At 39.2% G+C, this 72,089-nt stretch overlaps 2 protein-coding genes across 6 annotated transcripts in view; both read right to left on the bottom strand.

The window, feature by feature from the left end:
- Positions 1 to 3,811, bottom strand: part of POLR1F (RNA polymerase I subunit F) — a 4,402-nt gene extending 591 nt beyond the window's left edge. The window contains exons 1-3 of the mRNA XM_069860314.1: positions 3,585 to 3,811; positions 2,823 to 2,964; positions 1,292 to 1,500 (exon numbers count right to left, since the gene is read on the bottom strand). Of these exons, the coding sequence (XP_069716415.1) occupies positions 1,292 to 1,500; positions 2,823 to 2,964; positions 3,585 to 3,811 (578 nt within the window). The remainder of the gene's footprint in view (positions 1 to 1,291; positions 1,501 to 2,822; positions 2,965 to 3,584) is intronic.
- Positions 3,812 to 22,084: 18,273 nt separating this feature from the next.
- On the bottom strand, positions 22,085 to 39,174 carry TMEM196 (transmembrane protein 196). 5 transcript variants are annotated; one of them, XM_069859078.1, is made up of 5 exons: positions 38,947 to 39,174; positions 28,418 to 28,474; positions 26,822 to 27,076; positions 24,863 to 24,936; positions 22,085 to 22,529 (listed from the first exon to the last, which is right to left on the bottom strand). In XM_069859078.1, the coding sequence occupies exons 1-5, from the start codon at positions 39,109 to 39,111 to the stop codon at positions 22,523 to 22,525; spliced, it is 558 nt and encodes a 185-aa protein (XP_069715179.1). In that variant the 5' UTR covers positions 39,112 to 39,174; the 3' UTR covers positions 22,085 to 22,522. The 5 variants fall into 5 exon arrangements, with proteins under 5 accessions (XP_069715179.1, XP_069715180.1, XP_069715182.1 ...); XM_069859079.1 differs by having other exon boundaries at positions 38,953 to 39,174; XM_069859081.1 differs by having other exon boundaries at positions 38,965 to 39,174.
- Between the last annotated feature and the right edge of the window lie 32,915 nt (positions 39,175 to 72,089).

The following is a 72,089-nucleotide window of genomic DNA, read 5'->3' as shown; positions in this document are numbered from 1 at the left end:
ACAACAACAAATGGAGAACATTACGCTCTAGTTCCTGAAAATGATCAAGTCAGTTTAGTAGTTTCAGAGCAACTCCTATTACCTGACTAGATTCCTACTTCCCATAGAATCAATAGTCTTGTTCAAATCTTAGCCTAATTTTCTTCTCTAAAACACTGTACAGACCATTTTGGTAATTCCTCTTTCCTTGGACTTCATCCACTAATTCATAATTACACATTGTAACACTGCGTAGTATTTTTTTTTACAAGTTAGTCACAAACATGCACAGCCAACAGCCTGTCCACTCATACATGAGACACCGCTGTTTTTACCAAACAGCTGCCTTGCTGAAGTCTATACAATTAAAACAAGGTGATGTCAGAAGACTCAGAAGAAAAAAAAAAAATCCAAAGCCCCAGCAGGTACCTTGCAACTAAGAGCACTGGAGAAAATATCTAGGAAGACAAACATTGAAAGAATACCGTTAAAAATCATGGAGGCGGATACGTCCCCAGTGGCACCGTGAACAAAACTGTTAAATTTGATTTTAAGTTCACTAAAACAATCCAAAGCATCCTTCCAGATTAAAAAGAAAACAAACAACCAAACAAAAAACAAACCAAACCCCCAAAATGTTATGATTTTGCCAGTAGTAGTCATATCATACATTTAATTAAAAATATAACCAGACTGGAAGAAAAAAATTGCTCAACAAATGACCACTTTAAAAAACCCCAAACATCTGAATGAACTCTTCTAAAGATATCACTATTAATATCTTTAGCAAGCTGCTCTAAAAATTTAGAGGCATAAATGAAAGGAAAAAGGTGATGCATGTTCTTTTGTCATGTTTGAGATAAAGTATATTCTTGTGCTTCAGCAAGTATTGAATCATTCACATATAACTGCAGTTTAATAACAGGTGTGTGTGTAGATATAAATTTAAATACTATGTTCAACAATTGAGTGTTTTCACTTGAAAAGCCTATCCACATTTCTAAACACAGCTACTCTATACACCTGGGATGTTATTTTGAACATGCACTATTTGTGCAATCAACAGTTCACAGGTCGGCACACTTAGCTTTTTAAAGCTAAAATAAAATCTGTTTTTATTTTTTTAGGGAAAACTTCCATGTGAGTCCTCAACACTAGAAAGTTTAGTTTCAGGTAACTAACAAAGGCTATTTAAAGACACGGGTTTAAGCTTTCTCGGTTATGCACATAGATGAAAATGTTAATTCAAATCATTTAGCTTGTAACAAATCCATTAAAACAGTTAAAAATATGCTGTAGTATGGCACAACACCTGCTCTTAGTGAGTCCTCCTCGAATGAAGAACACCCCAGCTGCATCAGAATCCAAATGCAAAACTTGAAATTTCAGTTCATCTCCTATTTTTAACCCCAGCTCTTGCCACTGAACAATCGACATTTGTTCAGGTTTAGGGATAGAAGCATTGAAGCATCCATGTATCAGGCAGCCAATATGACTAGGGGCCACTTTATTAATTACACCCTAAAAAAGAAAAAGGAAGTCATATGAAGGTATTGTATGGATCATCCCTTAAAAAGAATTCATGTATTTCATTTGCCATGTGGACATTTTTCAGCAAGATTTCATATGCACAAGTTATGAAGTCAGTTTATTTAGCAAATAAGCTAATTCTTCTTCACTAAAATCAAAACTGTTCCGATATGCTCTTCATACAATTTCTCCCAAACCAAAAATGAAACTGTATGTGCAGGAGAAACGAAGCAAAACATGGGATTTAGCCACAGTGAGTTACTGAATAGAACAGGTAACTACTTCCTCACACTACAGCCATTAATTTTGCTTTAAAGCTACTTTGAGTCCGATTTACTTCCCTTCATGCTGACAGAGCACTACTTAGCAACTAAAGAAACAGGCGACATAGGATTTAAGTATTCCATTCAGTGAGTTTCTAACATATTTGCATGTCTAACGTTATTCACCTTTGTTTTCCCCAAGGATGAACCAAAGACACAAAGGGTTTTTACACTCCTTACCTAGTATTCATTTCTTAATCACAGTTAGAAAGACCCAAGCTGTGTTGCAAAAGGTATGGCACAAAAACAAACATAAGCTAACTCTGAACAGGTACTGACCGTAGGGTGTTAACAAGCTTAGACCTATTTTATGAGCCATACTTTTCCTTTTACTGAAGGGCAGCCTTCATGTACAGCTGATGTACTGCTCCTGTACTTGAAGGAAATAAATAAACTCATGAGAAAATTCTACACGCTCCCATCACTATTAGGTAAGAACAAACATACATATTTGAGCATTACCTGCCTTTCAGAAGGAAGCATTGATAGAAGTTACATACAAAATTATAATACAGTATTTAATATGTAATCCTCATCCTAATAGTTGTATCCTATTAAAATATTGCATATAAATTTAACAAATATAGGGACAGACTAGACAGATTAACAACTGCTCCTACAAACTGGTAATCATTGTATAATGGAATGGTTTGGTTTGGAAGAGACCTTCAAGATCATCCCCCCAAGGCAAGGGGACCTTCCACTAGATCCGGTTATTTAAAACCTCATCCAACCTCATCCAGGGATGGGGCAACCACGACTTCTCTGCGCAACCTATTCCAGTGCCTCATCACCCTCATAGTTAAATTTTTCTTCCTAACGTCTAACCTAAACCTACTCTCTTTCAGCTGTAAACTACTCATACACTAATAAATTACTAATTTAAAGTACAACATAACTCTACGTAATTCCTAGGGGCCTGCAGGGAATCCAAGCTTTGATTACTTAATAAAGAAACCCTCCTCATCAAACTTCAAGGTGGTCACGTACCAACAGTTTTTTCCCTTTCTTGGGGCTGAAGACGATGAAGTCTGCCTCGATGTTTATGTGGATGAACCCTTGGTCGTCGTAAATGTCCCCGAGCTCGCCCACCACTTTGATGTTGTCGTAAGCCACGGGGACACCCTGAAGGCTGGAAGGAAAGAACAGGTGAGAAAGGGAGGAGAAGGGAGGAGAAGGGAGGAGAAGGGAGGAGAAGGGAGGAGAAGGGAGGAGAAGGGAGGAGAAGGGAGGAGAAGGGAGGAGAAGGGAGGAGAAGGGAGGAGAAGGGAGGAGAAGGGAGGAGAAGGGAGGAGAAGGGAGGAGAAGGGAGGAGAAGAAGCGTGCAGGGGCGGAAAAAAAGCACGCGGGGGAGGGGAGAAGAAGAGCGAAGGGGCGTGGAAGGAGCGCGCAGGAGGGGCGGAGAAGGAGAGCGCAGAAGGAGAGCGCAGGGGGGCGGAGAAGGAGAGCGCGCAGGGGGGCGGAGAAGGAGAGCGCGCGGGGGGGCGGAGAAGGAGAGCGCGCGGGGGGGCGGAGAAGGAGAGCGCGCGGGGGGGCGGAGAAGGAGAGCGCGCGGGGGGGCGGAGAAGGAGAGCGCGCGGGGGGGCGGAGAAGGAGAGCGCGCGGGGGGGCGGAAAAGGAGAGCGCAGGGGCGGAGAAGGAGAGCGCAGGGGGAGAGGGAGAAACGGGGGCGATGGCAGCGTTAGTTGGCAGGCCGGCCGCCGCGAGCCCACCCTCCCCGGGCCCCGGGCCCCCCCCCCGGGCCGGCCGCACCTCTCCGAGTACCGCAGGAGCTCGGTGTCCAGCTGGGCGCGGATGCCGGTGCGCTTGCGGCCGAGGTACCGCGGCGGCAGCGCGATGTGGCGGCGTCGCGGCGCTACCACGAGGCAGGAGTAGCGGCGGCCCAGCAGCCCTCGGGCCGCGGCGAAGGAGGGGATGGCGGCGGCCGGCAGCGCGGGGCCCTGAGGCGGCGGCGGCGGCGGCTCCCCCGCCACGGCCATGCTGCGCGCGGGCGGCGGCGCGGCGCGATGACGTCACGGCCGCGACGACGTCGGGGCCGGGACGTGCGTCGGGGAGGTCACGTGGTGCGGGCGGAGGATGCGTGAGGGAGCGACGGCGCCTGCGAATAAACGCTCTTAAGGCTCGTTTTGGGAAGCGAGAATCCTTTATCAGGCCTGGGCAGCGGGACGGAGTGATCAGGGCTTGTAGTCGCCTCCATCGTCGCCTCCATCGTCGCCTCCATCGTCGCCTCCATCGTCCTCAGGCGCCTGGGACTTAGGCAGAGTTATGTTCCTCTTGAAATTAACAGCTTATTAGCGTCTGAGTAGCTCACAGCTGATCTTGCGCATGAAGGAAATAAAAATCCTAAGCATTCCTGTCCTTGTTAAATAAGAACAAACATACCTGTTTGGGAATTGCCTGCCCTTCAGAAGGAAGCAGCCATGTAAATGGCATACAAAATCATGATGGAGTATTTAATATGTAACCCTTATCCTAATCATAGGGTGTGTAACCCTTATCCTGATCGCTACATTGGAAAAGATCTCTTAGATCGTCAAGTCTAAACATTCCTATCTGCCACTAAACCGTATCCTAATCATAGAATCACCACGTTGAAAAGACCCATCAGATCATCGAGTCCAACCATTCCCATCAATCACTAACCCATGTACCTCAGCGCCTCGTCCACCCGTCCCTTAAACCCCTCCAGGGAAGGTGACTCAACCCCCTCCCTGGGCAGCCTGTATCCTATTAAAATATTACATATAAGTTTAACAAATATAGGGACAAACCAGACAGATAGATTAAAAACTGCTCCTACAAACTGGTAATCATAGCATGGTAAAATGGGTTGGGTTGGAAGGGACCTTAAAAATCGTGCAGTTCCAATCCCCTGCCATGGGCAGGGACACCTCCCACTAGATCCACTTCTTTAAAGCCTCATCCAACCTGGCCCTGAACGCCTCTAGGGTTGGGGAATCCTCGACTTGTCTGGGCGACCTGTTCCAGTACGTCACCACCCTCACAGAAAACAGTTTCTTCCTTGTATCAAATCTAAATCTACCCTCTTCCAGCTGTTAACTATTTCCCCCTTACATGCATACGTATAAATTTTCCTAGAAATCTTATGTGAAACAAAGAAGCTCGGGCTTAGTTTAACTATTAAGGCAGGTACACTTTATCCAGAGTTGGAGAAGACGTGGGATTCCTCCTCAGATTGCTTCTACCCAACAGTGATTTCAGAGAACTTTATATACACAGAGGTGTTTTCATATTCATGTTTTTCCATGAAGTCATAAACACACCTTATTCCTGGAACCTCTCTGCATATCCAGGGTGGATGAAATCAATCCCACCCAGAGCTGTTAAGGTGTAGCCATATCTCAGTGGTTAATCTCAATGACTCTGGGTGACAGCAAAATAAGGATCATTATCTTAGTTGTTAATCTTGTTTTAACACATTTTAATGCATTCCATCTCACTGTTTACAAATCACCATTTCATATGCATAGTTTTATTTCTACCCCGGGGACTAATTTTAATGTTATTATGAACTTCACAACAGTCAAATCTCTTGCTAATTTTGAGCTTTGGAGCCAGTTCTGCCCAACCTTGCATTTGAGATGTGGAAAGACTGTAAACAGAGGTGGTTATAGAAGAAAACACATCTGTTCAGCACAGATCATACTTAACACAAGATGTAATCTCCAACGAGTGAACAGTGTCTGGAAAAGCACTGTCTGAAAAAAAACATGGTATGAGAAGGACGTTCAGTCTAACTTTCAAAAGTACAGTTACTTAGTTGAACTTAACTTTAGCTTAAACCAAAATATTCCATGTTTTGTAAGAACAGCTACTTTTCGTATCACTTGGGGATAGCGATTTTTCTCCCTAATCCACTCGTATCCGCCCAGGCTCACCATTTCCTTCCTGTTGGGATTGTACCTCTGTGATTGGCATAATTTATGTTCGCTTTTCAACTGGTTTTGCATGGAATGACCCCGGCCCTGATGCATCTGAGTGCCTCATGAACCACAGTCAAACATTTGGTAGTTTAGGTGAAACACTGGGTTGTGAAATTATTGTAAATTTAAATTGAACGTTTGGTAAATTAGATGACACATGCTGTTATATGATGTCAAATAACCTAAAATTATGTTCTTCGTATATAGTGATGTTAATTGGGAAGAAATTTTTCATTGTGTGGGTGGTGAGGTGCTGGAACTGCTTGCCCAGAGAAGTTGTGGATGCCCCATCCCTGGGGGTGTTCAAGGCTACGTTGGATGAAGCACACCTGATGTTGTGGAAGGTGTCCCTGCCCGTGCAGAGGGATTGGAAGTGGATGATGTTTAAGGTCTCTTCCAACCCGAACTATGACTACAGAATTTGATTTGTATTGCTAAGGCATGAGTCTAATTTGTGCAGATAACAAGAAATTTTGTAATGCTTTATTAAGCACAATACTGAAAGGTAGAAGAAAAAAGAAGGTAAAATTATGAAATTTGCAGAAAGGGATTCTGGTGCACTGTACATTTCAAATGACCTACAGCGTGAGCCACAGTAATAACAAAAAGCTTGCTGTTTTATAACCAATGGAAGTTGTGGCTGGTTAGTAAAGAATTTATCCTTGAAGGTCAGACCTTTATGAACACAAAATTGCACAGTATTGCCTTAAGATTTGAGTCTAAACTGATTTAACAGAAGTGGTGCAAAACCTTGAAAAAGGTATTCGTTCTTTGATTTAAATCTGATTTATATCAGCTTGACTTGTTTTAGTAAATGTACACTTTCAAACTGAAAACACACAGAGAGTTAAATACGTTTTTGATGTATTAATTTCATTAAAGGTGTTAAAACTCCTTTTATGTTGTGGGGGCCTCAGATATGCTGTGGTTCTATAAAAACAGGACTTATGTCAGATACCAGAAATCCTTGGACTCCTGATAATACATTAAGTGATGAATAAACCTTTGAAACTACTCAAATACTGTATCACCAAAAGGTTTGCATTGACTGAATGCACTGAGAAGGCAGGACTTTGTTAGTTTTCAGAGGTAAAACCAGTGGTATAATTTGCAGTACTTTACTGCAAATAAAGTTGGATTACTGTTAGAGAACTGACATAACAATGGCTTTCAGGTGTCAGACCAAACTTGCAAAACTGAAAATGTCTTCATCTACTGTAATCTGTATTCTCTGGTGGCTTTAATCCTTCAAGGTATTTAATGTCTGTTAAAATTAATTGTATATTATATGCTTTCAGCTTTCTGGAAGAAATATTTATATTTTTTATTTCAACTATTCAGATCATATTTAATCCTTGCGATGTGCTTTCAGTTTTAGTTAAAGACCTTATACAATAACCGCATCCACATCTATTCCTAAACGAAATACAAGTTTTATAACTCCTGTTTATGAGTGGATTTAGATATTGAGAACATATAATACTCTAAGGGCTACACTCAACTTTATCCGGGATAATAAAAAACATAACTCTGCTCCTTAAATAAAAACTCCAAATAAGATGGAAAGGCAGTATGAACAAAAATATGGACTTCTGCACTAAACTCTAAACTATGTGGCCAAGGCTGGTAGACTTTAAGGAGAGTTTTGTTTCAGCAACTGCATTACCGCTTAGCCTGGAAGCCCAGAATTGCTCCCCAAGGCAGATTGTGCTGTGGCCACATGTGGGTATTTTAGTTTACATCAGATCTGCACTTTCTGATTGAGTCTCTGTTTATTCCTGCTACCGTGCTTTTGTTTTCACTGCAGAGTATTCCTGGGACTTCCAGATTTCCTTTCAAGCTAAAATAATTTGAAGGATAAAATTTAAATCGTAATGGTCATTAAGTCCATAGGGTCAGGCCACTGCTAATTCAAAGTAGCCTCCTTGAAACTGTTCTAGTGTAGAAACCTGGTCTATGCGTCAGCTGTGTTTCCATGCAAATCCACTTTTGTCAGGTCTTGCTGCCTGCTGATCATAGAATCATAGAATCTTGGAATCACCAGGTTCGAAAAGACCTGTCGGATCATCGAGTCCAACTATGATGCAACATAACTTATCTGGACCAAAAGCTTTGTTGACTTGCAGACTCTAGATACTTCAGACCCAGACTTGGGCTTTTGTTAGCTAATTATAAAAGATGTCCTGACCAAATAGAGGAATCTCAATCCAACTGCCACCTCCCCCAGTCATAGTTCATTTCTGAAAAGTGCCTGGACACTTAACACTTTAATCCTGATATCCTCACATTCATTTTTAATCTTCTTTTTCTTCCCTAGTTATATATCTGCTGTTCACTTCTTGATGTTAGCTTTCAGTTGAAAAACAGGCTGTCTCAGCTGACCTTTTGGCAGCGCTGCACGGAGTCTGTGTCCAAAAAGGCAGCTAAAATCAATGTCTAAACCAGCATGGTATGTTTGCCAAGTCTCACAGTGGCTGATAAAACTGTGCTGAGCCTATTTTTCTTTAGCAGTCCGGTTGCCAGTAACAATTGGAACCAAAACCAAAAGCTGCATTTGCAATCACTATTGTTCTTTTCCTCTCTGTTTTATCTCTGTTGGTCTTGTTTTCTCTATGGAAAGGTCAGACTCCAGTAAGGAGACTAATTAACAGCCACATATCCAGCACCTCTCAGCTGGTCTTTTCTTTTATTCCCATACAGCCGTTGCCATCAATCCACTTTTCTGAATTGACATCATATGTTGGGTAGAAGCCTTATCCAGCAGCCCATTCATGCTCTTTTGTGGCAGCTACAGCTTGTTCCTTCAGAGGGCAGCCTCCATCCAGTATTAAAATCCTGGAAGTCTTAGCTGTAATGGAATATACTGCATCTTGTGCAGAGTTGGAGAGTGCCTGTGGCACTGTTCTGGAGTAGAAGATGCACCACTTAGGACCATGTGCTCAAAGGACTTAGTATGTTTTGAAATTGAATCCATCACAGGTTCCTCATCATACAACTTGTGCTCTATAAAAAAGAGAAATGAAGAAGTGCTGCACAGTTACAAAGAAAGGGTGGATACAAAATTCATCCTCAGAAGCTTGGGGTTTTTTCTAATATTTTAGCTGGCTTCGTGTTTTTCATGTGGTAACATAAAAACCTGCAGTATTTTTAACGACAGTTGCTGTGGTACCTACAATGAAGAATCAGTACTTAAAACTCTCAGTTTTGTTTAACCCTCATCCCAAAGAGAGACTCATCCAAGCATGTTTGGTCACCGAGAATTAAGCATCTAAATGTCACTGAGGGTCTCAACTTCTGGCCCTAAATATGGAATTCTGTTAGGCTAGTTTTGTGGAAGGTTGGTTGTTTTTTGGTTTCTTTTGAGAGCCACCATTCAATTACATATAAAATCCATAATGTAGGGGATTAGCTTAAGTTACAGTAGTTAACAATAGTAAAAACTCATTTGAATGGAAGTAGGAGTTATTACCCTCAGGCAAAAACCTAATTGAAGCAAGTATGGGATGAAAATGAAAATGCTGTTTTCTCTCTGACAAAGACAGTGAGCAAGAAAGGTAGATACTTCTGTCAGTATACATCCCTATCAGACATCCCTTTATCACTGGGTTTGTACTTGAACAAAATGCTGAAAATCCACCAGATGGCACACTAAAGCCTCGATACTTAAAACTGCAGTCATCCAAGAGAAGGGTAGTAACTGCATGGCAAGTTGAAAATTTAATCTGTATTACAATGTGCAGACTGCATCATTTGATCAGTGATTACTAGGTCAATCTTTAATAGCTAGGAAATTACATAGACAAACATTAAAGGAAAGAAATAGGAAATACAGCAATTATGGGTTTATTTCAGATAATAATTTGTCCTGATTTGTGGTGACATTTATGATGTTTGGGATGGGTATCTCCTGACATTTGGGGACTGACTAGACTTGTGTTTGGCTCTTGATTCTCCAAGCAGGTTGTTGCCCGCCATGCAATGGCTGGTATGGCTAGTGATCAGTGTTGCCTACACTGGGAATCTCTCTTCAGGAGATAAAATGTCTCATCTATAAATATATTGCTGAAAAAACTGTACCCAAGTGGCCTTACACTATGAAAATAAGAGAACCTGCTTGTAGGATGGCTGGTGCTGGAGCGGCTGAGAGAGCTGGGGGTGTTTAGCCTGGAGAAGAGGAGGCTGAGGGGAGACCTTGTTGCTCTCTACAGCTACCTGAAAGGAGGTTGTGGAGAGGAGGGAGCTTGGCTCTTCTCCCAAGTGACAGGGAACAGGATTAGAGGGAATGGCCTCAAGCTTCGCCAGGGGAGGTTCAGGCTGAACGTTAGGAAAAAGTTTTTCACAGAAAGGGTCATTGGGCACTGGGAGAGGCTGCCCAGGGAGGGGGTTGAGTCACCTTCCCTGGAGGGGTTTAAGGCACGGGTGGACGAGGCACTGAGGGACATGGGTTAGTGATTGATGGGAATGGTTGGACTCAATGATCCAGTGGGTCTCTTCCAACCTGGTTATTCTATGATTCTATGGTTTACAACTTTGCAGGTGTTTGAAGGCATGGATTCAATCACAGAGGTATCGTGACATGTGACGATCTGGCTGTTGATCTGATGCTCTCTCTCCTCTATTCTTCCAGACAGTGAGTGAACTGTCCTCAGACACTGGCTGAAAGTACAGGAAACCATGTGAGAACGTGACTTTTCCCATGTATACAAGAGGTGATGTTGCCACAGAAACAAGAGCGGGAAGCAGCCCATGCCAACATAAGGAACGCTAGAAGCTTTTCTACAGCATTGTAAGTGCTTCTGATGAATTGTGCTAACAATTGAAGTGGATGCACAGGTTGTAAATGGGGTAAATGAGGTGTCTTTTAACAATCTGGCTATATTACTTTGCAGTTCATACTCTGAGAAACTTCAAGCAACCCTTTACTCCATTCTTTTTCTTAAAAATTGTTAGGAAAGACGGGAATTAAAGATTCACAGGGGATTGCTTCCAGAAAAGCCAGCTGCTATTAATTTTAAGAGTAGAAAATGTATTTTTGCCATCCTGCATTATAACTTCTGTACTTCTTCAAGATACTACGAAAGCTGGTAGAGAAGCCAAAATAATCTTCTGTTTCTACTAGTTCTCTGTCATTTTAGTGTTAATATCCTGTTAAATAATGTAAAGGATTACAAAGACATTTATAATGAAATGAAGAATATTTAGACATTTCTACCTAAATCCTTGCTTAGACAAACTCTAGAAATTATATTGGTTTTGCTGAGGCACAGAAATTTTTAACTTGCAGCGCTATTATCAGTTTTGCATCTTGTACCCTACCTTTTTTAACTGAAAAATGACCAGATCTCTAATTTAAGGAGTTTGCCATTTAAAAGAAATCCAATGTAACCACCTGTTTGAAAGGTATTTGATTATTTTTGCTTTCAAACTAAGGTCCCAGTCCTGCAATCTGACTATTGCAAGTGAGTTTAAGGATGGTTGACACTTGAGAAGTATTAAAAGCAAGGATGAGGAATTCAGTTACGTGGATATTTTTTTCTTTTCATCCACAGATGTAAACAGGTAGATTACCACTTGTATTTATGGTAACAAATTCTGTTCTCTTTTGTCTGTATTTTCTTCTGCAGTTAAAGGTATATGCTTTTCTACTGAAAGACCAGAAAACCTGAAGCGTTTACACCAAATGTAGTGGAAACTAGAGACAATTCTTATTTGAGGTTAAAAAATGTGATTAGTTTTTTTTTTGTGACTTGTGGTTTTGTTTTGGATGAAATATGGACCTGTTTGGATATAACCAAAAAAGTTGTTGTCATTGTATTTCCAGTCTATAAAAATTAAAAAAAAACCCAAAACCTCAGATCAGGTGGGAATTCTGTGCTCATGTTGGAAAACAAAGAGGAGGAGTTAAGTGTCATAACGTTTGGCTGCTTATTCCCCCAACATACTGGGATTACTTTTCCAGGAGTATCCTTTGTTAGTCAAAGATAAGGTTTTAATTACTTTTAATCTGTGTATGGTATATAAAAATCTGCCTAAATGATGAAGAATTCCCTCTTCAATCTTTGCTTGAAGACAGGCATAAAAATAACATGACCACTGTCAAACATTTCCAGATTTATTTTTCTGCTACTCTTCTCCAGCAGCACATGCTACTTCAGAAGAGCTTTCATTGATTCTCTTAGAAGTGCTGGGGCTTTGGCTATCAACTACAACATCATATACCTTCAGGAAAATAAAGAAAAGTCATTATTCTGAGTGGATAGTGAAGAGCTGGGTGTTATTTGCATTTAAGTACAGCAGCTCTAGGTGCTGAAGCAAATGCACCTGCAATAGTTCAGATAATCTCCGATGTATTGTTCATATAGTAGCTCTTATCTTGAAAACTATTTGAGAATCAGTCACCTCTGAGTGATTCATTGCTAGGTATCGCTTGGTGCCTGAACGATATCTCTAAGTGATAGGGCTTAAGAACAGACCTAGGCAATTTTAGGCAATTGCCAAGTTGTCCTAGTTTAAAGAGAAAATTTTCTGTTCTCGCTTAACTTCCTGCTTAGTTCATGGTTTAGTTTGATGCTCATGGAGTTCTCATTGAACTGATTCAACTCCTTACCATCACATGCATCCACCCACACACAAAAATCCCAAGATAACGCAATGGTTGTAGTGAAACAAAAAATCAAACACCCCCCCCCACAAAAAAAAAAAAGCCAAAACCCCAAACATTGACACAACAACCAAAGCAAAGCAAAACATGAGAATCAGGGACTCTTCTGCGGTAGTCATGATGATTTTAGTGATCCCTAGGCTGGTGAAAGTATTAAAAAAAATACGTTGTTTCTCCACAGTTGCAGAACTTTGCACTTCTCCATATTGAACTTCATAAGGTTCCTGTGAGCCCACTTCTCCAGACTGTCAAGGTTGCTCTGGATGGCAGCACAGCAACGTGCTCTCTTCAACATCTCCTCCTCGTCTTGTGTTGTCTGCAAACTTGCTGAGGTTACACTGTGCCCCATTATCCAGATCATTAAGGAAGATGTTAAACAGGAGCCACTGTTCAGTTAAACAGATGTGAAACAGTAATGCTACTGTGGTTGTCATCTGTAAAATAGGAACCATCTTTCACCAAAAATTACAACACTCTGGTTGCTGAATTCTGGACTATTCATCCCAACTCGAATCAGGATATAAATGTCCCAGATGCCACTATGTGGTTACTGTTGGTTCACTGACATTTATTTAATGACGTTGGTTGCACTGCTGCTCAGCAGATATTTCAGGTTGCGTAGCATGTGGTGGGTGAGGCAGAGTATAGCTAACGTGTTTACTCAGCACCGCAGCAGTGTATTGCATCAGCATACTTCGCAAATTGAAACAGGCTTTTTCAAAGCGCTCTGTGCTCCAAAAATAACGTGACCTCCAGTTGCAACTCTCAGCGCCGCTTGGTATTGTGACGTTGCTGATATTTGCTAATGATCAGGTGCTGAAGGAAATTCAGAAATGTCACATTGCTAGCCTCCTGCTGAACTGCATTTAAAATCTCAGCTTTTCAGCGTTCAGGCAAACATTGCTTTGTTCTGAAAATGGATTGCAATGAAACCTCATGCTAACAATTAAGCACATGTCAAAGGGCTGGCAAGGGCTGGAGTCTTATATATTTCCACAGGCATTGTAGCTGCCCAGGCTAAGCTGGCCTTTGAAAAGAGGGCTATCCAGCAAGATTCTGAATTAGGAATTTAAATTATTCTCTCACCAGTGAACCAATCTCCTGGGCTTATTCAACAATCTGCAAACTCCCATCAGCACAGTTACTGTGGAGCACGTGAGAGGAGTCTAGATCAGGAGAGCAGGGCACAGAGCAGTTACTTTAACTACTTGTGCTTAATGCTGACTTTGCACATCGTCTAAATACCGATCTATTGAAATCAGTGTAACATCCCACAAGGTATTTCTTCATTGTATGTATTTTTGTAACCTAACTGTTGTTAGGTTGCGTTGTGTTGGTGGAAAAAAGATCTGAACTGTTGCACAAAAAGAATCAGATCCTATGACAGACGTAAACAGATAAAATGGGGCTGAGATGGATTTCAGGTGGCAATTCAAAAATTCCATTCTAATTGTGGGACAAAAATCAGTATGAGATGTGCTATGCTGCCTGAATGCTGTGTGGTGCACTGGAATGACCTGCCCCTCTTCAAAAGGCTCCTTCTACAGCTCCATTCTAAACCTTGCTGGGAGCCAGTCACTAAGTAGAACATGACCTGGGGGCCCTAATCTGTGATGTCATGAGAATACTTGCAAAATACATGGATAGTCTCAGCTGTCTGCTCACCCTCCCACCACCACCACTACCATATTTGTGGTCATTTTTTTTTTTTCAGATGGAGGGGGATGACAATTCCTATTTTGATAGGAATGGTTGGACTCGATGATCTGGTGGGTCTCTGGTTATTCTATGATTCTATGATTCTATGACAAGCTATTATTTTATGCAGTGGCTAGAAGAGTGACCTGGGAAGTGTTTTTAATTCCCTTCCCAGCTGGAGGAAATGCAAACCTGCAGTATCAGGGAGTGCTTGTAACAACCCATCTGTAAGGCTGACAGAGGACAGGAAAAAATGAATGGGATTAAAACTGAGCTGTCGTGCAGCTGCTGGAGAGGGAGGTGGCATTGGGTAGTGCTGATTTTTTTCAGTAGTCTGCTTCTATTTTCAGGTTTGCTTAGGCAGTTGTGGAGGAAAAAAACACTTTGGCCACCACTCACAACATCCAAACTTGAAAGAAATGCTGCGACAAGCTGACGGAAGGTTCAGGGCTCGTGGCTGACTGTCCTAATCAGTAGTTCCCAGAGCTGTGCTGCATTGGATGCTCTTCTGTGCAGTAAATGTGCTGTAAATAATGCATACATCGTCTCGACAGAAGAGGGCCTCGCAGTTTAACCTGTAGCAAGACATTTGGTGAACAATCCTGGGAAATGGGGATAGGAGCTTGGATACATTCAGGCTGAGCAAAATGAGCTTTGGCTGTTGAGATGTGATTTAAGAAGTAGAACCATGAAGTCCTCTGATGGCAGCCTCAGTTTTAAGTGCCCAGTTCCTGCATAGGTTCCTGATTTTAGGTGGCGATTCAGAGTATTTAGGGTGTCAGCTGGAAAAATACACTTTTTTTTTCATTCTCTCTCTTGGAGCAGTTGCCTACATCAGTGTTGCACATTGTTGGACCATCTCCACAGATGTTTGCCGAGAGGAGGACCTGACCAGCTCTCCCTGGAAGCCTCCTCTCTGCTGGGCTGCGTGCGTACCAGTGAAGAGAACAACTTGGGGTGTCTTTCTGTTCCTCATGTTTTGCTAATTTCCAAATCACCAGAGCATTGTGGAAATCTTAGGAGGAAAGGCCTCCTGTCATTTTTCACCACATGATATTCCAATGAACCTCTGGGATATTCTCGCCTAATTTTCCTGGCAAGTCACTGCTATTTCATGCTTAGAAGCTGTTTATTTATTTACCTTCACTGGACACATACATTTGTAATTATGCCTGGGCTGATGCTTTATTTTGGATGTGCTGTCTTGCACAGATTTATAGATTGAGAATAATAGAACTTCTTGGCTATCACACACTTTTGGTAGGAAATAATATACTTGTTTATATGGAAAAGGATTTTAAGTTCTTATATTTATAAAGTGAGCATGAGTCTGCCAAGTTATGAAATTTGATTTGGAAATAAAAGTTCTGCTTAAGTGTTTGTAAGACAGTAGAATAAACATTGAAAATATAGATGCCAAAGATATGAGTGTCAGCAAAGCAGGAGATTTGAAATTAGACTCCAAATAAATATGCTGTTTTGACAGAACCTCTTCTCTTTGCCACTAAGCTGGTGAGCATCTGTTGTGTTTCCATTCCTTGACAGACCCAATTAATATCATTGATGTATTTGAAATCAAAAGTAAATCCTTCCAAACAATCCTTCAGAGTTCACGCACAAACCTTTTTTTGCAGTTAAAAGTTGTGCATTTGGGGAACCATTAAAAAAAAGTAATCTTAAAGACTTGCAAGAACTGCAGACTATAAATCCTATGAGGGGTGAAGGATGGGACAGTCTGCCTTGGGGGACTGTGCAGGCAAGGCAGCTCTGATTGCATTTACTGATATAAATGGGCATTTTTCACTATTGGTGCTAATGGAAAGGAAAGGAGAAGGCAGTTGAAATCCCTTTGTCCTTTTAATCTTTTTTTCCTCTAGTAAATCTGTGCTTATAAGATTCACTGATTGATCACTTTGGTCTGCATATTCAGTTGCTACTTTTGCAGAGTTCAAGGTTATGGGTCTGATTCTCACATTGACGTCACTGCAAACCAAGAATATTTACTAGTCATTGGACTCATCTCAACGTTAGGCTGTCATTCACAAAAGAATCCTTGTTTGAGACAGTTGTCCAGGTTTAACTTTAAACGTAAGTGTTAGTCCCATTGCTCTCAGTGGAAGCAGTTCTTTAAGTGTATATTTATATGTAGTCCTTGAAAAGGACATTAATTTAGTATTTAATAAGTTGGGTCCCAAGCTACACTTACATAATATGCTCTGTTCATGAAGCATGAACAATTAATTTTTTTCATTATTTTTTATATGTGTGGGATTTTCAAACCAAATATTGATTATAGTACTATAAAGCATAGAGAATTTCCAGACTTACGACAAAAGAGAATAAATTGAACAAAAAAAGAGATCTATTAAAATGAAAAAATGGAAGTGAAGATTTTAAAGATACATTGAACAAACCTGTCTTGGGTTTCATTTCTTTTTTTTTTATTTTACTGCCATTGGATGTATGAAATGCTGATATATCATTAAACCCTTTTTCTCAGAATTAGGGTTTTTTTTCAGATTTTTCCAGTCTTACCACAGGGATGCAATTGGTTCCTTTGTGTCCACACAAGCTTATCGCTGTAGCTGTAGAATTACTACAGAGTTAAGAATGTTGCGACACTTTCTTGAATGACAAATTGCAACAAATTAGTATTTATATATTCTTGAAGCTTGTTTTGTTTTGTTTTGTTTTTTGTTGTTTTGTTTAAATAGCAGAGTGAGAGCCTGTGCCTGGGAAATAAAGCAACAAAATCTGTGTAGAAACAAATCGTTTTAAAGTAGAGGAGTTCCTTCTCATTAGAATAAGGGAGGTGATAGATTTCATGTTTTTAAGTCTTCAAATAAAGATCAGATTTCATTCTAAAAATGCACATTGCTTACAGAATCACAGAATCACAGAATAACCAGGTTGGAAGAGACCCACCGGATCACCGAGTCCAACCGTTCCTACCAAACACTAAACCATATCCCTCAGCACCTCGTCCACCCGTGCCTTAAACACCTAAACTTAAACAACACTTACGCAGTTGTTATGTGATCGATACAAGAATTGTCAGATAGTATCACGTCTTGTGCTATACAGAAGGAAAAACTGGTTGGTCATAATGTATTTTCTAGTCTTAAAATTCATTCAGGTATTTCTTCATGCTTGAATATCTTAATTTGCAAACTTACTGGTGTTATTCATGGTTTTAGACAATATTTTTAGCAAGTATAAAATAGAAACAAAACAATCTCTTGCATAAATGCAATCATACAGAATCCCATGCCTTTTCTAGCATTTAGATTCAGAACTCTTGTGTCATTGCAAGATCCCTGCTGCTGCCACCACAGTGTAGGTGTCAATATTAACCTATTGTCCTTTATGTGTGATGGTTACCAAAGGAGCTCTGGCACATACATTTTTCCAGAGTGCTACACAGTTAATAAATAGTCCTCAGAAAAATATTAGCTGTCAGCATTCCTGGAGTTTATGCCTGGATTCAGAGGGTAAGACAGCAATGGTATCATTAAGTGTGGCAAATAACAGGAATTTAATACTGTCAGTCTGGGTGTTTGGACTTAATGATTTAGATTTAGATTTAGATTTGCCTTGTTTGCTATCTCTCTGTAAAATGAAGTGAATTATCTACTTTTCCTTTCTTTGGACAAAGAAGGTAAGAATTTATTCAATACTGAACACTTTAAAGGTTACAGCAGTGTTTTAATAGAGGAGAAGAGATAAGCGAAGATATATGACATGACCTCCTAACTTGAATCAGCGTGAAATGGGAGAGAAAAAAAAAAGGGTTCATCTAATGTTACAGGAGAGGAGCTGCACAGATTTGTGGTCCGAGGTACACGATTTGTTTCATGCTAGCTACTAGCAGTGGGTTGTGAGAAAGAGGGCAGGAAATCCTTGCAGCTCTTAGCTTATTTTACCTCTATGTCTGCTTTCTCAAGGATACAAAGAGAAGTTGTGTTGACTCATATACCTGGTTTTTATCAGCAGAAATATATGCAGCACTGTAGTGACACTTTGCTTTTTCAGTTGTGCCTGTGGTCCCTCTTCCTGCCTGCTTTCCTAGAGTGTTCCCAGTGCACATTAAGCTCGTTCATCAAAACAGCTGTTTTCATGGATGTAGAGTCCTTTTTAACTAATGTACGTAGTCAGCCGGCTCAGTGTGCCATAACTACATATAGTTTTAGAAGGACACAGGTTACAGCTTGTGGCAGGATTAAAACTGGATTTTAGAAAGGATATCTGGGATAAAAAAAAAAAACCTACTGATTACAAAGCAAAATTACACTCATGTGAAAATCATTAAAGCAACTTGCTGTGACTCAGTGGTTAAAGGACACAAAAGATACCTTACAGCAAATTAAATGTAGTACAAGGTGAAAAAACCAAACAAACTGCCAATTCTGTATATGCTCAGGGCTCATTTGAGGGAACCACAGAGCAATTGTGAGGCTGCTCTGCACAGCTTATTGTAGTTCCCTGGCAGAAGTAGATATGTCTGTCCTGTGTCTTTGATCTTTCTTTGACTACTTTATAGAGAGATGACAAGAAAGATCTTGGTGTGGCCCTCTGGACTATTTGCTCCAAATCAAAGCTTCTTCTGTGTGAGCAAAACAACACCTCCACAGCCAAACAAATCTCTCCAGGCACATAACTTTCTGCTAAAATTCCTGCTACTGATTCATCCCACCCAGTTCACCCTTTTCCTTCAGAACACTGAATCACATTTTCATACCTTTATATTTAAGGGGAGAAAAGCCTGTCTTGAACAAGCTACTCAAGTTCACTCAGAGTTCTTCAGGCTGACACTGTTAAACTAGAGTGAGTTTAGCATCTTCACTCTAATCAAACTAAGTTTTACCAAAAACTTTCTTGGATTTTTCCTGTTTTTTTCTTTTCCCTCCCCTTGAAAATTTTAAGTATGCCTGCCTAGTACAAGTTCTGAAAATATTCTTCAAAATCTGTCTCCAGATGGATGTAAAACTACCTTGTGGAACTTGTTGGAGGTTTATAGAGGAGCTAAATATATCACTTTGACACGGGAAGGGAAAGCTAGCTAGAATCAGTTTAGGCAGAAAGATTATGCAGTGATATCTACAACAATATGTTAGTCTAATACCAGTCTGCTTTTAGGTATTTCTAAACTTTAATTACAAAAGTCACCTTTTAACTCCTTAACCTGCTTGGGACTGGGATCAAAGGATTAAAAATGGCTTAAACCATTATCCTCTCTTTTCTCTCTGTTTTCAAAATCGCACTCTCAAGGAAAATCTTGGTATAAATATGACTATTTGAGACTATGGCTTATTGCATTTAAATTTCCTACTGAATCTGATCTGCTCTACTGTCCTTCATACCATCCCAGACCATCCGAAGGCAAAATCCTATGTCCTAATGCAACAAATATATATTGAACGCTGTGCAAGACAAAGATTTAAAACATATTATATGTATTTTTCTGCACAGTTTGCAATAAGAACTGTTGATTGTTGCAAATTCAAGGCGTGTGGGTTTCTCATAGGCTGAAGTTCTATGAAATGCCAAGCATAGGCTAAAATATATCCTAAACTATTGAAACATAGATTAAGAACTTATCATCTAAGTCCTGTGCACAAAGTTCAATAAGTAACCCCCTTGAGGAAGAGTGTTGTTTGACCTAGTAAATAGCAACTGAATATCTCTGAGAGACTCTGAGCCAGCCTCAGCTTTTACAGCAGCATGAATCAGAAATAACTACGTCAAGGACAATACACACTTCATCTTACTTAGATTAAAATGGATTTTGGCGCACAGACTTGAAGCTATTGATGTAGATATGTTGGCTGGTCACATTCTGAAAACTGAAAGTTTTGTTCTCATGTAGCTTAATAAGTGGAATGAATGTCCTTTTCAACTGTACCAGCAATGAAAACATACAGAATATATTTCCATCACAGTTGAACTCTCTGTGCAGTTATGGAACAGAACTTAATTTCCTAGAATTCCCATAGCATATTCATATATTATGGTAATTTATGTTGAATTTATGAATTCTGATCCTCTTTGTGTGTCTCAGGTAGGAGCAGTCTTCTTTATTACGTTTGTTCCAAAGTCTTTTGAATTCCAGCTTAGTATTTTCAAGGCTTTTATTAATGCAGGGACCAGCCAGTTTTTCTGCTTTCTACAGGCCTGGCAGCAGAAGGAGAAAAAAGCCTCAACCCTAAACAATGGAATCTTTTGTTCTCTGGGGCCCAGACCTCTCTCCTTCCTGAAAAGCAGCAGAAATGCTGTGGTTGTATTTCATAAGTTACAGCAAGGATTCTGACATTGTGAGCTTAGCAGATGTCTCCTTTTCCTTTCCAAAGCATGAGAAAGCGGCCGTTGCACTGGACTACTCTCTTGGATATAGAAGAATCACCTATTTCCTTGCACCATCCCGTAGTTTTACTACCATGCTAGAAATGAAGTGTTGTGATGTTATGGTCTGTTCTATCAAGTCATTCCTGAGCAGATACTGAACTGCAATTGTGAACCACTGTCTGGGATTTGAAGCTACCGTTTCCAGTCCTAAGGTGTCACAAGATACCTCTCCTCTCCACAAACTATAAGTTTACGGTTGTCCTACAGAGCTAGTGATGAATCTCAGCCAGGTATTTCTGAAGTGGATATTTGAGTAATTTTTTATTATTATTTTTTATATTTTTTATTATTATTAGTCTAAAGGCTGTTAGGACCTGGAAGGGGAAGCCTTTCCTTGAGAAGAGATACCTTAACATCTAATTCTTTTGCTATGACAGTATCTGTATTTTTTATGAACTTGGGACAGTGTCATTAGCAATTACTAACACATGTAATATATTAGCATATCAGGGACTTAGCGAAAAGCCCTTCGAGGCAGTAGATAAGTGAAGAGAGATCTTATGAGATGGACTGGTTTTGGACTCACAAGCTTAGCCATCCAGCTTATTTGCATAAAATTTAAAGCAAGAGCCTTAAATCACAGTGAAGATGTTTCCTATGTTGTAATTAGATGTGAAACTCCCTTACAAACTTAAAAAATCCTAAGATAATTGAATCTAAGTTTATTTTATACTGTATAGTGTCACAAAAATTGTAATTTCTAGAGGGTTTTTATGGCATGTCTTGTGTAATAATAAAATTCTATTCACATGGGTATAAATGGCCAAATGTCATCAAGAATGCTCATATCTCAAATTCATGTTGAAGAGCTGAGCTTTACAGCACAGTCATAGACCCACTATGTAGTATATAAGTGATTTTATATTAATATTTTATATGAGTATTATGCTGAAAATGTACTGTTACAGATTACTTCTTCCTTTTTTTTCATGGTTATATGGACCAGTTGGTCCTGCAATAAATTCTGGGGTCAGTTACAGCTGCTGTTTTAACATAAAGACAGCTTTAACAAACTAACTGCAGAACTATCAGCACGTTCTAGCCTTAACCATACATCTTCAGTCTTCTGCATGCACAGCAGTTCAGCTTTGCTAGATCTCTATAACAAGAAAAAAAAACCACCCCAAATCTCTCTGTAATCTCTGGGTTAGATTTCATTTTATTTGTCATCTTTTATGAACAAATTACGAAATATGCTTCATTCACAAATTGGAACTATTTACAGATTCTTTACAACAAGGCATTGTTGAGGTTTTGATTTATGGTGTTCTTAGAGCATTCTGTCTTTCAAAACAAAGACGATGTTGTTTTCAGCACGCTGTTCATTTACACACTGAGTGTGAAATGGGAGGCTTTTGGAAGAGTAATGTGCATTCTCTTTTAATACAATCTACTAGGAAAACCAAGGCTGGATGCATTTGCAATGTGGGGAGGACTGTGTAGATGCATTGCTGGTAGTGTTCCACATGATCTGGAGCTGTCACGTTATACCACATGCTTCTAAATGGGGAGGAAAAAGATTCCCCTGAAACATCCTTCCTTTGCCCTCTTCTTTTCACTTCTCTTTAGGAATCCTGTGACTGGGCTAAATGTGATCTGGTTTCATTATTTTTTCCTGGGTTTTGAGTCTTCATGAGAAGAGTCTTGAGAAGTCTATTTCAAATACTATCACAATTCTGAAAAGTTACTCAAACCAAAAAAACTGAAAAGAGTAGCCAGGAAATGAATTAATATCATATGTCTGTAAAATGTTGTGGAGATAAATTTTGAACATGTATCTAAAAGGGAAATGCAACTGTGCTGTTCTGCAGTTGAGACATTTGAGCCATAAAAGCTAAGACAGTTCCATTTTCTCAATTTCTTGGAGTCCATTTTTTTCCTGAAGAAAAGTCTAAAACCACTTCCTTCCATGGAACTTTTTAAAATTTCTTAATATACACTTCCATTATAAATCAGATGTGGGCCACCATTGCTTAGGTTGTCTGTCATTTCCTGCAACAAAAATAGAAAACACTGATTACCATTACAATTATTTTATAGTGTTTGAAGTTTAGTTAGCTAAGGTTGTAACAAAAATTTAGCAAACTCTGAATTTCAAACTACATTTTTTATTTGGCTTGATATATCTGTCTGTAAAAAAACAAAAACAAAAAAGCCAGAAATCACATTTCTTGCTATATAAAGTACATTTGAAAGTTGATAGACTCATTGATATTGTTTGATTTGGACATTACTCTTGGACCACATATTCAGCATTGGTGGCATCCATGCAAGTTTTGTGACATCGTCCTTTGAAAGTGCATCAGCTCAAGCTTGTGTGGTAATCTTCAAAGGAACAAGATGGTAATCAGGCCTTAATTTCAATTCAAACTTTTTTCTGTGCTGACATGCTACAGATTGATGACATTTGATGCTAGCTACAATAGACATTCAGGAAACATGTCTAGATCCAAAGAGGATCTTAGGGTTTTGACTGCTTGCCTTGGGAGGGAACTGATTTTAGTTTTCACTTAATATGCCAGACTACAATTTTTAGCAGTTCAGCAATTGCTACCAAAGAAGCAGATGAGTCATCCCAGAGTAAACTGACCTGATCATGAATCAGAATCCTGAAGTATATAAACCCAAATTCGTTTGGAGTTAGATTTTCTAATTCTCAGATTTCAGTCCAAACAATACCCACTTAGCAGCCGTCTAAGCCTAGAGATGGCTGTATTAATTAAGCGCTTCTTCAACCTTCAAGGCTGCAAAGCCACGTGGAGCTTATGCTCAGAACTGCCTTATTCTGAGCAGTCCTGGCCTATTTCATATCAAATTAAATCGCAATCCAGAAATGAAGTGCTCTTCTGCTTATGTCCAATGACAGATCCCTGAGAACATCCAAATATGCCAAGAGGAATGGGCACACATAAAAATGCAATTTGGACTATTCTTTTTAAAACTCAGGTGGAAGTGCAACTATTGGACTAGTTCTAAAATATTTGCATGAGAACTAGAAGCACTTTTCAGTATGGGAAAGATTAAATTCTTCCACCTCCTCAGTACCGGTGGTGAAAACATGGAAACAAAGGGATTTGTTTGTCCCCCTTCATGGAGGTTACTATGAAGAAAAAAAGGAAGATTCATTTAGCTAAACAGAGAGAAATACAGAGAGAAAGAGCCTTACTTTATAGCATAGTAGATAAAGAGAAGAAAATTTCATGACCTAGTCTTTATTTGTAGCCTGGCTCTTTCTCTCCCTTCTTTTAATCCACAATATTTTATTTATATCTAGTTTGGGAGGCAGAGACCAGAACTTAAAAATTTCACATAAAGTGAAGCACTGATGCCTCCTTTCTCAGGTGCTACTAGATACATTTTGAGGTAGATCACAACACTTAATTGTTGTCTGCACAGTTTTTTAAAGAAGGGATTTGCTATTCCTCTCTACAAAGTAAACTTGAAGCCATCAAACCAAACAGATTTGCCAGTTAATACTCCTGAATCAAAAGTAAGCTTCAGAGAAAAGATGATGTGCAAACTTACTGAATTTTGATCATTTCTACCTCCTACCTCTCCATTTGGCAGGTGGGTCTCTTCCAACCTGGTTATTCTATGATTCTATGATTCTATAGTTTTGTATGGTGCCTTTTGCTCCTCATACATTGAAGGGAAGCATGAATGCCTAACACTGAACTCAGGGTCATGGTCTGCTGGCTGCCTGGTCTGGAGCAAGGAACTGTGGTTGTCTATTTGTAGGTGCCCAAACCACTTGTTGAATCTACACTGAAGATTCCAGTCATCTGGGAAAGGGACTAAGAAGATAAAAGCCATTTAATGTTAAGTATCATTCAGCCACAGTTTAATAGCAATCTGCCAGAAGACTACTCAAGACTGAGTGTAAGTTTCCTTTTGTGAGCTTTATCACTTAAATTCTCTGCAGGCATCATATATTAGAATATTATCATTCCAGAAAACATTGAAAGTAATTTTTTTTACCCCAATATTTCTGTTTTCAAAAATAAAAGTAATAATAAATATAAAAACGTCACTGAATTCAAGAAATGAAGGAGCACACAGATTAGAAGCACAGTGAGTCAATGGTGGTAACATCCAAATAGGAGCATTTGGATGTCCATAGCTAGGGTGAATATTTTAAATACTCGACTTCCAGATCGCAGCATTCACCACGTAGAATTATGTCACTACCTGGAAGCACCATTCCTGACTCAGAGTGACATCACAGCATCAGCCAACTTCGATTAGCTGAAACTATGAGTTCACCTTAGAAGCAGCCCTTCCTGAAGTGACATAACAACATGGTAGCTCCCTAGTGTTCAGCGTACCTTGGAGGTAACTCTGGTGTCGGGGGAACCACCGGGCAGCTGGGCAGGTCGGTTATTTCAATACCCCTCAATCTCTAATATAAATATAACAATTATACAATAAATACAGCACAAATAAATGCACATGCAGTACATGTCTATGTTACTGTATATCAGTATAAATATACAAAATAGTCTTATATATAAAACACTTTAAAGATTTTTTTTTTCTAAATTAGGGCCTGGTTTAATGTAATTTAAGTAGCCTCCATTAATTTTTAGGGGCATACCTAAAAAAGTTGAGCTAATGTGTTCAAACCTGCAAGCAGCAGGCAGTCCACAAGCTGTAGGTCTAAGGCATCCTAGATCAGATCATCTACACATGCATTTGATTCTACAACACACATGCAAGGAGTCCACTATCGGTAGGGTGCATCCCACGTTGCTAAGCATGTGCAATAGGGTTGCTGTGCACACGCCTCATGGCTTCGCACCCAAGATAAGTGGGCACCTGGCAGTCCTCACCACTAAGTGTCTAAAAGCTCAATAGATCAACAGCCCAGAAAAGGAGGCAGTGAACTAGAGCTATACACGGTCATCTTCAGCCCTAACTGATAGGGTTGGCAGGTCTTAGTATTTTGAAAGGTTTCTCCTCCCAGGCCTTTTTTGTTTATCTCTGTCTTTTTCTCTCAAGTGAGCTTCAGCTTTGTCCTGGTTGAGGCAAGAAACTCTTTGAAAGACAGTGTATAACCTACCATCTGCAAGACCATGGTAATACTTGCCTACATAGCTCATCAGAATTTAGCTTCATTTTAAAATGAAAGATGGGAGTGTATCTCTTCCCTTGATTTTATCACCCTGTTTTATGTTACTTACGTAATCTATACTACTTAACTATTTAAAATATGTTTCAAACATTCTTTAAAGTGAATTCAGTCTGTATTTCTACTTGGAGCCTCATTTTAGTTAAGAAACCAAAGAACAGTGACAAGTCATTTTTACCTAATGGACAATTAACTCCTAGATCATGTTGTTTCAAGGAATCTGAAAACATTTTATGATCTGAATGAACTAATCGTTGCTCTGCTGTTCAGAGGTCTCAGTAGATGTGATACAGACTGTTGAACATAACTTTAATGCAAACTTGCACATGGAGGTTTAGATGGACAGTCCACTTGACTTTTATTCCCTTCTCTACTTATTTCTCAAATGAAAGACGTTGGAGACAGAGTCCAAACATAAAGCACAAGGTGTCAGTGAACATTTTCTCCTCAAATACCGATCAGATCTGTAAATCCAAAGAGTTGATTTCAAGAACTCTATTGAATTAATTCTTTTGGCCCTACGTGCTCAACTTTGGGAGCTTAAGTTTCAGTGCCTAAACATAGACCTAGACACCTTGGTAAACTTCCTCTTAACAGAGAAAGGCAATAAATGCTCAGTTCTGCTGCAAATCCAACTAGTTTCATTTACATGTCTAAATATGCCCTTAAGTGCTTAGGTTTAGTCATCCAGGTCTGTGAACTGTGGGTTTTGTGTTTAAATAACCTACTTTATAAACTGAGTACTTGGGAGAGGAATAAATTGATTAAATCCTGGAAGCATGCAATGATGTGGTTATAGAAAGTGTTCTGTGCTTTTTCACAGTACAATACATGATAATCCATATTAATAAGGCTTCAAATTATTTATGATGTGCTATATTTAGCAGCTAAGCCCTTGAATAGCTGTACAATGGAATTATGTTGAAAATGGATGTACTTCATTGAAATGGATGTACTGCAAATATACAGTACCTAAAAATAGCTCCATATAATGCAACATAATAAAGTTTGCACAGAATGGCAGCATTTCATTTCCCAGAAGTTCTTTCTCATATAAATCTGAAAACTGAATACAACTCTTGCCAATTGTAAACATTATCACATACAGAGGCATTTTAGGAGAAGCAGAACAAATAACGGAGGACACAAAACTCACTTTTTCTGCCATTTCATGGGAGTGATGCAATGAATGTTCTCTTTCTGAGAACATTCGCCTTTGTTCATAGCTGGCTAGCCGACAAGTGAGCCATGAAGAAAGGGTGCAACCACCAATTCCAATGCATGCAAGAGACATGGAGGCAAGATGCAAAGAATAGAGAGCAGACGACTTCTTTGTCAGAGCACGAAGAAATTGAAAATTTAAGATTCCTCCAATTAGTCCACAGATGCAACAGGCAGAAAATAGTATCATCTGTCAGGAAACACAAGAGAGGTTATGTCACAGTATCATTTTTTAGAGACTGATTCTTTCATATAAAAAATGAGACTAACCATAATTCAGTGCTTTGATAGCATCAGGGATCGCAACACTTCACAGACACCCATTTTTAACTCCCTCAGCTCACACAGAGCTCCAAAGGAATACAATAGCTTCTGGAGTACAAGAATTAAGACTAGCCCTGCATGTGAAATAAAGCTGGGTAGAAGGAGTTGCCCATGTTAAAATAAAGTCAATGGAAGGACTACTGGGACAAAAATCTGATTTACAGAGTCTCATCCAAAACAGTAACATAAAAGACTGTCGTAATTTTCTGTTGTGCAGTTTCTCACTACTCCTCAGGAGGGTTGACCTCATATATTTGCAGTGAATCTCTCTTGCTTTGCACGCCATCTGACTCTGCCTTTTGTTCTAATTTGTTCAGTCAAATAGCAGTTTGGAGGCTTCCTACAGCTGTTGTGGGGACTTCTAAAGCATTCAAGGTGAATGTGCTGAATGAAGAAGCAACAGAAACAACAGAAGAATATGTGATGCAGCTCCTTAGAAGGTAAACGTGGTGACTAGGTGGTTAGTTGCTTTTTTTTGTTTGCTTTTAACTTGGTTAAAATGTTTCTGGGAATTTCAGGAGGATGTGAAACAGGCTGCAATTGAGACATGTTTAAAGATCTCCTATCACTTTAATCAAAAAGATGTCACGTTGGTTCACAATACCCTTGAACCACAAATGACTCAAGGGCAAAAGAACTTACTATGGAGATATTCATTGCTAAATTGTCATTTTAATCATTTCCCTTGATACTGCTGGCCTGTCAGATGTTGATCTACATGGACCTTTGATGTTACTCAATATGGCTTTGTTACATGTACTTAACTACTATGGTAGGAACAATTTATGGAGCTTTATAGACCACTTCTGAACACAGCTGGGATGAGAATTTCATCACAAATGTGGCATCCTGACAGTACGTTGCAATCCACTGGGAAGTGGCTATTCCATAAGACCACCAGAACAGACAGTTTTTAGAAACTATGGTCCACATGCTTTAAGAAATGAGACTATCATTGTAACAGAATTTAATTCATTGATATTCAAAAATAAACTGAGAGAGATCTTGATTCCCTTCACACTTATGCTGGTTTTACATGACTTCCATCTGTATATGGCAGAATAATCAAGCTGACAGACAATTAAGCCAGGCATTATCACTTACAACAGGATCATGTCTTTAACATCAAGCTCTCAGTGAGGAGTTCAAGTTAGATAAGTATAACTTTCAGATACTTATATGTTGTATATGCAGTAGAAAAACTTACAACAAGTCCAGATTTTTTTTTGGCGCACAATATTCCACATATGCCACAAAGTAGAAACTGTAAAGAAAAGAAACCACAATTATTTCATCATTTAAAGTCTCAAGTTCAAATCCTGCTGTATTGGTGACCATAACAGCAGGTTAGGCAATGTTTACAATTGCGAGTGTTTTTATCACAAACCATATGTTTCAGGAAGTTATAACTCAACCATAAACACACTTATCTGAGAAGAAAATAACTGGAATGAGAAGTCAGACTGAGCATGATTATTCAGAAAAAAAATTTAAAAATAATCCTACTTTTAAGCTGCTTGGGTAACTAAATCATGAAAACCACCCAATGTTGCAAGTAAAAGATGCCTTTTTACTCTTTTTTTTTTCTTCAGAAAAGTTTAGAAAGGTAGTAGTCAGTGATCCAAATCATCTGCCCTGAAGTGCAGCTGAAGTACTTAATCCCCTGATCCAACCATCTGAAACACTGAAGAAACACACATGTATTGCTGTCCTGCAATTCTGAGCAAAAATGCAATTCAATCACCTCTGTGGGTGCAGGGGTAAATACAAGTACATCTGTTGATGCAGCTACACTAAGCATGTAGGAAGATTTGTTTCAGATTCTAGACAGCCCACTTTGCAAGAGATAGCATGAAGCTATCTGTACTTTTTTTCATGTAGTTGCCTTTCACAAATTGATCTGCTAATTGTTGCATCGAGCATTAGGACTAATTAACAGAACCAGAAACACCCCCTACCAAATAGATGTTAATGCTATTTAGTCACCTGCATCAAAGACCAATGACATTCTCAGATATCTCTTTTTCCTTCTGTAGAAAAGTTTAATGAGAGAAGCAGCAAATAGTCCCTGAGGGAGCAGTTGTGGAGGAATTACAGTAGTTGTATGAAGGCAATAAGGCTTTCTTCAAGTGTCTGTAATACTCTCGACAGATTTCTTTGATACCTCATAAACTCCTTCATTAAGAAATGTGTGCTACATACTTTCAGTAAAGCTAACCCTATACCTCTATTGGGAAGTAAATTTATAGTTTTAAAAACAGATTTTTCCACATTCTTTTTGCATTGAGTTGGTATTTCTAGTGAAAGGCTCGACTTGATCTTGATTCAGGATGAAATCACAGAACAGACCTGGCTGTTATATAAGAAATAAAGAAAAAATCAAGCAGTTTCTATAAAGAATTCAGGATCCATGTAATATATTACATGCATACCTCATTTGCCCTCCAAAATTTTGCAACTTCAGTATCTCCCTTGAGAAACTGCTGTAATATCTCTCTCCAACTGGAGTAGTTCCTGCTTATTAGCAAGCATAAGCCTTGAGATGTATTTTCACTCTGAGTTAGACCCATTGAATCAGTTCCCCACAATGAACAGGGTTAAATTTTGTATGTTGTTAACCTCTACACTAAGGATGGGATTGTGGGTTATGGATTCTGATGATGGAAATGGCTGGGTCATGTAGACCATGGTACTGAATGGCTCAGGACATACAACTGGTAATTGTAATGGGCATGGTTTAGTGTTTGATAGGAATGGTTGGACTCAATGATCCGGTGGGTCTCTTCTAACTTGGTTATTCTATGATTCTATGATTGCTACTAGTGCTCATTGACTGGAGTAAAAATCAAAAAAACTGATCCTAGGGCTTGCTCTGCCCCTTTCACACAGGCAGAGGAGATTTCAGCTCAGAACTATCACGCCTGCCTTGTAAGTTTTCACTCAGACTTTCAGTGAAGGTTTGGAGTTTCACTCCCAGTCCTATCATTGCAGTTTGCCTTCAACTCTAGGCATGCTTCAGATTCGCACAAGTAGGGGTTTGTATTTATCAACATTAATGCAGAAACAATAAAAAAATTATTGAAGACATCACTGTAATTAAGTTCTATTCAGTCAGACTTGATAAAGTGGATTAATAATATAATTTCTCTCTGTAGTGACTGGACAGGACTAAAAAATACATCTTGTATAAAAAAAGGTCATTGGCTTGTTCAGCTTGGAGAAGAGAAGACTGAGGGGTGACCTCATCTCAGGCTACTATTTCCTAAAGGTAAACAGTGGAGGGGGAGGTGCTGATATCCTTTCTCTGATGACCACTGATGAGACGTGAGGAAATGGAATTGGGGAAGTTCAGACTGGACTTTAGGAAAAGATTCTTCACTGAGAGGGTGGTCAGTCACTAGGACAGGCTCCCCAAGGGAGTTAGGGCACAAAGCCTGTCAGACTTCAAGAAGCATCTGGATGATGCTCTTAGTCATATGGTTTAGTTTTAGGGAGTTGGCCTCAATAATCCTTATGGGTTCTTTCCAACTTGAGATATTCCACAATTCTATAGTTCTACGATATTATTTTATTGTGACAGGGTCTGTATATATAGTCTGTATGTATTTTCTCTATCTGTACATCTACATTATTTATACAAAAGGAATAAGGTGTCCTATGGTTAAAGAACTCAACAAAGAACCAGCTGAAATTATTCTACTCCCTTCTTTTCTATTCAGTTCGGTTCTAACTCAGAGGAGATGGGTATTTCTGGTTCTTTCACATTCTTCTGTGTGAGCTTGAGAAGGTCATGCCAATGTTTGATCATCTGTACGACTATGAGACAAGCAAGTTGTGAAACCGAACGCACTAGTCTGCCTGAACACGTTAAAAACATTTGGAAGAAAAGCACTTTGGCAGTAGCAAAGGATTAATATTATTTGGGGGTTTTTTTAGATGACTGTGTGTTACATTTATGGAGAAAAGGCTTGCTCAGAAAACAGTGTGGTTATTTATTTATGACAGCAGGCATTTTTCTGTTAAAACCAATGGATGGATTTGAGCCATAGCATCAGGCAATTAAACCTTATGTGAAGAGTTGAAAATGATAAATCAAGTTTACCATTCTTTTCTGACGGTGAAGAGGATTCTTATTCACTGAAAGCACTGGAAAGCTGCTTTACAGAGAGAATGTTAGCAGTACCTAGGGCTCAAGAGCACTGCTTATGCAGAGATGACTTAGGTTTCTCAGTGTAGAGATCTCTAGAAAGGTTAGGAATTCAGTGGGACATTATGTGGTTGACTCTAATCATTGCTTTTTGATAGAGCCTTGGGAATTTTTTAGTTGGTGCTCTAGTAGTAATTTCCTGTACAATTTTTGATGTCTCAGCAGTACTGAAAAGTAAATGGGAGAAACTACACTAGGTTTTTGCACCAGAAAAAGAATGTAAGTACAAATCAGACTCAAAAGGAATTCCATATGTTTGTTCCTGTTTGTCTTTTAACTCTTCTGTTTTACAATACTGACAGCTGGAATACAGCCACTGAGGACTCTGTTGTCTTGCCACTCTCTGGCTGTTCTTGGCTATCCTGAAATATTTCATCTTCATGTCCATATGTCATACTCATTAAACTTGGCTTGTTGAGTTACACTGGACTACAGTTTACCCATTACTAATACTGTCATGGTGAAGACTTGCTCCTATTGATCATTGATTAGCCTCAGTCAATTTTTACCAACCTCTTGGACTCCTTAAATGTAGTTACATTTTCTAACCATGTCAACCCTAAAGCAAGTCAAGGCAAACACACTTAGGCTGAAAATACAGTAAATCAGGAGAGGAAAAGAAATATATCACTGAAGATAAGCTCTTTATAAGAATGATCAAATCAGATGAAGTGTTCACAGCTCATGGCAAGAAAAAATCTAAAACATTTCATGAAGTATAAGCTAAATTAATAAGCCCTCCAAAATGTCTGGGGAGACAGAGAAAGACCTTCAGCTGGACTTGTTGAAACTGATTTTTCACTGTTGGACTTCTGATTTAACTACTATTCATCAGAAAAATCATAAAGGGCTAAAAGATCCACAATATCACTTAAAACCCTACATAACTCACTATTTGCAATCAATTCCCATTGCTTCTGATGTTACTTTTAGTTACTTTTTATACCTCCCATGATATATGGTGTTTCATGTCAAGACTAGCAGAGGAAGCAAGGATTGACCACATCATCCAATAACAGATGGGGCAGAACAAATCTTGGGTGACTGGTAAAAAATTCAAAGATATTACAAAGCATAAAAGCTACTTAGAGACTCAGTGATCTGTGAGTGCCTCAGTCCTGCAATCAGAAAAGATTTAGCAGGGATTTAGGGGAGTCAGAGCCCCTCTGCTAGCAGTAGTGTGATTGCAAGGTGATGCGGTTAGTGTCTATATGTCTGCAGAGTCTTTGCCATTCACACTGCATCTGTGCCTGCCTGTGTTCAAGATAGATATTTGAAAATCTCTCTTTTGATCTGTTGAACTATGTAATAAAGAACCAAAGACCTCCCAGAAAAGGAGAATGTCTATTTTCAGCCTGCTTTAATTTACTTTATATTAAATATGGGCTTAAAACAAAACCTCAGATCTAAATACCCAGAAATTTTGGTGAGGAGGCTGAACTCTCAATTTGGATTCCAGTTCTGTGGTTTGGATCTATCCCTATTTCATATTTTCTGGAAAAAAATACTTGGCCTCTTTAACTTTCTCCTAGAAAAAGGGGGCTTTCTCTCTGGTAGTCTGAAAAAAAATTAATCAGTTTTAGTTATATCTGCTGAGAGCCAAAGATTTGTTGGTTTCCATCATGCAGAAGAAAAGGAACTATTTTTATTTGATATATTGAAGCTAAGAAATCTTTCTTCTGTTTTGAGAAGGCAAAACCAATGGTAAATGTAATTCCCTTGAGAAAATGAAAACTGTCTATGGAAAATCTGGAGTGAGGCTGAAGAAAATAGTAGCAAAAACCTGTTGAATATAAGAACTGCTTCATCTCTTACTACTGTTTATGACAAAGAAGAAACCCAAACTACATACGCTCTGTAGAAAGCCCTCCAACTTTTACATATGGGTCGTGCATATGTATCTGATGAAACAGAAGAAGGGAAATTATTCCAAATTTGAATATAACATATTGAAAATGCAAGCATATCATACCTATTCAAATAATGCTCTACTTGGAAGAATAAACCATCAAGGCAGAAAAAACAGCTTCACTTCTGTCTGCTCTTGTCAGGTGGTAAACAAGAAAATCTGTGTTTTACAATAAAATTGTATAAACATATGACTGCTGTGAGAATACCCAGGAATCTGAAAGTAGTAATGTCTAGAAAGAACCCTTCTATTTAATAATTTTCTTGCTTCAACTCCACTCAAATGAGAAGGAAGATTAAACCCCTAGTGGGTGAACTGAGCAGAAAAGGCATCTCTAATTCTAACTCTTCTTCAAAGCAGTATTTCAGAACAAGGATTAAGTTTTCTTAGTCTAGGTATAAAGTGCACAGAGTCCACTCATGAAAACAAAACTAGAGAAAAATGACAGCAGGCAAAAAGAGTGAGCCTAGGTAGTAGGTTTGGTTGTTACATCCATAGAGAAACACAATAAGCTCTGCAATGATGTTGCTGTCACATGCAAGGTGTTGTGGGGACTGGAATGTCTAGCTGGCTGCAAGTCATCCAGACCCACCAACAAAAGCAGCAGCATTGCCACAACCCAACCCTGTGTCCCACCAAATCCGTCCTGCTCTGCCATTTGAAGTGAGACATAGTGTTAAAACATGCCTAATCTGAGCTAAAACCTTGACCTGGTAGTGTCCTGTTTGGTTCTATCAGCTCAGGTGGTGCTACAGTTCCCACTAATTCAAGCCATATTCAAGCAGTTTAAATTCTCTCCCATTCCCTGTGATTAGTGTTTCCATTCATCTCGTTCTAGACTTGCAGAGATGCTTTAAAAATGGGAAATATTTTTTAGAAATATGCAAGGAAATTAAGAAATTATTCTTTGAACCTGAAAGTCTACCTGCTATCAGTGAGTCAAAACAACTCTGGTCATATGGGGAAACATTCAAGTTCTCAGCACAAAATAATATTTATTTACTTGTTTAGAGCCTATCAGAATAACAAGCAGTTAGTAATGCTTTTTGTTGGTTTTGTAACAAATATTTAGTTTAGAGCGTGATTGTTTTCATCTCAAAAAATAGTAAATCAAAGATTTTCCCCTTCAGATGAACTTAAGTCTAATCTCAGCTAGATATTTAAGCATATGCTTAAGTCAGTCTATATTCAACAGATCCCCTCAAATACAACCTGGGGACTACAAATTCCCTTTGATAGATTGTCTTCCAGATTGGGTTAAGCTTCTGGAGTGTCTGAATAACAAAGAAAACCTACTGAAAGACTTCACAGCTGGAGTGAAGGCAAGGCAAGGAGTTCCCATGCTTGGCATGTCCTCCCTCATCCTTGAGAGTTCTCAAGTAGAGAACTCTCTCCAGCTTCCACTGAGATCACCGACAGCGCTGCGGTTCATCAGGAGCAGAAGCCAGCCATAAATATAGTCAGTTTGATGAAAATGCGATACACATGTTAAAATAAAGTAGGATCACATCTGCATTTTGTCTGCATGCTAAACAATAATGTGGATTTTTTAGTGTTCTTTTAGGGAAAAAAAAATAGTTTGACTGTTCTTTCCAAAGGAAATTTGGCAGCAGTAAGAACTAGATGCAAAATCTAATGTTTTAAAATTTTAGGCCACCAACATTGATTTACCAGTCTAAAATTATTTTCTTCTTCTGGAAGACTTCCATACTGACTGAATCTTTTTCTTTTCCTTCAATTCTTGGGTCAAAAAAAGTCACTGGAATCAAATATTGCAAGTGTCAGTTTGGAGCAAAATTATGCAGCCAAACTATAAATGCAGACTTGCAATGGGCACGTGGAGTTCCACTGTGCTACAATCACAAATCATGGAAATAGAAACTCCACCACTACCTACAGATAGGCCAGTTGACATCCTTAAAATGCATTTAGATGTTTGTCCCTACAAAGGAAGAAACTATTACTCTCTCTTGCATATGAAGATAGATGGCATATTTGATTAAAGATGTGGCTTTTGTCTCTCATATTCCCTCTCTGTGAGACAATCTTATTTATAACAAGAGTTCATTCACCACTGCAGAATAATTGAGAATTAGAGCCAGATGCATATGTGAATGTATGACTATATAGTCACTAATTACAATGATAGTGATGCAACCATTATGTTCTAAATACAGATTGAAAAGTATGTGACTATATCAAAAATATCTGTGAATACTTTTTGAAGGATCATCTTCTGATTTTTTTTTTTAATTTGTGCAAAAGCTTTTGCTATGGATGCTGTCATTCTTGCTGTGTTAGCGTAGTGGTTCAGCACTCATTGGTTGGATAATTTCTATGGTATGTCATGTAACTCTCTTGGAATGCTGGATTGCAGAAATACACCTCAATTTCAGGAAAAAAAAGAAATCTGGGGGACACTCAGTACAGCCTGTGGAGAAAATTATACCAATCCAATCATAAAAACCAGAAATAAAATCCAGAAATCAACATTAGATTTACCTTCAGTTTTATGCGACTGTATTTTTTCCCCCATTTAGTAGCCATGGCCTACTTTTAAAAGAACAGATTGGCTATGATTTAAAATAAGTTGGATAGTCATGTCCACATACTCCAGATAATTTGAAAAGTCAGTCACACCTTCAGTTGTTTTCTCTTGGCTACTTTTTAAACAACTACTATTATCCTAATCCAGCACACCTCCAATGAGAATAATGAATTTATGAACCCTTTTCCCATTTCCATGCATTTTTTCATGTAGATATTGTCTAGGCTTTCCATTTCTTTGTTCTTGTCTAGTCCACTTTCCCTGGCTTGTTTATACATAACGCAGGGTATGCAAGATCAGAGCACTTGAGCCCCTGCTTAATTTCACTGGTGTCTCTAATCCTGTGGGTGGGATGCACATGCTTAAAGTTAGGTCTGTTCCTTAGTAAATTATCTGGCTGAATGGAAACAGTGAACAGTAAGAACTCTTTTAAGAAGAAAGCTAATGTGTGTCAAATACAAAGCATCGTAAGGAGGCAAGCATAGGAAATAGAACGTGTGTGATTTTAAGATGCCCAAATTTCAGGAATTCAGGTTAAGGTTTCCATGGTGATGCTATCTTCATCTGCTTCCTTATGAACTTGGGCCTCTGCTGAGTTCCACCCACGAAAGTAAAGGATAGAACAGGGTCAACACTTTTCCAGGTAAATTACTACAGAAGACATGACACTGTTCAACTTAACTTCAGTATTTTACATACTAACATGCCAAGTATTATTTTCCCTTTCTTTACCTTATTTTTCATTTCTCAAGGGAAAACCTTGATTCAAGACTGTGAATTGGAAAAAAATCCCATATTTTATGCAAGACATATTCTTTAATACAGGCCACATGACATCAGCGTGAGATCCAGTGACTGGAAGGGTGGTTTATAAAATTTCTGCAGCAGGACAATGGTGAGTTTTGTACAAACAAACCTTTTTCCAGTTGTTTTAATTTGGACCTAGTTAATCATGGCCCTAAGCATCCCTGAAGAATGATAGATCTCTGGCTCTTTTCTTTTCCAGTCTCACCTGCTAGTAGTCCTCTAGTCAGAACACAACCTAATAGATAATTTGAGCTGTTGGAGTGGTACAGAGAGGGTGCCATAATGGTGACAATATAGACCAAAGATCTTTAGTTCAAGGCAAAGTAAATACACTTTTATAACCATGTCACCCCACTCTGCATACTGCTGTGATTTCTCATTTCCTGTACTACATGAAACATCAGCTGCTTGCTTTCACTCTACAGTTTCTTTGCAGCTTTTCTCTGCTTGCACAACATGCAGCTGTTTGCCTGATTCCTAGAAGCTGATGCCTGCCTCCTCTGGCTTTGGTAGCTGGCATCCTTTACCCATTGGTTACATTTTCAAATAAGTCCCTTTGGGTTCCCTTCCATGCCTCTCCACTGACATATGGGGACAATACCCTATAAATATCTGAAAAAATCACTTCACTGTCGTCTATCCTATTCCTATCTAAAACTCTGCCCTCAAACAGCTTGAAATCAGCCAGACTGCTGGTGTATGGTAAGGCAACCACCTGTTATACCAATTTGTTCTTTCTTTATACTCCCTTACATCCTTTTATCCTGCATCTGCCTCATATTTTGATTATAAGGTCCTTGGAGCTAACATCTAATGTAATAGGATCTTAATCTATAGCTAGAACAAACTCTGGGGTAACAGCAACCATAAAAATGAATGAGGCAGTTGTGCAGGAAATGTGCATCGTCATGAAATGGTATCAGCTGGGATAGCATTGTCACAAAATGCAATCACTGCATAAAATACTGATCTCACTGACTGGTCTAAACTCTGACTCCAGTGCAACCTAGGATATTGCCCTCTATTATTAAATCTTCAGAGAGACACATGTTTCTGAGCAATCTTTTTTCTTCATCAGCAAAGATCAGAAACCTCCCTCTTTGAAGTGATTTTGGTAATATCATTACCTGTTGGCCAATATCTCATCTTATCTGGTCTTCATTCTCATTTCTCATGTACCTGTTCTGCAGTGTAGTGTGATGTGTGTGTTTATATACTGCCAAAAATATTTATGACTGTTGTCAATAATTAATAACGATTGACAGTGAGAATATTACCTGAAGCACTTTGTCAGAATGAATCTATAAATTACAGTAGGTTATGCTGATGAATAACCAAAAGCGTTTTGCATTTATCATCTTATTTCAAGCAAAACAAACAATCCTTTTAGAAACATTGCTGTCTAAGTCTCTTCCAACCTGGTGATTCTATGATTCTATGATTCTATGATTCTAATCCAAGCTTCCCCAAAGCAGCTTTGGAATTCAAAAATGCCCACTCATGTTTAGGCTGAATATTCAATATTTCCTTCTCTTTGTTTCATAAATAACAATTTGGAGGAAAAAAATTCTTCCTAGAAACATGCATCTCTCAAACTGAGAAAAAAAAAAACATTTTTGAGGAGTGAGAAATGCTCTGTGATATGAACATGCTGCTTCTATTAACCCATTGTTGGTGTCTGACTTTTTTGTTTATTTTAGAAGCAGCTTAGGATGCCCAGATCATGAGAACATATCTTTCCTTTTTCTTCCAATTTCCTCTTTCACTTTTTCCTCCAAAAGCTAAGAACTCAGCTCTTGACGTTATTTGATAGGAATGGTTGGACTTGATGATCCGGTGGGTCTCTTCCAACCTGGTTATTCTATGATTCTATGATTCTATATTTCAGAGCACCCTGCGATGGTTTCACCATAAGGGACAGGGCTGCTCCCTTTTAAAAGCAAAACTGAGGGTCAAATTAAAGATTTTGAGCTATGGCCCGCGTTCCACTCGAGGCATCGGGCATCCCGGGTGTGAGAACGGGTTTCGCAGAAAGTTCAATTGTTCACAGCAAAATTGAAAAACGAAGCCGAGCGAGGAAGAAGCACCCCGAGACACATCCCCAGCGCCCCCCTCGACGCGGACCGGACCCCATGCACCCCAACATGGACCAGGAGAGGCTCCCGGCGCGACATGCACCCGCGGAGGGGAGGGAGAGGGGGATGCCCTCGCACGGTCGGATCGTCACCGTAAAGAGTTAAAGAGAGAGTGAAATGGCTAACGTACACACACCCCGCTCCATACCGGAGAAGAGTCTCCCAGCTGAGGTTTATGCTCTGTGAGGACCAGGCTGAAACTGACCGCCCCCACGGCCACGCTGGACACCCCTAACCCTATCTCCAGCACGGAGAGCACCAGGAGGCTCCCGATGATCTGGCTGCTGGTGCACATCCTCCCTCGGTCATCCTTCCTTCCCGATCAGCCGCGGAAACAGCGCCTCCGCCTCCTCCTCGGCCGCCCCCGGACTCTCCCTCCTCCGCGGAGCATCCGCGGGGGCGGCCGGGGCCGCGGAGCTCTCCAAGGTGCTGGCCCGGCGGGCGGTGCGGCGCCGCGCAGCTCAGGGGCCGCGCCTCCTCCCGAGGAGCCGACCTCGTCTCGTCGCCTCCTGCGCTCTCATTGAAATGACCTCACTAGCAATTCTTCTCTTTTTTTTTTTTTTTTTTTTAATTTTTTTTCACCCCCTTGTTTCTCTCCCCTCCTCTCCTCCCGGGTGTAGGAGCGCGGCGAGCCCACCCCGGCTATATTTATGTATGACTCTAGACCCAATGCACGGCAGAGGCGCTACAGCAGCCCCGCCCCGGGGCCACAAGGATCCGCGCTCCCCTCCGGTCCCACCCCCCGGCACCTCCTCCGTCCCGCTGGGCTGGTGCGTACAGATGCCAGATGCAAGCTGCCTCCACGCAAAGCTTCATAGAATCATAGAATCACCAGGTTGGAAGAGACCCACCGGATCATCGAGTCCAACCATTCCTATCAAACACTAACCCATGTCCCTCAGCACCTCGTCCACCCGTGCCTTAAACCCCTCCAGGGAAGGTGACTCAGCCCCCTCCCTGGGCAGCCTCTGCCAGTGCCCAATGACCCTTTCTGTGAAAATTTTTTTCCTAATGTCCAGCCTGAACCTCCCCTAGTGGAGCTTGAGGCCATTCCCTCTCGTCCTGTCCCCTGCCACTCGGGAGAGGAGCCCAGCTCCCTCCTCTCTACAACCTCCTTTCAGGTAGTTGCAGAGAGCAATGAAGTCTCCCCTCAGCCTCCTCTTCTCCAGGCTAAACACCCCCAGCTCTCTCAGCCGTTCCTCATAAGGCCTGTTCTCCAGCCCCTTCACCAGCTTTGTTGCTCTTCTCTGGACTCGCTCCAGAGCCTCAACATCCTTCTTGTGGTGAGGGGCCCAGAACTGAACACAGGATTCGAGGAGCGGTCTCACCGGTGCCAAGTCCAGAGGGAGAAGAACCTCCCTGGACCTGCTGGCCACACCGTTTCTGATCCAAGCCAAGATGCCATTGGCCTTCTTGGCCACCTGGGCCCCTGCTGGCTCATGTTCAGTCACTGTCAACCAACACCCCCAGGTCCCTCTCCTCCAGGCAGCTCTCCAGCCAGACTTCTCCTAGTCTGTAGCACTGCATAGGGTTGTTGTGCCCCAAGTGCAGGACCCGGCATTTGGCCTTGTTAAACCTCCTGCCATTGGTCTCAGCCCAGCGGTCCAGCCTGTTCAGATCCCTTTGGAGCCTCCCTAACCTCCAGCAGATCCATGCTTCCACCCAGTTTAGTGTCATCAGCAGACTTGCTAAGGGTGCACTCGATGCCTTCATCCAGGTCACTGAGACCCCTTGGGGCGCAGGTCTCTCTCCTCCCAGGTACTGTGTCCAAATCCAGCAGGCACTCCACCTTCCTCTTGTATCAGCAAAGAGGCTGGAGTCCATCATGTCTCATCACTGCTAAACTCTCTGGTCTCTTCAAAAACACTATTGCTGAAACAGGCAACTGCTGTAGCCATTCCTGTCACTCTAACAGCCAGAACAGTGGCAGTCCTAAAGCAAATGAGCAACACAGCAAAATACAACATCTAGAGCTGCTCCTTGAGCCCTGCTGGATTGCTTGGTGCAAGTCTTTGTTCCTGTGGCTAAGATAATAGGGAATGCTTTGCCACTCTGACTGCATTTCTACAATCCAAATGTGGTGAACAATGTGATGAACTCATACTCAGTCCAGCACCTTGGGTCTTCTATGGATCGCCAACCTTTAAAGAGTTACCTTAACAACAGGGCAAAAGCACTGCTTCAGCAATTATATCCCAAAATCTAGATCATGGTTCAGAAACATCAGTGTCTTACAGGTTTTAGCTATTTTTCTCCATGTACATTCTTTTTTTTTTTTTTAATGCAAAAATCTACAATTCTTACCTGTATAGAAATCGTGCACTCAGGTATCAGAATCCAGAAGGGCAGCCTAGGCTTGTCTGTTATTTTGATGATGCAATTTGGAGGCAAGAGTGTGAGATTAGCAAGGTTCTGATTGCACTTATTTCTTTGGGTTTCAAAACCTTTGTCTTGTGTTTTGAGAAGACAGGCATTGAAGCACTGTCATGAAGGGAGACAGGATGCTAAAGTGCAAGAGGACAAACTATATGTAGGTGTTACATACACTTGAGAAGATTAGATCCACCATCACAGGCCAGAGCTTAGTTCTCATTTGTAGAGAGCTTGCATAGTTAATTGCTGTGAGTGGAGTTACACTGGCAACAAAGTCTTGTCACTTTAAGCTATTTATGTTGCGAGAGAGTGAGAGAAAGGGGTCCTAAGATAGGAACTTAATGGTTTCTGTTTTAAAACTTCATCTGTTTCATATTTTCTCACATCTTTCCCAGTTCACAGAAGCAGAATGGGTGACTGCATCTAAAGGAAAGCTGAATTATAGTTAAAGCTGAATTGTCCCCTTTTCTTCTCTTATGTTTTAAATGGTACCTGACATCTGCTATCATTAAAAATCAAGGCACAGCATAAAAGTTCCTAAGCTACTATATTTATGTAGGAGGATAGAGAAAGCACAGATTTTCAAGTACCCACATGGGTGTAGGAAGGTGTTTCTACAATGACAGTCTCCTTATTATGTCACATTGTTACAAACGTTGAAGTGTGCTAAGGTGCAATGATTTTACTGCTTGGAGTGTATTTTACGGGGACTACAAAACCCAGTGGTAATAAGAGGGGAATTGCATAATGAAAGATATAATTAATATATTTAATACTTGCAGCCAGATAGAGTGCCTGTCATATCAGGATGGAGCTCATGTGACAGAAATAAGATTTCCATAAACAGCTTATTTTATGTAACATTTCCACTTCAGTCATAATATGCTGTCAGAAAGATGTGGGGAAGGAGACCTTGTGAAAAGAGTGTCCTAGATGGAAATCACTTCCTGTGGCAGCTATTAGAACAGATGAAAACTAGAGTCCAGTGGCAGGAGAGGAAATGCTCTAGATGCCTGCTTTCTAATCTGCAGATGGCATAGAGGTGAAGAGCTGAGCAAGACCTCAGTCAGAGTTAATAAGAATGCCCAAGAGGAGCTGTGTGAATTATCTCTGGTTTGCACCCTTTCAAATAAGACAGGAAGGAAATGCAATATTCTAATCATTATGTTTTTAAAATTAAAAGATATAGTCTTTGTCCATGTAAGCACTTTAGTTTATTTGTACTGTGGTGCTGCATCATAATTTTGTGCTGATCTAGGCAATCAACTTTACACATGGGGACAATTCATGCATGCATTTCAGCACATGCTTTGCAGCATTAAGGTATTATTTTCTAGAGTTGTTTAACTGCTTACTGTCTCAACTGGCTAGTTTTGAAGTGTTTCCCGTATTTCTGATTCCCATAACAAAAAAGATTATGATGTAATACTGGGGGAAGGGATTAAAAATCATTCAATGTGCAGGCAAGTTTTCATTATAACTGCAGAAAGTTAAATACTGAAATCTCATCTCCAAAGTACAATTAACTACAGTCAAGAAGGCTTCAGATTTTTTAACTTAAACTGTTGGATTCATGAACAAAACTCATCAATTTAAACTTCTTGACTTCTTTGAAGGAAAACTTCTTTTTCTTCTTTTTTTATCATTGGAGACTTTACTAATGGTTCATGACAAAAAAAATCTAGTCATGCAGTTGCATGAAGGGTAAGTGAATGACATAGTACTGGCAATGAAGAAATAAAAATCAGGGTGCAAAGCTTCATTTATGCTAAGTCCTTTTCATACGTCTCTGATGACCAAGGGGAGAGATAGGAAGAAGGTTGTAGCCTCTCCATTGGAAATGAACAGTTTTATGTAACACTTCTGAGCGTGTAATCGTAGCTGAATGCATCCTCTTAAAGTGGTTGCATTTATTTATTCCCTAGTTCCATGTGTCTCTAAAAGAATACTTTAAAGAGCTATATTGCGAATAAGAACCAGGCCTATTGCATTAAATTCAGAATTCAGGCCACTGAATCCAGTTCAGCCTAGGTAAATTGTGAATAAAATTGAAACTGTACAGCCATCCTGTGGCTGCTTAGAAGATAAAAAGTTGATGAAGTACCAAGAGGGGAGGCACTCACTCCCTAAACACTGGTGTTACTACTATGCAGGTATAAGGTAGCAGTATTGGGTAAATAAACTGAAGTTTGAGTGATCTTGGGAACTGGATTACTCTTTTACCTTATGGATTTATTTCGAGCCAGTCACAAGTAATATCAGTTGCTTTTCACAGGCACCTTCTACTTTCACTTTACTTTGCAGATTCCCTCTCTTTATACTGTTTTGTCACCTGTACCCCTTCAATTCAGTTTGACCGAAGGAAAAGCAGTGGAGAGCAGCACTCTAACAAATAGCTTTTAAGTGATTTGGGTGGTACAATCCCTTGGGTTCTACAAAGAGATGCCAATTGATTTCATTCTAAAACCAGCTGTATTAATTGCATCCTATCTATAGAAACGCATACAAACCAGCCTTTATGACATCCCCTCTACTTTGTGCAAAATCAACTCTTAGTACATGAGTAAACTCCTCAGTTTGTTCACGCTTTAAATTAGCTTGCACTGACATTCTTCAAAGGGAAGGGAAGCATATCAGAATCTTGTATGGGAGAAGATAAGGGACTCTCATCTATTTTGTCTGTTTAAAACTCAATACTCAGACAAAGTTTCTGCTGATTGGGTAGCAAAGCAGGGATCTGTGACATGCTGTTAAGGTTGTTAGGTCATGATTATTTTTCTTGGATCAAGTCATTAAGGAACTGGTTGATATCACACAATCAATCTGATGACATATTCTAAAACGACTTGACGCATGTTTTGATTCATGAGAACTTAGAGGATTTGTGACAATCATTGATGTTTGGTGGAAAAATTTCACATGTTTTCAGGATTTGGTTGGGTAATGAAAGTTGGATGGACTCTATATAGCTCAAGTTTACAGTAGACATATATTACTTTTTCTTGGGTTTGTTCTTAACTCCCCTTTCTGTCTACCACTGTAAGAAACTCTGTTCCCCTTAATGCACCTTTTTCTAGCTTGATTAGATGGGATTCTTCTTTGGCAGAAGAGATCATAAATCCGTGCACAAATTCTGTCTCCTGTTCCTCATCAAAATATTAATGAAGAGTACTTGTAAAATTACTTACCCCTATGTTACACACAAGTGTGGGGGGCAAAGGATCTTTAAAGTGACTTGCCTAAAATTGTACATAAAGTTTGTAACTGAACTGAGAAGATCTCTTTCATCCAACATCAATGTCCTGTTAAATAAACACACTTTCTATGTTAATCTGGTTTCTGAGGAAACTGCAAGAAACGATCATCAGAAAAGACTAAATTTTCCTAGGAACTGTGTTTCCCTGGCTCCACAGCAGATAATTCTAAATCTGGGAAGACCCTTGAATGCATCTGGAGACCTGTGGTTGCCTAGCAGCTCTGTTCAGGTGTATAATATACAGCACTGAAATGCCTAATTAAAACAAGTACTCCTCTATTCCTAACATGGATTTAATACTTGTAAACCAGTTCCTGCACACTTCTTGGTGCAGTAGTGCTGCGCTAAGCAGGCTGTCATAGAAATCTGGGGAATATAAATCAGATGGAAATGACATTCAGTGACCCAGAGGATGAGTTTTGTAAATCCATCACCTCTGATTCACTAAAAGGAGATGTCACTCATTGGGGAATCTGGGGCAGAATGAAAAACTGGTTGCTCTAGGAACTGTTTTGAACTGTATGGTCAAACATTGTGTGTATGGAGTAATTATTTATCAGATGATCAATAAAATGTTTACATTTTTTCACAGGATAAACAGGTTCTTTAGTAGGGACACAGGAATGTTCAACTGTACACACTTTGCGGAAGCAAAGAGGGGTGGGGATGGATAAGACTGGAGACTGGTAACTTATCATTCTGAGTTGGACTGATGTTTTATGTTACAAACCAGAGGGAGAGAACATTTTAATGGAACGTATTGTGTTTGTTTCCATGATGAAGGAAAACAAAGGCAATACTAGTCTTCTTAACAATGTAGGAAAATATTGCATTTTTCTACCCTTTTTTGTCCCTATTTTGGGGATAGCAAAAGTAATTTTGTGATGATGACAGCATAGCTTGTTGGGAAAGGTGAGTAGGAAACCAGAGATGGGTTGCTAGGGTCTTACAGGGCTGGGAAGTGTCAGTAGTGCTCATGGAGATAAAGGAGTTTAGGAGAAATCAGTGGTTATTTTGGTGGGCTGGGGCTTTGAGAGAAAAGATGGGACAGTTCAGTTGGCCATGAAGTGAATGACAAGTGAGAGTGTTTGGAAAGTCATGCAGGGTCTTCTTATCTCTTGCTTATCCTTGCAAGTACGCGTGGACATGAATATTTTGAATATGTGAGGGGAAGAGAAGGGTCTTATAATGCCATTCTTTCCACAAGAATGGAAAGAAGAAATAGTATGGGGTATAAAACTAAGAAAAAAAATGATGGGGACTTTTCGTTTTGATGCCAAGGGGCTGTGAAATCAAGTGTTGGGACAAAGTCTGCATTGCACACCCCAAGCTGTGCATCAGCAGGAAGAGAGATCCATTAAGTCTCTGTTTCATCTGACTTATGTCTGATGAAATAGTTTGCTCCCCTCAGCAACCTGATGACTTAAGCTATCCTGATGTTATTTATGAGAAACTGAGGCAGAAACGGGGTCTTAGACTGAAGGAGTTTTGTTGAACTCTCCAGCTTCTCTCTAAAATGTATATTACAATCCACATCTCAGCCTCTCTTAAGGTTTCTTGGGAGGAGAGGAAGCTCTGAAAAAAACTAGGACAGGAGAGGAGGATTTTCACACCACCTGTAGATCTAAGTTAGAAAAAAGATTCTATCTAGGACCTTTGCCTAGATGGTTGCCAAAAAGATTATCTGCAGTAATATACTAAATAGACACGCTTTGAATTTCTCACTCTCATTTTGAGCCACTGGAGAAATTATTCCATAGTTCTGTACTACATGTCATAGCTACATTCTGAAGCTTTGGAGCTATAGAGAGGTGCTATGGACATATATAGCATGCTAGTAGCAGCTCCAAAATTTAAAAAAGCCATTGCTATGCAATGCTTTCTTATACTGTATTCAGTAATCATGAAGTCTGCTGAGACAGTGAGTATTTTGTTCAGACCATTTCTGCAATCTGCCCACTGTCTTGAAGCTATTGCACTTTAAGTAATAAACTACCATCCTAGGTGTACGCATACCAAAGTTACCAGATATTTTTCCTCTCGCCAGCTATGCCACAATGATCTCACTGACATCTTCCAAACATCTCATTTTCATCTTGTCCTCTGCACTACACCGAGTAGTTTTCAAATGACATTTATGTTGTCTCTCATTGCAAGAAGTCTCCACCAATTTACTCTCCTGGTTGGAATGAACACTAAGCATACAGATCTGAGATAGAGTAACACAAAACTTTATTCCAAATAATTCATCCAAGGTAATGCCCAGAAAAAAATCCTGATTTATTCACCTTTTTTTGTTTGTTTGTTTTAGTACATCAACCTTGGATGTTCAAAACAAAGCAAAAGAGAGATAACATTGTTACTGCCTAGCTATATAAACAGAATATATAAACAGTCTCTGCAGGATAGTAAATTAAAGTGCTCTTTGAATTTCATGACTTACATAACCTGCCTGACATTCTGCCATCTTTCAGTCTCTGGCCTTCACATTGTGGAATAAGTTTCATATTCTGCAGAAATCCATTAAATCGAGATTCAATTAAACCCTTCCAATCTGGAGGCAGTTAAACTTTTTTTTTTTACGGTACAGGCATTAAGAAAGCATTATCAAATCTAAAATGCCATAAATGAGTGTCTAACTAGAACCTCAGTACATTATAGGTTTGCCATCATTTTTTAGAATCCTGCAGTGCATTCAAGTAATAAAGGTTAGAAAGTGTCTTAGTAATATCAGCTTTCATACAGTACAGCACTCAAGCGTGTGTTCAAAATTCATCTTATGAATAACACTCTCCTGAATGAGTATGAACCTAGCACATGCACAGCTAAATATGTGCTAAAGGGCTTTGCTGAATCAGAGTAATTACAGACTGCATCATGTAGATTCATAAAGCTCACATTCGCCTAAGTGGGAGCGCGGTCTGAACAAGGGCTGGAACAAACCTGCACATGTTAAGTGGCCTGACAGACTGTATAACTCATGCATGATAGAGATTTATGCTGCTGCAGTAACTAGGAATAGTGCCAACCCAGAAAGCAGCACTCAAGAACCTCAGGACCAGTATCTGTTCCCTTTTTTGGCACCCAATACACTGTAGAAAAAGGCAGAGTCCAGGCTCCAGCTATTGCCTGCTCATATTCTTTGCGTGAGTCATGAAAGAGGTAACAGCTGGGATGAACCCTGCTAAGAGCCCTAACCTGAAGCCTGTTAGGGTAGTTTTGCAGATGAACGAGGATTGTGGTTATTTCCCCTTTGCCAGTTCTTTTCGTTAGATCAGAATCTATCTCCCACTGAGTAATTTTTTCCACTGGTGAGATGCATTGTGTCTAGCAAAGTCCTTCAGCATGGGGCATCTGAGTTCCTAAATGAGGTTTAGAACTGAGTTTTCTTTTGCTGCGTTTTACTTTTGCAAAGCATTTGTTAAATTTTTGTGCTCAATGGAGAGTAAAGAAAAAAATAATTAAAAATTCAAAATAAAATGAAAGTATTGGGGAACTAAATTTTAATTATTCCAGTTTTTCAGTGTTAGGCAGAAGTAGGAATCAATGGTTAACCAAAGGTTTTTCTTTCAGTTGTATATGTCTCCATGTTTGTCTTTGCCAAACAGTAATAATGATTTTTATAAGAACCACATTGTATGGAGAAAGTGAAAAAGAAGTCCAAAATGGTAAGCTGAGAGTGCATAGAATTGAAAAACTGATACCTGGAAATCATAGTTTTTCTTGGGCTACACCCAACAAATTCTTACTTTCTGTAACGTATTATTTTATTAAAGATCTATAGTCTCATCCAATTCCTTGTCTAGCTGGTAGAAATCTTTCTACTGAATGAAAGAATATTGAATTGTGTAAGTCAACATCTACAAATAATTTTTACAGCAGAAATAACTCAGGGTGTATTGATAGACTAAAATCCTACTACAACCATCTATAAAATTGAGATAACTTTTGGTCAATAAATTCTGGATGTTGATGATGGTTTAGCAGCAGCAGCTGGATCTGTTGTTTGTTTTGGGGAAGTCGTTCAGTCATCGCTGTTGTATCATTAGGGAGTTCATGCAAAAATGGCCAGTGTTAGCAGCAGGAGGCCAAAGCCACCCTGGTTTCCTTTTCACCTAAGAAAATCACACCTGGGTTTTATATGAATATATGCTATAGATCATAGAATCATAGAATCATAGAATAACCAGGTTGGAAGAGACCCACCGGATCATCAAGTCCAACCATTCCCATCAATCACTAACCCATGTCCCTCAGCACCTCGTCCACCCGCCCCTTAAACCCCTCCAGGGAAGGGGACTCAACCCCCTCCCTGGGCAGCCTCGGACACTGCCCAATGACCCTTTCTGTGAAGAATTTTTTCCTAATGTCCAGCCTGACCCTCCCCTGGCGGAGCTTGAGGCCATTCCCTCTCGTCCTGTCCCTTTTCCCTTGGGAGAAGAGCCCAGCTCCCTCCTCTCCACAATCTCCTTTCAGGTAGTTGTAGAGAGCAATGAGGTCTCCCCTCAGCCTCCTCTTCTCCAGGCTAAACACCCCCAGCTCTCTCAGCCATTCCTCGTAAGACCTGCTCTCCAGCCCCCTCACCAGCTTTGTTGCTCTTCTCTGGACTCGTTCCAGAGCCTCAACATCCAATATTACATCCAAGATGTAATATTATGTTTGAATTCTGTCCTTACAGCTCTGAAGAACACGTTTATCTGAAGTAACCGTCCCTAGAGACACACATTGAGTCCTCTGGACTGCTGGCTGCCCTCGGTGCGTGTAGTTCCCATGAGTGTCAGTCAGATCAGTTTACACATACCTGACAAACCAGGTCCTGTTGTCAAAATCTCCCCCCACTTAGCTCCTGCCATGCTTCCCATCAGGAGAGCTCTGCTTACTCAGGAAATTGCCACCTGCACGCGGTGAGACAAGGTAGTGCACCTAGGTTTGCATCCGAGCCTTAATGATCTCTGCTGTCAGATGGTACTGCTAATCAGCTCTCTGACTCTTGCTAATTAAATGTTAAAAATAGCAGCTTATCAATAAAGCCGTGTTCCTTAGCTAAACTGTACAATGATTAATTTAGTAGCGTTTTAACTTGGGTGGGCAAGAAAAGAATGTGTCTCAGCAAAATGGTGCTGAGGAACATCTTAATTGCAATTGTTTCAAGGTAAAGTACTGAGGGCATAGGAAGGATTACAAATAATGATCTTAAAATTACATCCATCTGGCAGCAATTACTTGTAATAGAGAGATAAAAAAAATGCCATACCTTCCCAACCAGCAGAACAGTGAGTACTAGCTAGTAGTAAAGACTCATTTTGTAATAATTTCTAGCAGTTGTATTGCAATAATATTTTCACTTTTACTTAGCGTTTTCCATTGAAAAGGCAATCATAGAGCTGTGTTGTGGTTTCTGATTCAAAGCACATTCCCTGACATGTGTTCCTGATACATTTTTTTACATTGTCTGTTATAGCTCAGAATGATAATTACACCAAACTACTTTAAAAACTGCTTATTACTGCATAATTATTTTTGAGGGTTAGGGTTTATTTTGTGAATGCAGAGAGAAAACTAAAGCATCTTAAAATAAAATTATAATGGTCTAAGAAATGTGTATTTTAAAAGTTCTCACAGACTCTCTCATGCTTTCCCTAAAATGAACTACATAATAATTATGGTTTTTAACTTTGCTTACTCCCACCACATCACGTACACCTTTTTCTTCATCAGCTGTTTCTCAGAGCTGTAGCACCACAGGGAAAGCCATCACCCCTGGAAGATTGTCGTGTCACTCATAATTTGTTTATAGTTCCCCTCACTGTAGACATAGATTACAAACCAAGATATAGAATTTGAAGAATACAGGGAAAAAACCAAAACATATTGTTTACAGGAGCCTGTCTTTTTATATTACATCTGTTTTAGTATTGCTTCAAATTATTTGACGTTCCTTCTTCTCTTTACTGATATAGAAGGAATATTGTGCTTTCCTTGTTGTCTGATTTGATTTAGAGCACGTCCTTGTCAGAGGTTGGTTCTCGTTACGTGTCAGCACTGTGCCTGCTCCAGTGCCATTTGTTCACTCAGAAGAACACAATAAGTGTTTTTGCTCCAAATCTGAATCAGCAGGGTTTTGCTGTGATGCCAGCTTGAAGCATGGAATTCTGTGGTTTTGGACAGACATGATGATGCTTTGGCCCAGAGCCTGTCAGTGAGAGAGTATCCTTATTAAAAGGAAGGTCCCCAACTCTTTAAGGTTTCCTTGTGACATGGTTCATGATGACGACCTTAGCTCTTGAAAACTGACTATGTCCCTGGCTTCCATTCTTGTTTCAAACAGGACAAAGGTCTCAAATTAACTGAAGAGCCACCAAGCCAGCCTTTCCATCTTTTGGAAACAAATGACTGCTTTTTGGTTTAAATTATTTGCTCTCCATTTACAGAAGGATTTGAAGAAAAACACTAATTACCAATTTCTTTTTAAATCTTTCCTGCTGGGCAGAGTGAATGGTATATAATCTTGAGACTTCATAGCATATCCATAGGCCTCCAGTTTTCTTAATTTAAATAAACAAAACAATTAGTAGCTTGATGAAAAGGTCTGAAGTTATTTCTTGTTATTCAGTTTCTGAAACAACCGACTGTTATTCAGTGTACTTTAAATCCAGAACAACATTTTTCAAATTAAATTAATTCAAAAAGATCATAGGAAAATGCCTCAGGGTGATGTAAATACAGCATAATATCTGACATAGGCTATTTTAATAGATGTCACTGGCTTCAATTTTTTGTGTTGCCAAATAAGCATAAAATACGATTTGAAATTATTTGAGCAGTAATGCAAAAAGAAACAAATAAGAAGACCAGTACAAACAATATCCATAAATGGATAGGGTCAAACAATTTTAAGAGAATGGTTCTTTTGAGAAAGTATAAATTACATGGGAATGACTCAATTTCAATAATATTTTAAGTTAAGAAATGTGAAAGATTTGCTTAATTTCCTCTTAGTAATTTTGTTTTCTATTTTCTGTGGCTTGAACTGAAATTACTCTATGTATAATAATGACTATTAACTTGATGTTGACATTCTGTGGCAAAAGGGAACATTTTAACTTGACTTTGTTCCAACTGGGCAGAAATCAAGTTAGAAAGATTTCTCACAAAAAGGAATGTGAGGTTTCTGATGCCTTCCACAAGCCATCATACTAGTCTCCTTCCCTGGAGGGGTTTAAGGGACGGGTGGATGAGGTGCTGAGGGGCATGGGTTAGTGTTTGATAGGAATGGTTGGACTCGATGATCCGGTGGGTCTCTTCCAACCTGGTGATTCTATGATTCTATCTGTGACAACTACAAAGATTAAGATGTAGGCCAACTAGTTTGTCTTCCCTACATGCAACATCAAAATTAATGTTTTCTATGTGTGAAGACGTTGCGTGACTGTAAAATCCCAAGTTGGGTACAAGGCATTTCCTGCTCCACTTGTCAATCCACAAAAGAAAAAGTCCCTCTTCATCCTGCCAACACCTTGTGTTGTTCCCTACTCATTCTCTCTCCTCTTCCATTTCTCACTCCTCAGTAGATAAAACCAAAGTTCCTAATCAGATTGCTATTGTATTGTAGAAATGCTCACATCTATGAATATTCCTCTTCTTTGGTTTTTTTTTTTTTAAATCACATTTGTTTTAAAAAATATTTTAAGCTATCAGCTTCTTCCTGTGTGTGTCTGGAGGTACTAATGTCAAGTATCACAAATTTGATCTTGCTGTGACTGAAGTAATCTGAAAAACTCATGCAGAGATCAGGTACACTGGAATAGCTGCTGTGGTCAACCTGGCTACAGAACTTTAGAAATAACACGATATCAGCATTGTGGAGTATATTAATTTTCTACTAGGTGGGAGTCCATCTCACTCATTTGATTGGGCTTCTGATCTGAGAATGTGGATAGAGGTACGTATCTGCTTACTACTCCACACCACCATAAAAAGCTATTATATTAGCAACATACAGCTAAAATGGTTTTGGAAGAACAATCTGGATTTTCATCTGCCTCTTGTAGTAGCAATGAAATTGCCAGCTAAACCCTAATTGTGGATTCTTTATGACAGGTAATAATAGGGGATGCAGAGAAAAGCACAGCTTGTATTTCAGCTATCGTGCTGAGCTGAAAGAACTAGCAGCGTAAAAAAAAAAAAAACCCTATGTTTTGATTTGTAAGCAAAGCACATTTTATTTGGGTGCCACCAAGAAAGAATACACAAGGGACTGCACTGTAGATGGAAGCTAACCCTGGGGAAGTCAACAGGAATTTTCCCAAAGACTTTTGTGGAACTGGGATTTCATCCAATATTTTTTTTTCTCAATATCCTGCAGCTTTGCAGGCTTATACAAAAAAAAACCCAAAAAACAAACAACAACAAACAACCCAAAACCCTAAACAATGCTCATAAAGAACACAAGAAAGATTTCTCTGCGGAAATATATCTTTTTTCTTTGTCAAATGCTCTGCTTTGCAATGTAGGCATGGTGCTCCCACTGACTTTGGTAGGAGCAGGGAAGAGTCATCCCCCGAAGAATTTTGCCTTTGAGCTTGGTGTCCACTTGGTGGTTTGGCACACAAAACCCACACTCTTTGGATGGTAGTCGTGTTCTTTCTGCCTATGCATTGACTGGAATTTAACATTAAATCCACAACTAACCTAGTTCTTGATAGATCTCTGAGCAAGGCACAACCTCAGATCACAAATGAAGCTAATTCTTTTAAACACATAAACCCAGACAGATTTTTTGTGACAGCAGATGGTTTCTAAGTTAGCTTTGCAAGAAATATATATAATGTAAGGTATTTCATTTTCATCAGATATAGTTTTCCCTATAGCTAGTATGTGCAGTAATTGGCTTAGTAAAACTCTCACTTAAAAATGTACTGGAGCTGATGACTGATCTTGGAAACACAGCAGGGTTTTAAGATGAACCTCAGACATGTTTCCGGGAATATGAAGCCTGCTCAGGTTAGCAGTTTTAAATATAGTCTGGTTGGGAATGACTTATGCCCTAACTTTGTTGTAGTTGTCAATTATTTATGCAGACATCTGACATTCCCAATCTGATGTCTGCCTGACAGCAGACTCTTCTCTTTGAGCTCTTCTTTCCTGCTTTGCACCCACCAAGCTCATGCTCAGAGAAGGTACGAAGTGACTCTAAAATGTCACAAAACTGGAATAAAATCATCTTACCTCAAGTGTGTGTCTCATGGACTAAACATGGTAACAGGCAGGAGAGCTGTGGACCAAATTTTGCTGTTGTTATTCCTATTTTTTATTTATTCCTTTAAATGGCAAAGTAAAGTTGTGCTTGGTCCTCTGAATCTTAAGCTAGGTTTTCCCTCCCTGTAATGTATAATTTAGACCAATATCCTTAATTTTTATTCCATCGTCTTCCTGGTTAATCTTTGTCTAAAGATTTCCATTATATAAAAATGTGTTTATTAATAAAAGCTTCAGTTAAGCACCTGCAGAATTTGACTCAGATGCACTTGTGAACATGTCACTTCCTCTTTTAAAAAAATGCTTTATGTTGATTCTGCAAAGTACAGAAGATTTTTTATTTATTTTTGAGGGGAGAGTTTTAGGACAAGAATCTTGATCTAAAGCTTAGCAGAAAGGTAATACATTTGCTAAATGAAGAACCAGTAACAACTGCTGGAAGGGAGAGTCGCCCTGAAGGAAGACATGGACAGGCTGCAAGAGAGGGCTAACAAGAACCTTATTGCCTGAGAAAGAGACCAAGCATCAGTCACTTCCTGACAGCTTAAAATGCCTGACGCGTGGATTGTGGCCCAAAGAGGGTGGTATTAGAAATGTATGATCTGGTAAAGTTATGAACTCACACAGCTGGTGAAAGGTGCCAGAACTACACCATCCAAGTTGTGTCAGAGTGGAAAAAATAGATGATGAAAAACAATTTTCTCGGATTCTATGAGTAAGTGGTCCTGTGGAAGTCCCTTTGAGCTCTTATGGATTGCAGCAAACTCCCCTACTCTCAGGAGTAGCATGCAAACTTTATTGTTTGCTGACAAAGTAGACAGCAAACAAAGAAAAACAGAGAACTCAACTGTTGCCTGTTGAGAAATGCCATTGTATTGAGTATTCTCACTAAACTCTAGAAGATTGAAATTTTAATTGTAGGCTAACCCCTCTATTTACCTCTGCATTTTTCTCTCTATCTATCTGCTTAAACATACAGATTTGTCTTATACCTCTGTGCTTATATATTTATGATTTAGATACTGTGTAATAAATAAAAGTGAGTCTTGCCATTCTCAAATCTATAATTAAGTCACTGTTTTGATTATAATAGATTCTATGCACTCACCTTGCTAAGTATTAAATTGGTTTATGATAAAGTGCTGCTAAAATCCAACAATTTGATCTACTTCAAATTATCAATACCTTCTAAGTTGCTGCTAAATCAGAACCATGTAAAATATTTAATCCAAAACACTTCTATGAAATTAATTTCCATAAATTTAGCTACTTTGATGACAATTTTCCAAGCAGCTTCTTCTTAGTCTTTTCTGCATTTACATGTGGGGAAGAGCAGTGGTGTCTTTCAGTGCCACTCACACCACTGAACCTGTACAAAAAGGTTGCCCACTGTTACTCCACCTGATGCTTTTGAGCCCAGGAGTGAGAGGCAGCTGATCCAAATCCATGTGTGTTGTTCATTACACAGGCTGCTCTGCCTTAGCTACACTGACTCAGTGCCTTGAGTGAGTATTTGATTGTTGTCTAAAAGAACTAACTGCTAATTATTCTAGCTGCTACTTATGCTTGGTTTCTCAGCTTGTTGGAAAAAACACATGTTAATCTTGAACTCCTTTTTTGCCTTCAACTTGTTTTAGGCAGTGAGACATTCTTTGTGTTTGCAGAGCATTAACGAGTACCTGCTCACCAGTTGATGTCAGAGACGTTTTGATAGTATAACTGTTACAAAAATGCAATTCATTTGTATAAATATGCATATAGTCACCTTAATGAGACTGGTTATACCAGTTTCTCCTGTCAGTAGTTCTTCAGTCTCTACCAGCAGCTTAGGCATTGAACTTTGCAGCCTTCAGATTAATGGCAGATTTTTGTTGTAGTTTGTCTTAATACTAGGGAGGAATAAAAGCCATTTACTGCTGGTGCTAGTCAGGCTAATCAGGTCTGTCTGGCTTTTGAGCAAGAGTATGTTGCGTCTCCAGTTTTGTTAATACTCAACTCGACTTGCATCCAGGCCCTCATGAACTTCAGGGATGATGCCGAAGATTAGTACTCTGCATAAGCCCTCATTAGATACCAAATCAGCTGGAACTCACTGACAAGTTGTATGTTCTCCTTTATTCATCAGTTAAACAACCACTGCCATGCACTTTTCACAAGCAGGTAATTTGATTTCCAAAAGCAGTACTTGATAGTAAATTCTTCACTGAAACGGTCATTAGGCAATGGAACGGGCTGCCCAGGGAAGTGGTTGACTCGCCTTCCCTGGAGGTGTTTAAGGTGCGGGTGGATGATGTACTGAGGAGCATGGCTTAGAGATTGGTGGGAATGGTTGGACTCGATGATCCAGTGGGTCTCTTCCAACCTGGTAATTCTATGATTCTAGGATAAATACATTTATTCTCTGCAATAATGTTGCTGATGTGTGGGTATAAGTGACGAGTTGAAGAGGGAAGAGGGAGACTGACTGTCGATTCCAGCTGCGTCCTCAATGCATCCACTACAGGACACAACTGAGCCAAACAGTGGGGTTTGTGTCACCTCTGAACCAGAGAAGTTTGTGGTGCTATGGTGAATACATATTTCAGAAATGAGAGGAAAGGAACGAGGCCAGAGAAGCAGGAAAAGTTCCATGGTGGAGCGGGGACACTCTCAAAGGAACTGCAGCCCATGGATGAGCCCACAGCACAGCAAACGCATCCACAAAGGGCTGCATCCCATAGTGTTTGAAGGTTTGTCATCTTTCTTTCCCAATACCTGAATCAGTAATTAAATGTTGTAAGTTAAGTTCCTCAGGTCAAGTCTGTTTTGCCCATGGCAGGAATTGCCGAATGATTTCCCTGTCTTTATTTTGACTACCAAGTTTTCTTGTGTTCTTCCTATTTTCTCCCCTGTTCTGGTGGAATGTGGAGAGTGAGCAAGTGGCTGCTAGTAAGGGCCAACCCACCACATAATGCTCATTTTTTTCCTAAAGACTACTTTTTTTCCTAAATATTTCTTGTACATTGTATATATTTTAACTCCTTTTAAACTTCAATGAAGAAGAATTGACAGAAAATCATACTGGAAACAAGGTAAGGGAAATTTTTTCGCTCTAAATATGACCAAGTGTATGAGAAGACTTAGTGAAAGGCATGATGCGAGGTATGAACAAGTACCTGGGGTCCTTAAGCTCTGAGAGACTAAGTAACCACTTAAAGATGCATCCATACAGTTGAGGTTTACTGACAGAAGCACAAGTTCTATTTCCCTCGTAGCAATGTTCATATATTTCTTCAGCTGTTTTCATATATTTAAGATCTTACAAGTTACATATAATTTTCATTTCAGTTCAGAGTTACTCACTGGGGTTAGCTTCTTCTAAGAAGTTAATTCTTTGAAGACATAACTAGATATATGTACATGCAGGAAGCCAAGTATCAAGATCAGGGTCAAATATTCATGTTTCATTCCATCTCCCTTTCTTGTGTCTGTGCAAAAAAACCCAAAACCAATTGAATTATTGAATTCCTCCAAATTTAAGTCGTGAGATCTCGCTTTTTTTTTTTTTTTATCTGAACACTAAATGCACCCAGGTATATGGAGTAAATAGCCTTTATGTATTTCAGCTCAGGCAAAATTTAGTAAAGACAAACCTGATGCAGCTCGCTCATCTGTTCAGTAATCCAGAATAGATTCTTATATTTCTATGCCATTGTCCCATTTAAAATATGATTAGAAACAAGTTTTTTCTGCTCTCTCTAGTGTTCTCACTGCCTTATTTTATCCTTACTTTTTAGTTAGTCCACTCTTTAATTATGCTTTGCTTATTCTGAGGATTACCTTTTCATGACATTTTTGTTATTTAAGGAGAGGTGCTCTCAATGTAATAATGGCATTTTTTTTTCAGTTAAAAAGTGTATACCACATTTTGCTAAATATAAATATAAATATAAATATAAATATAAATATAAATATAAATATAAATATAAATATAAATACTACTGAACTTACTATAAATAAAGACTGACCCTAGCAGTGTTGAGCAAAAAAAATGAATCTTGCTATTAGACTTTGTAAACGCCACTTGCTGTAGAACTTGAGAAAAATTACTTCAGTTTTCAATTTTCAGTCTCCATTTTTATTTTTTCTAAGAGTGAGCTCCAGAACTGTATCTGTTTCAGATAAATTCCACAGCAGCAAGAACCCGTACAGATAAGCTGGTGAAGATGCATCCCACTATTAAAACCTCTTCTGGAAAAAGTAATAAAGTTACAAAGTACATGGGAAAAGGAGGCATGTGCAGACAATAAGAACTGACTTCAGCTTACTTTTGTTAAAAAGGGTAAGTATATGAAGAGTTTAAACTTTTTAGCTTGTTTAAATTATTAACTAGTTTTTCCTTTTTATAATGAAGTCTGTCTAAATACACAAGGGCTTTAGGCACCTTGTGATGATGATGATGAGAAAGTGGGTTGCTATATGTATAATCAAACATCCTGTACTGGTATTTCACAATGTTATTTTTGGAAATCCTCAAATAAACTCCAGGTAAATTAGAAGCTATATATACTTCATAAGGTTAAAAATGGTTTTAAACACACCAAGGATGAGTAATCCAGTCATTTTTTTTCTCTGTAGTGTCTTAGGTCATGGTGGTTCAGCTCAAAGCATCCAAAGGAGAAGCTGGGATGTTTGCTGCTGATTCAGACAGGGTGCAACATGTTCAGTCATGATCTAGTCAGACAATAAAGGGATTGCTTGGTGCTGTGAAGAGGTATGAGCACTTTCATGATATTCTCTTCAGTAAAGCTCATCCTCTGTTCTTCTCTAGATATTTACTTGGCCTTGCAAATCACCTTTATTGTCTTCTCACTATTTTAGTGAAATTGCTAAACACCAATCTCCCACTACCTGCTTACTTTTTCTAGATGAGTGAGCCATATCAGCGGTGCAATTCATTTTTCTACCAGGTGACAGAGCAAGAATAAAACTGCATTTTCTTGTGATCAATTTTTAATTTAAATACAAGCTCACTTAACTAATCATATTTATTAGCATTCTTCTCATACAGTAGATTTCTAGTTTGGAATTGGTCATGGAATATTTTCTACAAAATATACATTAATATTAATAAAATCAGCATGAACTAAAACAGTAAATAATTTCTTTGTTTGTCTGGCCACACAATTTTGTAGCCCTTTCTTCTGTTTACTTTAATGCAAGAAAAAACATTCACAGTATAGACTAAGGCAGTTGTGGGGCTAGTTTTTCTACATCCTAATGGTGTTGGACGTTTATTGCCAGGCTTCCAGTTCTTCATTCATTGCAATTCAGAAGCAGTAGAGCTTGAGCAACCTTCTCAGAGTATTAAACAGTTATTAAAAAAAAAATAAAAATAGAAAAGCAAAATTCACAGTACAAAACATCAACCCAAGACAGGCTACTTATACATACTGAGTACAGACAAATCATTTACTATCACAGCGTAAGTAAATACTCAGTCGGTGTGAAATTCTGGTGGTAATAAGACAATGCCAAAATGGCAAAGAAGTCCTTCAAATCTGGCTTTATGGGGATGTGGACGCAGCAGGACATGTTTTGGATACTATCAGAATGCAATGAATAAACATGGATAGCTGTCTGGAGTACCTGCTGTTACAGCCCAGAGCATTCAGACGACTAACAGGATACGAGGTTTTTCAGGAGCAATTCTTTCAGAGGCTCACTGTGATCCCATTGGCCTTGATGGGAGGACTGTTTGATCAGTGTTGAGTGTTCTGGCATCCCCAGCTGATGAAGCCATAAAAAGTTTTAGATAGAGTCTAATAATACTCCTAATAAAGTTCCTTCTGCAAAAATGAGGTTAGGTTGAATAAAGGAGACACATTTTTTTTTTTTCTGTATTAGTCAGGAGATTGAATATCTGTCTGGATAGCCAGATTGGCCTGTAAATCACATTGGGAAGTCTTCTTGCCTGAGGAAGAAAACTTTCTAGATAGTACTGGAGACAAGCCAGAGGGATTGGTTATTGTAGGCTGGACTGAGAAACAATCAGCTCTCTGTGATGGTTCACAGCAAGCTAACAAAATGCGTTCTATAAGGCTTTGCTTATTCTGAAGCAGATGGCTCTCTTGAATGCTGGAGAAATAAAGCTATTTTGTTAGAACTTCCCCACTAGCTCCTTCTCTCCTTGTGGATCTTCAGGGTATTTATTTTTATCCTGAGAGAGAGCACATAAAGCAAAGGTGTGGATTAAGCGAAACACAATGAGAATCTACTGTGAGGTCTGCCACAAATCCACAGTGAGGTCATAATAAATTGGAGGCCAAAATAATAGTAACCTATCACAAGCCCAGGTAGCGTGGCAAATTAATCACTGCTTATACAGAAGGAATAGCTCTAACAGTCAGATCAGCTCCCAAAAATTAATATTAAATTCCTTCTAAAATCCAGTCCTTAAGAAAATATTTGAACTTGCTTTCCTAGTATCCCACCTCATCAATCCAGACAAGCAATTCCATCCAACAAAACAGACTTGCAAAAGCAAGGTTTTTCAATAGTCTTTTAAAGTCAACATACTTTGTTTCTGAAGATGAGAGAATATAATTCTGACTCGTGGGACTTCCCTCAGCTCCTCTCTCTCAAACACATCCTGGCTGGGAAGATTCTGTATGTGGTCTGGGCAAGGCCATATTCACCACACTGTGCAACACACTACCTTAGTTTTTAAAGTCCTTGTCTTGAGAAGTCCTAATCATGTTTAAAAAGTGGGAAGGAAATATTTGTTAGAAGCATAATCTCCCAAAGAGAAGGAGGAATACATCTAAGAAGGGAAAAAAGGAAAGAGATTTCTCCATTTCAAGATGAATAAAAGCAAATAAATGTTTAGCCTAGAGCAGTCAGCATCATCTTTATTTTTATTTTGATTGACACCACAAAAGAATCAAAAACCTGGGTGAGGTAGACTGTGTATACAGTATGAGCTGTGCTATGCCTTTAGAACTACAAAATAATTGTTAAAGTGAAAATCTTACAGCGTTACTTTGATAACCAAGGGTATCCTCCAGCTCAGTAAATCTGTCAGCAAAGCTATAAATCAAAGGATTTTACAGTTTGGGAAAGAAAAATAAAACAATGGAAGTCTCCTAATTTTAAGAAAGTGGCAGAAAACCAAGAGGTTTTAGTCTGTAGCAGGAGAATACCTGGTAGTAAAATTCACCGAGGGATGCAAAAGCCTCAACAGGAGAGCAAGTCTCCCAATGAAATAACATCTAATAAAATAATTCACATTCACATTTAAGATTTCTGATTTCAGAAGTTTTAGATGTTGTTCAATGGCTGCTAACTTGTATGCATGGGAGGAGACTCAAAGCTCATTTCTAGCTCAGGAAGTCATGGAACAGACAAGGGGGGAACTATGAAGACAAATGGAGCAGTAGGCAGCTTTCATTTGCTTTATTATCACTTTTTTATACATATACATCAGCAGAAGGAAAGTAAACACAAAACTAATGATGAATGGTTTAGTCATTTGATTATGTTGACTGTTAAAGAAATCTCTGGATAAGGTTAAATTAAAATAAATTATGTAGAAAACCCTCACCAATATTGGCTATTCTTTTCAGGTTTCTTATGTAGCCTTTCTGTCCATTCTAATCATCCCAATCATTTCAAGCTCTCAAGGGCATATGCTTATGTAATTTTCTTATAATAATTTCCTCTTTAGGTTATTGAATATCTAGAAACTGTTACCATGGGGAAATAAAAGAATTACTAATTTCAGAGTAGTATAATTTAAGTACAACTTGAAAATAAGAAGGGCTACTCCAGAGAATTTCATGTAGAGGAGAATAATCCATTGCAATGAATATTTCAAAGTGGAAATGTAAGGCTGCAGTTGTAAAAGAGTCACATACCATTTATAAAAGCTTCAGTTAGCCTAAACTACCAATGTCAAAGTCATTCTTTTCTAAATCCAGTGCACAGCTGTGTAAGTTGCAAGGTCTGGGGATTTTTGTTTTGACAGTAACCTGTTTGCCATTACATTCCAGACACAGAAGAGAATTTGAAAAGGCAGGAAACATGAAAACAGATGTTCCAATAATAAAATAATAAAAAAAAGAGAGGTAGAGAGTAGAGAAAGAGGCAGGTAAAGTATAGCAAATGTGGCATAATAAGTTTACTAAGTATATGAAAAGACAGGTCAGGATCAGAGGAACATATTCATCGGGGACAGGTCAGCATGGTTACTGCCACAGTCCTCATCTGCTGATTCTACATCTTCGTTAACACTTGACCCTGATACCAATTCCTCAGCAGATTTTTATAGTGTGGTAGAACTGTTTAGAAGATGATTGCTATCCACAAATTAAGAGCAATAGATTATCTCATTTTTAAAAGTAATGAAATGAGGGCAGAATATTTGATTGCAAAATCTGATCTGCTGGCGTGAGGAAATCCAACCCATCAATATCACAGCAATTCAGTATGAAAGTCACATATTAAAGACACAGAAGATAAAGGAAGTCCTGTGGATACCCAGCAGAGATCATCCCATGGTTGACTCATATAATGTGCAGCACACTAAGTTATATTCTCTCCTTAGCCTAAATCCACTTATTGCAAAAGAAATTTATGATCACGGAAAGTGAGCTACCTATATGCTATACTGCATCTAGTTTAGTTTGCTACTTAAAGCTGGCCTGAACATAACCTAGGGCAGCCTTAGGAAAATCAGAAAAAATTCTTAATACCCTAACATAGTGTATCCTTTCTGCTTTCCATCTTAATCAGGTGTAGATAGAGTTTAGCCAGTTTTACTCAGTCAAAGGAAAGAAACAACTTTTCTGGGCTCATCTTCATGTCAACAGGGTCAGCCCAAACTGGCTATTTTGTTGGAAAGTGGTCAAATAATCTGTCCCAAGGGACTTAAAAACACCAATTAAAAATATCTGAAGTATAAATATGGCCTGAATATAACCAAGAATATTTGATTTCTTTTATCAAAGCACAACCTGAGCTGAACCATCCACTCAGTGTTTGCAAGAACAAATAAGTAAAAGCCATAAAAATCTTGGTTCTGGTTAAATTTCCTTTTCCTGCTGGATTACCATACAAAGAGTTTATATCTGCTCTCTGTAGGCAGCCACCAGCTTAGTCAGCATTTGGGAATCCCCAGATGGCGTAAGAAAAGACAAAGCTTTTTTACACATACTGCAATAGTTCTGGGCAGATGAACATTCCTAGGACAGCTAGAACATCACTCCAGTTTACTTGGAGGCTTGTTCATCACAGTGCTAAAATCACAAAAAACATTCAACCAGCTGATCTGGTGAAAATGAAAGCTGTGTAGCTTCAATGTTCAGCCCACAGCATGCCCTAAGAAGTGATAATTGAATTGATGTGACAAGCCATTCAAAAGAGCCTGATTGTTTTTTGCTTCTTCTCAGGAAAGCAGGGAATCATTTTAAGAAAGAAGTTTAGTCCTAGTTTCTTGTCCACTCTTAAAGCAGACTGACAACCCAGTCCCTAGCCTTTACTAGGGAAAGACAGAACTAAAATCCTGCACAAAATAAACAAAAAACCAACCAACTAACAACAACAAAACTATTGCTATCATTATGTCTTGATTTTTGGACAGAAATCTTAAGAACAACTGTACTGAATTGCTAATAAATGTGTGTTTTCTATACACAGTAAATATAAAATGTTGTTAAATTAGTATCTGCTGACCTCCATCATCACAAGTTCCACTGACAGTTCTTCTTCATGGGGTCAAATAGATACAGAGAGGAGTATTTACTGATAATCAGAGCTTTAGGTAGAATAATTCATTATATTTCATTTTAAATATCTCCAATGTCATTACATCTTTTAGACCTGCAGCAGACTCAGTCCTGTGGATTACAATAATCTGTTCCCCTACTCTAGACTCCTCATTGTCCAGCTACAATATCTCTGATTAATTCTTTTGGACTTAAAAAAGCACAAGCTTTCTATGGACACCTCTTTTATCACCCCAAAATCCTTTTGCTTCATGTTCTAGTTTAGACTAGATATTAGGAAGAAATTTTTCACATTGGTGGTGTTGAAACACTGGAACAAGTTTCTCAGAGAGGTGGTAGATGCCACATCTCTAGAAACAGTCAAGGTCAGGTGAAACGGGGCTCTGAGCAGCCTGATCTAGTTGAGGGTGTCCCTGCTCACTGCAGGGGGGTTGTACTAGATGACCTGTAAATGTCCTTTCCAACCCAAACCGTTCTTTGATTCTATTCTTAAGACAATATACGTTATGCAGGATGGGGTCTAACACTAGTTTGATGTGGTGATTGAAATACTACTGATTACTGAGAAATATGTCTAGCAAAAGAACTAGTTTTCAAGGAGTTCTAGCAATCATTTAATAAAAGTTATATGAAAGCAGAAGTAGAAAACAAAAAAAAAATAAAACATAAAACACATCAAAAGTTAATTTATAGTTCCACCAGAATCCCAGTTAGCCGTTCAGAAGAAACACTTCTGAAGCAGCACAAGCAGGCATCTGACATTGGAAAATTTTGAAAGTCCTTTCCCCTTTTGTATGTAATTTTTCTCATAAGTGTTTGATTCCACCAAACTGAGTCGACTTTGAGGGCTCATAGACCAATTTTCAAATTGGTCTTCATGCGAGAAGCATGTTATTATATAGAATTTCTTTCTAGAGAGAGGCACAGAAAAGGTAATTGTGTCACAGTACTGCATGATGGAGAGGATATGAAAGGATTAAAGGAGAGAAGACAATGAAGGATATTCTGAATTTTAAACAAGCTGTTTGTGTCATGATGTTTAGGGACCAACTCAGAGCTAAACATTGACCTGCTAAAGATGCGCTATGCAATTCAGATTTTTCCTCTGTGTTCATCTATAATGGCTTATGTGATAACTAATTTTGGCCATCAGAGTTTATTTAAATACTAAATTATATAAGGTAGAAAGTTAGTTATCTTTATACTTAGGATGTCTAGAATAATTTCCATGGTAGGAAGGCAGCTAAGAATACACCTACAAGCTAGCATTTTAATGTGGTGATTTTGTGCTTAATTCCTTTGGGTTGTCTTTGTAAATTTTAGATTACCATTCCAATTAAGCAAATGACAGCATTTTCCAATTAAGTTCAGTGAAAGCTGTGTAAAAAAGGTTGGTTACTTTGGTTTTACATATCCATAGATGCAAGCAGATTTTCACCCAATGAAGATCTGAACGAATAAACTCTTTAAAACACATTGCAGAGCAAGCTTCAAAATTACACAGTCTTTCAAACAATGAAGATTTAGGAAAGACTGAAAGAATATTTGCTTAAAAGCTTCATTGGGAGACGTTTCTCCATTGTGAGAACTATAGTTGAGATTTGTTTGATATTTCATCACAATGAGCCAACATGACTATAAGCATTCGCAAACTGGTTACAGTTCTGACAGGAACACCATCACTGTGAATTATCACACCTACAATGCTATGATCCCCCCAAAAAGACAAGCTTGAGATCTAATTCCAATCAAGTCTTTGAATATTTGTGGTTTGGGGTTTGTATCAGTTTCACTAGTTGTACTTGTGAAACCAGAATTCCAATCTATGTGTGTTTTTGCCTCACAGCTTTTATGAGCAGTCTTATTTCTAAAAAAATTAGTAACTTCATGATTTCCTCCATTTGCCAGTTTTACTGGAAAAGTAATAAAAGTCTGTAAAAAAAAAAAGAAGCTAATGTAATAAATGTTTGTTAAAATTTAAAAGCAAGCTACATCTTAGCATTTGAACTTTACTACAGAAGACAGAAAAATTGTCAGCACAATAGATGTGGTTTGAGTGTACACTTGCTTCAACCTTAGAAAGATATTTCACGTAGAGAAGATGGTTACTGATGAAACATAGTGAAGAGCTCTTTCCCTATGTCAAAACAAACCTTTCATAGAGATTTTTGCCAGCATTCACAAGAGAAATATGACAAGCAAGAGGTTTTGCAATTTACCATTTGATAGAGTTAAGCACAGCTGGTTTCAGGAGCTTTGAGTTACTTTCATTTGCCATTTTGCATAGTACCTGTGTCATGTTTTGGTGCAATTTAAGGCAATTCATAACCATAGTGACTTAATCTTTCAGGGATTATTTTGTTGGGTCTGTGATGATGTTTTCTCTTCAGGGTAGCACACGTTCCCTAAATAGTTCAAAGTATTGCCTCAGAGTTGGCCTCTCTGTATATTTTGGAAATCTTGATGCATGCAGAAAATTATCACATGCTTATATTTTCTCAACACTGAAGCTTTTTAAAGCATAGATGATGGTGTGATTTATGAAGACTGGAAGCCTGACATTTGGTGCTAGCTTCAGTGTTCCTGAAGCTATTTTTGTACCCTTGGCCAAGTGAGTGTTGATACATTCTGTATACAGGTTACTCATCCGTGCTCGTGTGCTCTATGGAGCTATTGAGAAGAGAGAGTCATAGTAGCTACTACCCACAAAGAAAGAGAACCTGCTTCAGCTTCACTTTGAACTACGTTGTTTCTAGCTTTCCACTTACCGAGATCAGGTGTGGTAGGCGCATGGGGCAGTAACCCAGGATCAAACCAGCTTGTTGTATGAGGCTGTCACACTTCATTTCATTTAATCTGCTGATAATCTGTGTTTTGAGTGGAATTGGCCCTTCCCTAGAAGTGTTTTAAATCAAAGCCTGTTGATATTCTGTTGTGTATTAGGGAAATCCTTTGTAGCAATGAAGACATCAATTTCTAGTGTGTACAAAATCTCATCTAAGCAGTTGAACTATTCATTTGGAAAGACTGAGCCACAAAAGCATGTCTCAATATTGGTTGCATGTTTAAATGTAGAGCTGCTTTCTTAAAACTGCATCTGGTGCTCAGTTGTGACATTAATAGCAATGTCATAGCACATGGATGTCTTCCACCCAACCAAAGTTCAGGAAAGGATATATTGTTTTACCCTGATAAATGAGGAACTGAAGATACACCTATAAAGCTTTCATGATTTCAGTTCTTTTAATAGGAGGACAAACTAATTTTACACTCCTTCCACAAACTTGAAATCATTCAACAGGCTCTTCACCAGCGAGTATTAATATTTCTAGGAACAGCACTGTCCTCTCACTGCCCAATTATGTCTTACTGTATGTATGTTTAAGTTATTCTGTCTTTAACAGTTGGCAAATTTCTTTTCTTGGAGGCATAATTTAAAGGATTTGTTGAATTTAAAGATAAAACAAAAGCTTTTAGAACTGAACTCCTCCTGCACATTTCAGTGATAAAGTAAGATTATCTGTAAATGTTACCCTTTGTTTTGTTTCTGTGCTGAAAGTTTCGTAATGACAAGTTTCGCTATTTTTCAGGTTTTATGGAACATTCACTACAATTCAAAAAGCGAGTTCAGAGTTGCAATCCTGTGAACACAATTGCTGAATCATTTAATAAGATTCGGTGGGAGATTTTAACATAGCCCAACCATCTATTCCTGAGAAATTAGAAAACCTATCCAGAAAGATTCATTCTTAACAAGTAATTATGTTAAATGTCAAGATTGAGTCATGGAAGTACTAATAACTAATTCTGTAGAGTTTGTTACAAATTCATTCTTAAGTTATTGTAATTTTCCCCTAATGTGGAGTTATGAAACTAATCATGTATCTACTATATTAATGACTTAACAGAAAGCATGGTTTGGCTGGAATAATAAGACAAGGTAGATGCCATTAAAATTCCTCGTCTTTGTTTATCAAGTAGCCAGAGTGTAGTGAGGAAGATAGAAGACAGAGAGAGGCTTAGTGACAAAGCACTGAATGCTGAAATTAAAAAGAATAAAGCATTAATATTGTTTCTGATCTTTCTGGTTGCTATTCACCAGTTTCTCTTTCTCAGTTTCACTGTCATTAGGAAAGAATGTCATTGAAACATTGTGGGATGAGTCTAATTCTAAATTCTTCCAGCTGAGATTCTTATCTATATGCCTATAATACCCACATTTGATTTTTGCATAGCCCTGGATGTTAATTCGGTAAAACTTTGTCTTCAGTCCTAAAATAAACATGTATAGTCAAATATGTAGGAATGCAGTGAATAAGAATCCATACGAAGTTTTAGTATGAAAACCAAATATACTTTATGCTCTTCATGGCTTAGCTTTCTGGACTGCCAGAATTATCCAGCTGCCAGATAACTTTTGACAGAAACATTCATGCTGGGCTACAGGGTTTGCAAAGGATGCTAGTGCCAGAGAGAAGCTACCCAGGCATTCATTAAGAGGTTTATGAAATACAGGCAAGCCACAGGATGGATCTACCAGGGTATCCAAAATTATAATATTTTTGATTTACTAATATAAGGAGTTGTTATTTCATGCTCACTTGCTCACTTCCCTTTCCTCCAGCCGTACAGGGGAGAGAAGAGGAAAACCAAAACCAAGAAAACTTGTGGATTAAGGTAAAAGATGTTCAACGAGTGAATGAAAGAGAGGAGAAAAAAAAAAAAAGTCTGCAAAAGCAATCACTTGCCCCATTCCATAGGCAGACTGATGCCTACCCATGAGCAATGGCCATGTTGGAAGGCAACAGCCTCTTTTCTTTTCTACCTCAGTTTTATTGCTATTCATGATGCTATATGGTACAGATTATCCCTTTGGCTAATTTGGGTAAACTGTCCTGGCTACATCCCCTCTCAGCTTCATTCCCACCCACAACCAACTTACTTGAAGGGAGGAGAGAATGAGGGCAGAGTGGTAAAAAGAGAAAACCTTGATGCCATGCAAGCGATGTTTGGCAGCAGCCAAAATACTGCTCTATTATCAACACTGTTTAAGCCACAAATTCAAACCACAGCACCATGTGGGCTACCATAAGGAAAATCATTCCATCTTGGCCAATACACATACAGGTTGCTTTTTTTATACTAAGTATCACAATCAGAGAGAAATGAGTATTGCTTTGTAAAGACGATAATGAGGAAATATCTTTATTTACTGGCTTGGTAACTGTGTTCTATATAGAGAACCATAGCGTGGTTTAACCTCATTATCTTTTGGGTCTGGTTTTGCACATGGTCTATTTTGAGCACGGAGAAAAGAAATTGCAAAGCGACTCCCAGTATGTACAAATTCACCAATTTTCTAGCACAGGCTTGTTATTATTTCCCCTGCTATGCATGGAGAAATGCTGCAATTAAGGGTAAGGCCTCAGGTGCAAATTTACTAGCAGAAATAAGGATGTCAGTCTGACATCTTAGAATCATAGAATCATGGAGTCACCAGGTTGGAAGAGACCCACTGGATCATCGAGTCCAACCATTCCTATCAAACACTAAATCATGCCCCTTAGCACCTCGTCCACCCATCCCTTAAACCCCTCCAGGGAAGGTGACTGAACCCCCTCCCTGGGCAGCCTCTGCCAGGGACCAATGACCCTTTCTGTGAAAAATTTTTTCCTGATGTTCAGGCTGAACCTCTCCTGGCGGAGCTTGAGGCCATTCCCTCTTGTCCTGTCCCCTGTCACTTGGGAGAAGAGCCCAGCTCCCTCCTCTCCACAACCTCCTTTCAGGTAGTTGTAGAGAGCAATGAGGTCTCCCCTCAGCCTCCTCTTCTCCAGGCTAAACAACCCCAGCTCTCTCAGCCGCTCCTCATAAGGCCTGTTCTCCAGCCCCCTCACCAGCTTTGTTGCTCTTCTCTGGACTCGCTCCAGAGCCTCAACATCCTTCTTGTGGTGAGGGGCCCAGAACTGAACACAGGATTCGAGGAGCGGTCTCACCAGGGCTGAGTCCAGAGGGAGAAGAACCTCCCTGGCCCTGCTGGTCACGCCGTTTCTGGTACAAGCCAAGATGCCATTGGCCTTCTTGGCCACCTGGGCCACTTTGACCACTGGCCAATTCAGGGGACCTCATGCAGTCAAAGGGGACGTAGCTCTGCCACTCTCACTGTCCGATGAGGAGCTGCTGCTCCTCCTTCTGTTTAATGGGGAACACAATTACTTCAGATCTGAGAGCAAATAGGCACAAGTCCAATTAGTGATCCACGAAGTGCAGATTAGCTTTTCAAGAGACCAGAGGGATATCTTTATTACGAAGCGTGTGAAGAGCGTTTATACAGGACTAGAAACAGAATAAGGGTTTAATATACAGCTTTTATTATTGGGTTCTGAAACTAACATTTTTAGACAGGAAAGATACCTGGCTGGAATCTACAGTGGAAAGTAGGGTTGGAAATAATGTAAGAATTAGGAGTTTGGACAGAGAGGGCCTCATGATACATGCTTAACAATGATTTGTGAAAAGTTAGCTGACCTAAATTTATGACAGGATTAGAAGGAACATGCTGAGTTTTGGGCAGTGCTGTGCAGTTAAATATAAGATTGGGGCTGGGGTTAATATGAAGGTTAAGGTCTGAGTTTAAAAACAGGCTTGTGAACTAGATATAATAAAGGAACTAACTTTAAGTAGGTTTGCCAGTCGAGAGTGAGAGCTAATTCCTTAGGAATCTAGGGAGAAATGCTGAGTTTTAGTCAACACATTATCTTAAGTGGAACTTAAGAACATTCAGTTAGATACAACCACAAAATATGTTTCTTTGGTCACTGTAAATAGCTAACTTTTGTTTACACAGTGTTTCCATCAGCAGAAATACTGTGATTTAAGCATTAGCACAGCTAGTAATATGCTTTAGTGCAGCACATTCTTTGGGAATCTTTCTTTCTGAGTTTTCTCTAATATTCCTGGAAGATAAAAAAAAACCCCAAAACTGAACTGCCATCACCATATGTATATGCATCTCAGGCCAGGTCCTACTGGAGCTTTGCAGCTGGGACATAACTGCAGATGAGATTTTGGCTGGAGGAACCTATGCTTCTCATAGCAAGGAATTGGTTGTGCATTTTTCATGCATTCAGGGTCAAACTGAGTGCTAAGCTGTGGTCTGGAAGGATTTTTTGCCTGGTCAGATGGACAGAGAAATTTTGGAAGAGGCTGGCGGAGCAGGAAAAGCTGCCTTCCCCTCCTCTCCCTCTCCTCTCCCTCTCCTCTCCCTCTCCTCTCCCTCTCCTCTCCCTCTCCTCTCCCTCTCCTCTCCCTCTCCTCTCCCTCTCCTCTCCCTCTCCTCTCCCTCTCCTCTCCTTCTTTACACTTGGTTGCAAGCTTACAAATGTTAATGCAAATATTCATGAATAGGTCTGAATTGATAGCAGACTTTGCAAAATAGTTAAAGAACTCTGTAGTCCAAAGCATTCTTAGAAGTATCAGATCTATGAAGGTTTGGTTATCCCACCAGGAAACAGAGAAAGTAAGAAGATAGCGTACATGATTAAATCCCCGATGCCAATAGTGGATGCTCATGAGTAGCTTATAGAAACTGTTCAATTGCAGGCAAATTTTTATCTTCTGATAATGCCCATTGTACACTATGTGAGCACATACAGAACTGAACACATATTTCAACACATTCGCTGATGGTAAATGAACTAAAAATGGCTCCACTTGTCGTCTGTGTTATTTTCAGTAAAACGTTCACTACATTCGTCTTGTAAGGTTGCAGACCTCAGCTGTCTTCTGCCAATGCAAAGGAAATTTGGAACATGCAGCTAAAAATGTCATTCATAATGTATGCTTTGGATTAGATTTTGTATACTACTAAACATTCCACATCGAGGCACTGGCAGTTTTTTTAATTGTATTCACAATAGTACCTTAACGCAAATGCTCAGCCTCTTCTAATTACTTTTCTTTACAACATTCCCCAGTTTCAGCAGGGGCATAATTAAGCAGCACTGCTAAACAACTAAAAATAAGATATCCCTTGCTAGGCATTTATTTGGAGACATTGATTATGAATAAACGCATTTTCACTTCGTTTTAAGGGATCTTCTGAAACATTGCTGTTACGTTGTAGCATGAATACTCATGATCTCTAGTTATTCAGATTTTTTTAGGATGTACTCTTTCCAATTTAGCAAATAGTGTGTTGTAAGAGGATGAGAGTTGGAAAAGAGCTGTCTAAAAATAGAACTGCTGATTCCACAATGGTCATTACTTCACCCTCAGGCTTTATGCCTAACTGAACAGAAGTGCCTGCTGAGGTGCCGATGCAATAACCTCGTTGAATGTTCTCTGCTATTTCAGGCTTATCACTTCAGCATCTATACAGACTCCAGCTTTGAAATCTGCATTTCCTTAACTGCATGTATTTCAGGGAAGAGCTACATTCTGAGCAGATCTTATGCTTAAATAACTTCAAGATATAATGAAGACTAAGCATGCAGTCTAAATATATGCAGGAGCATGACTACAATAGGCAAAATGGAGCTGTTTGTAACAGAAGGGAACTTATCTCCTCCTAAATATTCTTTTTTGTTTTCTGTGAGTTATTGTTTTGTCCCCTGGATTTTTCAA

The sequence above is a fragment of the Phaenicophaeus curvirostris genome, chromosome 6, assembly GCF_032191515.1.
Source record: "Phaenicophaeus curvirostris isolate KB17595 chromosome 6, BPBGC_Pcur_1.0, whole genome shotgun sequence".
Taxonomy (NCBI): Eukaryota; Metazoa; Chordata; class Aves; order Cuculiformes; family Cuculidae; genus Phaenicophaeus; species Phaenicophaeus curvirostris.
Note: the sequence above shows the minus strand (reverse complement) of the source record. Positions and strands in the feature narration are given on the sequence as shown.

Coding starts and splice junctions, on each gene's coding strand:
- TMEM196 (XM_069859078.1), bottom strand. CDS start 39,111: ATGTGCACCAGCAGCCAGATCATCGGGAGCCTCCTGGTGCTCTCCGTG. Junction 28,475..38,946: donor CGGTATGGAGCGGGGTGTGT/GTACGTTAGCCA, acceptor TTTTCTTTACAG/TTTCTACTTTGTGGCATATG. Junction 27,077..28,417: donor AAAAAAAATCTGGACTTGTT/GTAAGTTTTTCT, acceptor GTTTCCTGACAG/ATGATACTATTTTCTGCCTG.